Here is a 71,783-nt window from a genome sequence, read left to right on the forward strand (position 1 = left end):
TGTAGTGGAGACTGCCCCGCGCCCCCAATCTAAAAAATGCTAGTAATGTGGGATTTCTGCCAAGGAAAACTGCAAGAATCAAGCAAAAATAAGCCAAGAGAGACAATGTAGGCTGTAATCAGCAAGGGCACAGGAACAAAGCTACACAAGTCTTCTGGAGAGAACATCTTGATTCCATGTGTCTTAGATGCTGAACCAGGAGCTACACAACTAGTTTGCCTAGCTGGATTTCAGTTTTGCCCTTGTCCCAGCCTTCCTTTTCTATACCCTTATTTCTCCTTATTGGAATGAAAATGTTTACTCTGTGCCATTATATATTGGATATATGTAACTTGTTTTTGATCTTTATAGGAGAAAACATCCATGAATTTGCCTTGAGCCTCATATGAAATTTTGGACTTTGACTTTTGGGTAATACTGGAAATGTTAAGACTATGGGGACTTCAGTAAACCAACTAAATGCATTTTGCATTGTGAGATGGGCATGAGCTTTTGGAGGCAAGTTTGGGAATTATGGTCTACATATAAGTTATTCCCCAAAAGTTCATGTGTGAGACAATGCAAGAATATTCAGAGGTGAGGTGATTAGGTCATGAGAACTTTAACCTAACATAACCCCCCCTCTCCCCCCACCCTTCTTCCTTGTTGCCATGTACTGAACTGTTTTATCTACCACACCTTTCTGCCATGATGTTCTGCCTCACTTGGGCCCAGAGCTATGGAAGTTCAGCCGAACCTCTGAAAGTGTGAACCAAATAAGCTTTTTCTTCTTTAAATTATCTTTTCCAGGTCTTTTTGTCACAGTGATGAAAAAGCTAACTAAAATACAGACTGAGAGGTCAGTTCTTTGGGAAATAATTGGAATCTTATTATGAATTCTTTGTACCTACAGGTATCTTGCCTGGTCCCTCATCCAGATGTCATTAGGATCCTATTCAAGGAATGCAATTTTGTTGAGGAAAAATGAGGTGGAGTGAGCTAAGGAAATTGTATCCCTGACCTTCCATTGGCACAGTCATCCTGAAGCTGACTCAGGACACTGGAAGGAACTTCTGTCAGGGAAAGCCCCATGCTGTGCCAACTCTGCCAATGTCCTTCTGGGAGTGAAATAAGTCTTTAAGGTGCATAAAGGTAAAATGGCAAACTTTCCTCCAATTAGGCAGATGCTTCTCTCTTCCTCACTTCCAGTGTCTCCAGAATCAGTCTGTAGAGACCTGACTTTTTGGTTTTACAATGTGAAGTCAAGGGCTTCTGCACTTCAGAACCAGGAACACATACTCCAAAACAACTCAGGAGTGCTCAGGGGGATCCAGGACATGTTCACAGGATGTATGCAGTCATCTCTGGGAGAGATGGAAAAATACTCTCTGCTCTTCCTCCACTTTACTATGTAAACAAGAGAGTCTGTCCATGCTTTCCCCTCCTTACATGGCCCTCACTCCAGTACAACTTAGGTTTCCTTATTATTGGCGTGGAAGGGTCCCATGTCGGCAGGATTCTTTTATTTCCACAACACACAATTGTGTATCTCTCTGACAGTCATGATTTTACCCCTTTTAAGTTTTCCTTTTAATAAAGCACACAAAAGAACACCATGAAAGGAGAGCTGTATGCCCCCCTACAGCATAGACTCTGCAAGAATGGTTTGAAGGACTAAGATTTGTGCCTAAAGTCTCCTTTCCCTATGAAGTCAGGGGAACTAAGTGCTATTCTCCTATTAATTAAACTTATGTCTTATGTAAGTGTGTATGCATGTGACATGTACACACAGGTTTTCATATCTATGTATGTATACATAGGTGCACAAAGATGTATATGCATTTGTTTGTATGAGTGTGTAAACACATGTACCTGAGTGGGTGTATTGTGTATCTGTGTAAAGAACATGCCACTAGGCACAATTTGAACTCCATGCAGACCCTGAACAAAGCCTTCATTAGCCCTAAGCTACAGTGTCCTCATCTGGTATTTGGGGATAGTGAGAGTTGGGTAGAGGGTACAACAGGATCATTTATGAAAGTTCCATACAATTGCTTGATAAAAATTAGCTATTGTTATTTAAAAGCTCATATCTGCAGAGTTGAACTCACTGCATGAGAACTGGTCAGAATTCTCTCACATCTTTGGTAATTGAATTATTGACATGGTTTTTTTAGCACTGTTTCTTTATAAATACTGCCTTAAGTCCAGATTTTGATTAATTAGATAATACTTCATTAACACCAAGGAATTTCTAAATATGAGCAGAGTGCCAAGGACACAAAAAGCCCAAATGTGCAAAGCCTAACTATGAGACAGAATATTGTAGTCTCCTGCTCCTCCCAAATGCACTCCATCTCCCCACAGAGGAGACTCCTGCCCTGAAAATGGAGTTTCTCAATCCCTAGTGAGATTTTCTTTTCTCTAGTCTTACCACACAATGTGTTTATTCCTAAATAAGGTATTATTTTGGTTTTGCCTGTTTCCAAACTTTGCTTAAGTTAGAATCATGATGTATGCACTATTTTGCAATTTGCTTCTTCCACTTGAGATTGTATCTGTGAGATTATTTAGCTTCGATGATAAAGCTGTCTGCATTCAGTATCACCATATTGCAAATTGAGTGCAACAAACTAGATGCATCTGTTCTCTGGCACAGGGATATGTGGGGACTTCTGGCTTTTTCTACAGAGCACATTGCTGCTATAAATATTCTTGTCCTGTCTTCTGGGCCCCCTGAGCTTTCTCCAGCTGATGGAGCCAGCAGGACTAAGAGCAGGAGTGGAATTACTAGAGCATAGGCTTTAACACTTGGACTTAAAAATGAGTTTAAAACATGTTATTGCTGAGAATAATGATGAAGATGACCCATAGATAATCTTTTTAAATGTTTCATTTTCTCTATTGGCACTTATAAAAACAAAGTGAAATTCTCTTCATTGTTAGTTGGGGTGGCATTGTTGTCAGTGGGTCAGCCTGGACAGGAGGAATCAGGCAACAGGTAGGCAGTGGGCTAGGGGAGGTGGCTGGAAGAGGCATGAGCCATCTCTACAATTCTCAATTTAAATGAGAGTGTCCCTGACTTCAGGTAGTGATCTCTTTAACAACTCACTGGTGACATTCTTATCTTCCAATCTGCAAAGTGCTTGGCAATTATTGCAGTTTAGGTTTCCCCATTAGTGGAAGCCCTTCTGCATATATCATATAAGGATGAAAATATAGAATGAAGCTGCTGACCACGGTTTTCAAAATCATGGTAATTAGTTCCATTAGAACAAACCCAATTATAGTCCTAATTCTCTCTGACTTGCTAAAAGCACCGAAAGTGAAAGTTTTGGGGGTCATTTGACTTCATTGTCATGGCTGGAATGGAGTAAGGGTAGCAGGGACCAGAAGTCAGGTTGTGGGAAGAGAGCCCCAACAGACCAGGCCAATGGCCAGAGTAGTGGACATGCTCAAAGTGTAGTGAGGCCAGTGTAGAGATCTATCCATGAATTGACAGGTTAGTGGGTTATCAAGGAAGAGGCTTTGACCTCAGGATTCTGCAGGAGGCCCACTAGCAAGGAGGTCTTCAACAATTAGAACCCCTGGTTCTGAACTTCCTATTCTCCAGAACTGTGAGAACACATTTATTTACTTTATAAATTACTCAATCTCTGATATTTAGTGATAGCAACAGAAAGCAACCAAGATGGGTGGAGGAAATAAGAAGCACAGCAGATGATCAATACACAAAAGTAAATTGATATCAGCAACATAAGAATAATTGGAATTTGAATTTTTTTAAAATGCCATTTACAATAGCAATCAAAGCATTGAAGTACTGAAGTAGAAATAAAACAAACAGACAAATAGCATTCAGCATACTTTGAAAGATGATTGAAAGAAATGAAAAGAAACATAAGTAACTGCATAGATATTTCTTCTTCAGGAGCAATTCAATCATTATTGTTAAAGTGATAATTCTTTCTAACCTGATCTATACATTCAGCAAAAAAGATGATAACAAACTGTTTCCAAATCAAGAAAAGACAGCATAAGACTGAAGAAGAAGAATTTAAGAACCAACACATCTGATTCTAGGCACTGATCATAAATCTATAGTGATAAAGAAAGTGTGTTGTTAGGTAGAGAATTAATGAACATATCAATGGAACAGAATAGAGAACACCAAATACACCTATGTAAATATAGTCAACTGATTTTGTCAATGGGAGAAAGGGAATTCAGAGCAAAGAAAAGTTTCACAAATATTTACAGAAGAATTATAGAAAAAATAAGTCATGGGGAACCCAGATGGGGGGAAAAAAGGAACATAGACACAAACATATGGCTTACCCATAAAACTTACTCAAGACAGTCCATAAAGTTAAAATTTTCAAATGCAAAGTTGCAAAAGTTATAGAAGAAAATCTATATTTCCTTGTGTCCTTATAAAAGGGAGGATTCAGACACAGAAACGTACACAGGGAAAACACCATGTGGAGACGGGAGCTTTGCTGCCACAAGTCAAAAAACTACTGAGCTTGAAGCAAGGCCTGGAACAGACCCTTTCCCTATGCCTCCAGTGCAGTGCTGCCCTGCTGACACCTTGACTCCAGACCTCTGAACCTCAGAGCTCTTAGACAATAAATCTCTGCGGTTATATACCATCCAGTCGAGGGTACTTTGTCATGGCAACCCTGGGAAAATAATACCAGCACATCTATTCCATTCAATATTCTCTGGCCACAGCTGCCTCCCCCAGCCCAATCCATGAGATGGTGGGAGGTAAAGTAGGATCCTTCACAGGTCATTGCTGCTGCCAGGTGGTCACTTCCTGCCTGAAGGTTGGGGGAGGGGACGTTCCTAGACTCACTCTCCAATTTCCTGAGGACAGTGGCAAGATGAGAACAAGGAGGAATAAGAGGTCATCATCCCTGAAGCTGGTAACTAAGAGTCCACCCTGATAATCCTAGAGCCCAGAAAGCCTTGGGCTGGACAAACCCCATCCCTCATCTGCTCTGTACCCCCTCCCAGTCATTTAGAATTTTAAAGAGCAAAAAAGTCCATTTTAAACTCAATAGGAAAGCTCAGAAAGAAGATGATCCACCTGAATTTGGCATATCACATGTGTCCACTGAGTCCAGGCTGGCCCTTTAGGGATGAGAGTAGAACAGGTTGGGAGAAACACACCTCTCTTCTAATGGAAATCCAGAAGACAAGTCCAGAAAAGGGAGAGGAAAAGGAAGGGTTTGTTTGACAGGACGTCAAGGGCAGAGGCTCCATCCATACAGGAGCTATGTAGAGAGAGGCTGAGGAGGGGCCTCCTCTTCCATCTAGACAGGACTTCTGGCCACTCCAGAGGTGCCCCTTCTCAGAAGGTCCAGTCCCAGCCAAGGCTCAACTCCAGGGATTTTTTTTTTTCTTTCATTTTTCCCTAAAATAGGCATCATGCAGCAGGCCAAATCACAGTTCTAGAACTTTCAGGACTGAGCCTGCTTCCTGTCCAGGATAGGAGAGAGCAAAATGCCCTGGAGTTCCTCACACAGTCCTTGCTTCTGACTGTGACCAGCTCCCTTACAGGCACCTCCTTGTTGGGTGTCACAGACCCTGCTGGGCACAGGAAAGAACAGGAGGAGGCTGGGATAAGCCAGGGGTAGGGCCCTGGTAAGGGCCCTCTCAGCAAAGGCTGGGAGTGTTCTGGTCAAAACCATTCAGGGATAAACAGGAAACATCTATCTGAAATCTAAATGCACACTTTTGGCAGGGTTTCTGCTTAGGAAGATGACTCCAAAGAGATGCTCATGCCTCTGTTGTGACACGTACCCATGGGTGCCAGAAACTGGCTCCACTGAGAACCAGTTTCATAAATAAGTCTGTCACACAGTAGCATGCCCTGTAGCCCTTTAAGAGGAATGAGGCCCGTCTGTACGCAAGATGAGGAGCAGTCTCCTGGAAACACCTCGTGATAAGGCACAAAACCCTGTGTAAAAAATGAGGCTAGACATGTTGAACATTTTTTCATACATTTGTTGATCCATTGTATTTCTTCTGCTGTGAATTGTCTGTTTGGTTCCCTAGTGCATATGTATTGATTGGCTTATTTGGTTTTTTGGTGTTAAGTTTTTTGAGTTCTTTATATATCCTGGAGATTAGTGCTGTATCTGAGGTGCATGTGATAAAGATTTTTCTCCCATTCTATAAGCTCTTCACGTTATTGTTTCCTTTGCTGAGAAGGAAACTTTTTAGTTTGAACCTTTCTCATTTATTGATTCTAATTTTACTTCTTGTGCTTTAGGAGTCTTGTTAAGGAAGTCAGGTCCTAAGCTGACAAGGTGAAGATTTGGGCCTACTTTTTCTTTTATTTGACACAGGGTTTCTTTTCTAGTGCCTAAGACTTTGATCCACTTTCAGTTGAGTTTTGTGCAGGGTGAGAGAGTGAGGTTTAATTATATTTTGCTACATATAAATTTCTAGTTTTGCCAGCACCATTTTTGAAGAGGCCATCTTTTCTCCAATATATGTTTTGGGGTCCTTTGTCTAGTATGAGATAACTGTATTTATGTGGGTTTGTCTCTGTGTCTCCTATTCTTGTACCAAGTATTTTAAGTATTCTAGGGATGATTTGAAGTATACAAGAGGATATACATCGTGTTTTAGTCAGCTTTTTTTTTTGTTGCTGTGATTAAAAGATTTGACCAGAATAATTTTAGGGAGAAAAAGTGTATTTGGGGGCTCACAGTTTCAGAGGTCTTGGTTCATAGGCAGCTGAGTCCATTCCTCAGGGTTCAAGGTGAGGCACGACATCATGATGGAAGAGCATGACAGAAGAAAGCAGCTCACATGATGATCAGAAATCAGAGAGACTCCACTTGCCAGATACAAAACATAGACACCAAAGCCACGCCCCAATACCCCACCTCCTCCAGCCACACTCCACCTGCCTTCAGTTACCAACTCACTGAATCCCATCAGGTGATTAATTTTCTGGTTGGGTTAAGGCTGTCATTACCCAAAAATTTCTCCTCTGAACCTTTTTTTTTTTTTTTTTTAGGATGATAGTTTGGTTTTTATTGTTGTCCTGTGTTGGGCTCAGTACAGAAATGCTGTCACCACCATTGGCTATTGCTAGCTCGCTAGCTTTCCAGGAGGAACAGGCAACAAAGGTGGCTCCAGATGGCTCTTAGCTACTGATTTGGGCTTCAGGGTTTATAAAAGCAGCATAGTGGGTCCTACTTTCTGATATGAAGTACAAATTCTCATTCACAGTCAGATTTCACCAGGAAGGAGATGGTCAGAGCTGAAGTCACATTAATTAAGGAGCAAACTCAAGGTCACACTTGGTCTTCCTTCTGCTTCCTGATACACCCAGATGGCACTGTAGAAGCAGTGCTGCTGGCATCTGGGCTAGTGTGTTGATGGAGCAAGGTGGGAGGAACTGCTCACTAGTAGAACTTCTTGCTGGGGTTGTTGGCAAGGTCAGTGAGCAGCTGGCATGGGATGAACTGTATTCCACAGGCAGCTTCATGCTTCTGGAGCTGGTCCACTATCTTCTGGTCATCATATAGATCCGTGAAACAGAAGGACCCTCCAAGATAAGGGAGGAAGCCTAGGCCAAAGACTGCTCCAATGTCTCCCTCTGCAGGTTTGGCAACATCCCTTCCTGTAGGCACATGACTACCTCATTCACAAATCTTATCACCAATGGTACTGAATATCTTCATCAGAGGAGGCCTCAGGCTTTGCAGGAAGCCTCAGACTTGTAAAATTCTTATTCATGTCAGAATTCAAACTCTTATTCTTCGAGCCCTCCTCATGGATGTAAAAGCTCTTCCCAGACTTGCAACCCAGGAAGCCCTGGACACCATCTGTTTCAGCAGTTCTAGGCTTCTACCTCCAAACCGCTCCCCAAAGGCTTTGCCCTGATCTTCTGCCATATGTTTCACTATAACCACACCAACTTCATCTGCCAGGGTGGCAGCACCCATAGGAAAGCCAAAGCCTGTGGTCAGAGAATCCAGCTTCTTAAGATCAACTCCTTCCTGGAGGATTCATATGATTTCGATCATCATGGATATAAGACATGGATATAAGACATATAAGGTGTCTTGTATCCTTAAAATCTTAAGCCACATCCATCCTTAATCACAACGATGAACTTCCCCTGCTTAAGACCAGCTGCTACAGTACAAGTGGTTGTCTCCTTGGATGTTTTCTTGGTTGTGATGACCTCTAGTAGCTGCACCTTGACCACAGGAGAGAAGTAGTGCATGCCAATTACTTTCTCAGGTCTTTTGCTGACAGCAACAATTTCATTGATTGGGAGAGCAGAGGAGTTACTGGCAAAGACACAGTGAGCTACTTCCTTTAGCACTTTGTGCTTAACACCGAGGTCTTCAAAAACAGCTTCAATCACCACATCAGCCTTTTCAAAACCCTGGTAATCAAGCTGCCCAATCAAGTTGCTGAAGATGGAATCCTTTCAAATGATGTTATAGCTTTCTTCTTCACTTTGTCGTTGAATTCTTTGAACACTCATTGCTGTCTCTGGCCCACTCCAGCTATTGTAGTATCTTTAAGAAGGGTATTTAGCCCCTTGTCCATGGAGATTGGGTGATGGAAGCTCCCATTAACCCTGCACCAAGAATAGCTAAATGCTTAACATACTTCTATGGGGCTCCAAATTAATTTTTCTGGCATAGGACTCGGCCATGGTAAAGTACCAACAAGGCCTTTGATTCTTTAGTCAATGCCAACTCTCCAAATTTCTGGTGATTCAGTAAGATAACCAGCATCACTTCTTTGTTCAAGTCCAGTTTTTATGACATCAATTATTTTCAGAGGGGCAAGATAAAGGCCTTTGGTCTGCTTTCACACTTCTTTTTCCATGATTTTGTAAATGTGTGGTCTAACAAATGGAATAGTCATGGCATATGCTGTTGGTTTTTCCACCAATCCCTTGTATCTCTTAGGAGAGAGCTTCTTATCAACTAGTCCATTAGCAAAAGTAACTATAACCTCTTCGAGTTATTCAATTGTCCATTTTTCTGGAGCTTTTACTCCTGGTGCAGGGGTTCCACCAATTGGTCAAGTCCCATTTTCTTTGCTCTGTCTGCACGAATGTTTCTATGAGTTAGCATCATGTCAAATGCAGCAGGTACATCCACCATTTTGAGCAGCCTTTGGGTGCCTTCTGCTCTATTAGGATCCCCAGAAAGATTTCAGGGATACCTGAAATGTATACACATGGACCCTTCCACAACAGTGTAGCCCATCCTTTAAGCCATCAGAAAAGGTTTCTATGGATAAAAATACACACACTCTTCTCTCACCAGCTGGAAAAAAATTCTTTTCTTGGAAAAGGTTCATCTGGCCGATCACGGTGACACATGTCGGTATTCCTGACGGCTCAAGAGGCTGAGGCAGGAGGATCAGCCTCAGCAACTTAGTGAGACCCTGTCTCACAATAAAAAGATAAAAAATGCTGTGGATATGGCTCAGTGGTTAAGTGCCCCTGGGTTCAACTCCTAGTACCAAAACAAACAAATAAATAAATAAATAGGTTCATTTGATTAGAGAAGGCACATATAATCTCTCTACCTTGATGTCAACTGATTGGGAACTTTAATTATACCTGTAAAAATCCTTAACAGGAGTTCCTAGATGAGTGTTTGATTGAACAATTGGGAAAAGATGTGTGCACCTAGGTCGGGTGAATCTTGGGGCCATCTTACAATTTCACCTCACACACCTACTGTTTGGGAAAGAAAACATGGTCTTTGGAACTAGTTGAACCTGTGTTTAGCATAGGGCAAGTAACTTAAAAGCTCATTTATTAGTAAGCACTGTGCTGTAGTGTGGAATAGGATGCAGGGGTGGTTGAAGGTGGAGGTGATGCTATGGAGAAGAGTATCAGTGGCACAAGCTGTCCAGTGGGGGCCCAGAAGTTTGTTCAATGGAAAAAGGGTAGAGAGTCTAGGAGATCAATCCCAGCCTGAGAGGAGGCACCAGGCATCTGCCTGCATGCTGGGGGTACTCCCAGGTCTGGCTTCCTAAAGTACGAATAACCAAGACACCCAACTGAGCCCAGAGACTCCCCACGGGTAACTGGATTTTTTTACTTCCACCTCTGATATAGACCAAATCAATATGGCAAGTAGAATTCATATTCATGATGAGGGGATCACCTTGGGCTGTACAGAGGCATTTTTGCTCCTTCAACTCAAATCCCTTTCATCTGTAACTTCTCATTTCCCCGCCCACCATTACATCACCAGGGCTGGGTGGGTCCAGGATATAAAAGCAGAGCTGCTGGCCCAGGCAAGTCTCTGTTCAACCAAGTCGGGGCCTTCACCAGCTCTAAAGTGGCCTTCACCTGCACTCCTTCACTTGCTTTTGTCATCATGCGTGAAATTGTGCTTATCCAGGCAGGCCGATGCGGCAATCAGATCGGCGCCAAGGTGGGCACGTTACTGGGGCGTGGACCCTGTGTGACACAGGCCAGGGCCAGGGGCCCCAAGGATGAGAGTGGAGTCGGGAGAAAACTGGGGTCACCAGCTGCCAGGTGCCATGGTGAGGCCACAGGGCAACACAACCTGCCACCGCGAATATGGTGATGCAGCTATGTGTGCCTTAAATCAATGCCCTTTAAATTACCCAGGGAAACACTTTTCCTCATGGTGGCCAGTTTCTTCCCCTGCCACTCAGATGCCCTCCCAGGATCCTACCTATCAACATTCACCCATTGCCTGCCAGGGTTAGGATCCAGAGGCCAACATGTACATTGCTGGCATCAACCTTTGCTGGTAAAAGCTGCCTGGGGTTTGTGCCAGGAGTGGGGCCACTTGATCCTTGGTCCTGCTAGAACCCATCAGTAGGGATTCAGGGACATTCAAACCTGCATGGAAGAAAAGCCCCACTGTGTCCACTGCTTCCTACAAGAGGATCTGTATTGTTGCTTCCTTCTCTTCCAATGTCATTCCAGCCCTTCAGTCTGTGACCATATATGGCTCCTGTTCTGTGGATTTCCCAGCCACTAGGAAGAAATTGATATGAGAAATACAGGCCACAGCTCTGTGGTCTTAGTCTAGGATTCTTGACTGTCTGACCAAGGCATTCCAGTGACAGGATGCTGGGACATGGAGTGATTCTTTTTTTTCCTTTCAGTTTTGGGAGGTCATCAGTGATGAACATGGCATTGACCCCACTGGCAGTTATCATGGAGATAGTAACTTACAGCTGGAGAGAATCAATGTGTACTACAATGAAGCAGCTGGTGAGTATATTGGATATTAAACTTGCTTTCCGAATGATGACAGAGGAAATGTTCTAGGAGCATACAAATGACAAAGAAATGCATTTTTGCACATTAATATAAAATGCCAGCATAAAAAGATATACTTTATAGTTCCTGAATAGTTCTGTTTTTTTTTTTTTTTTGTATTTTTTTAAACATGACTAAGCAGGCTAAGCATTCTTTTTCTTTTTCTCTTTTGTCTCAAATATTGGAATCTTCTGTAATAAATCCTTCTGTGAGAACTATACAGAATTATGACCCTACCCACAATTCTTTGTCAAGCACAAATGTAAGTCAGCTTTTGTTCCTATAGGCAACAAATATGTTCCTCGGGCCATCCTAGTGGACCTAGAGCCAGGAACAATGGACTCGGTGAGATCGGGACTATTCGGCCAGATATTCAAGCCAGACAACTTTGTGTTTGGTATGTCCTCATGGTCCATGGGACCATGACTCACCTTCTTCCTAACACCCATACACTTCACAGTTCTCAGTGATCAGTGTGCAGGAGAGACTGTGTCCACAGATGGCCCCAGTCCTGGCCTAATCCCTTCCAGCCCGTGGGGGTGGGGGCATTTTTCTGGTCACTCTGGACAGCTCAGGGATTAATGCCAGAATCCATTCCAGCCTCTGAAGGGAAAGTCTCAAGAGCAATAAAAGCTTCTAATGAGGCTCAACAGGCTACAGGTAACTTCAAAGCATCTGTTGAACTCACTTAATTACTGTTAGGCAATGAAGGCCAAAAGTACAGCATGTGAGCAAGATTTAGACAACTGCCTAGAGCCCCTTGCCCCTCTGATCACACTGTGCCGTTCCTGTCTATTTGTACTTCATTAGAGTATTGAACCATTTTCCCTAGTTTGAGAAGCAGATGAATTTCGTTAAACATTTTCTCTTCCCTGCTTTTCTTACTTTAAGATGATTCCCGGCATTTTTGAGGGTCACTGATACAGAAGGTTTCATCTGTGTTTTCTACCAGTTGGTGGAGAAAGAGGGTGCAGACAGTCTTAGGAAACAAAAGCATCTCTAAAAGGTTATTTAGGATTAGTTGTTAGCACAAAGAGATCGGGCTGGATGCAAATTCATGGGTCATATCAGCCTTTTATTCAGGAACAGGACTATACCTATGGGAATGGACCCACTTTCCTGGTGGAAAATGAGCCACTGAACAAAGGAGGGGACTGGGTTTATATAGGTCATGGGTGATTTGGTGAGCTTGTCAGTCTGGGCACTCAGGAATTTGAGTTTCAGGGTTGGGGGTCAGTGGCCAGCACCTGGAGAGGAGTTATTTTGGAAGAGAATAGTGTTTCCTAGAGATTATCATTCTAGGTTTAATGAGACACTTTCTCCCTTCCAGCATCTAGGAAGGATTTATTTTGGGAGAGATGAAAGTTATCAATGTATGGCCACACTATCTTGGGGTGTTTTATTTTCCAGTCCTAGTCCTACCTTCTCCACAGTGCAAATGACACCATTCAGAATTCTTGTATATTTGTGTCTAATATTCTCTTTTCCTCTGGTAGGCCAGAGTGGTGCAGGGAATAACTGGGCCAAGGGCCACTACACAGAGGGAGCCGAGCTGATGGACTCCGTGCTGGACATGGTGAGGAAGGAGGCAGAGAGCTGTGACTGTCTCCAGGGCTTCCAGCTGACCCACTCACTGGGGGGTGGCACTGGATCCGGCATGGGCACCCTGCTCATCAGCAATATCCGAGAGGAGTTCCCAGACCGCATCATGAACACCTTCAGTGTCATGCCTTCGCCCAAGGTGTCGGACACAGTGGTGGAGCCCTACAATGCCACCCTCTCTGTCCACCAACTGGTAGAAAACACAGATGAAACCTTCTGCATCGACAACGAGGCCCTGTATGACATCCATTTCCGCACCCTGAAACTGCCCACCCCCACTTACGGGGACCTCAATCACCTGGTGTCGGCCACCATGAGCGGGGTCACCACGTGTCTGCGCTTCCCCGGCCAGCTGAACGCAGACCTGCGCAAGCTGGCCGTGAACATGGTGCCCTTTCCACGCCTGCACTTCTTCATGCCCGGTTTCTCGCCCCTGACCAGCCGGGGCAGCATGCAGTACCGCGCCCTGACAGTGCCCGAGCTCACCCAGCAGATGTTTGACTCCAAGAACATGATGGCCGCGTGCGACCCCCGCCAGGGTCGCTACCTGGCAGTGGCTGCCATCTTCCGAGGCCGCATGTCCATGAAGGAGGTGGACGAGCAGATGTTCAACGTACAGAACAAGAACAGCAGCTACTTTGTGGATTGGATCCCCCACAACGTGAAGACGGCCATGTGTGACATCCCGCCGCGGGGCCTCAAGATGTCAGCCACCTTCATCGGCAACAACACGGCCATCCAGGAGCTCTTCAAGCGCATCTCTCAGCAGTTCACGGCTATGTTCCGGCGCAAGGCCTTCCTGCACTGGTACACGGGTGAGGGCATGGACGAGGTGGAGTTCACCCAGGCCGAGAGTAACCTGAACGACCTGGTCTCCGAGTACCAGCAGTATCAGGAGGCTACCACCGAGGAACTGGGAGAGTTTGAGGAGGAAGAAGAAGAGCAGGCAGCAGTTTAGGAACTTTTCAATTTCCTTGGTAAAATTCTTATCCTCCTGCGCCTTTCTGCTTGGAAACTTAAGCTTCTCAGGTGGGTCTGTCACAAGTTCACTGTTGATGAGAATGTGGATCTCCCCTCAGTATGACTGTATTGTTTCTTCAACGATCTATACTAATAATTCATGTGGTCCACACTCTCCACATTTTTGTTCTCACTCTTCCTGAGATAGAAGTTTTAGGATTTCATCTTTCAGCAGTATAGGTTTTCTGCTTCAATGCTTTGAGAAGTATTCTTGTTCCTTTAGTAAAGAGACGCGAGTGCATGTTTTTTGTTTTTTTTTAATCTTCTCTTTCCCAAAGTATTAAAATAAAGATAATTCTCAAAAGTTATTGGGGAATGATGCCATTCCAGAATTGCTGTGAGTCTGTAGAATCAAGGCCTTAGGTAAGGACTTCTATTTATCTACTTCCCTTTGAACAATGTGATAAATACAAATAAAAACAAAGTGCCACTTTACCCGTCAGATAAACGATATACTATAAATTGTAGATGTTCTAAAAAAGCAGCCAGGGACATAACAGAGTTCCACCTAAAATTTGTTTGAAAATTATGGCAGGAATTTAGGACAGTGATAGAAACTAACAATTTAACATTAAAAAAAAAATAACATCTTTCTAGCTATTAAAACCAGAGGCTGCTTTCAATATGTCATTATTCCTGATTGACCAGGATCCCATTTTTGAGAGGGTAGGAAGCTGGGAAGGCAGATGAACTGAAGTATGCTGTAAGGGAGGGAGATTCTGAAGCTCTAGGGTGTGATGGTAATAGGCAGCAATATAATCAACACTGTGCTAAGGAAACACTAAGGCATGAAATATTTTATGGGCAGTTTCATTAGTTTCATTGTAGGTAGTTTTCTGCAAACTTGTTGAATCAAAAATGTAAGTGCAGGTTGTTTGCCTTCTGGCATCAGATGAAACCTTTCAAAGAAAAGCTTAATTAGGGGCTGGGTTTGTGGCTTGGTGGTAGAGCACTTGCCTCGCACATGTAAGGCCCTGTGTTCAATTCTCAGCACCACACCAGTCAATAAATAAAGGTATTGTGTCCATCTACAACTAAAAATATTTTTTTTAATTTTTTTTTAGAGAGAGAGAGAGATAAGAGAGAGAGAGAATTTTTTAATATTTATTTTTTAGTTTTCAGCGGACACAACATCTTTGTTTGTATGTGGTGCTGAGGATCGAACCCGGGCCGCACGCATGCCAGGCGAGCGCGCTACCGCTTGAGCCACATCCCCAGCCCCTAAAAATATTTTTTAAGTTATCTTAAACAAAAAAAACTTCATTAATGACACACCTTTGGAAAACTCCTTTCCCTCCCCAATATTTTATGAAAATCTAAGTGGAAAACTGCCACATTTTCCCCACAGCTGCTACTAGGGAGACATGTTTATGTTCATGGAAAGTTTATACTGCTATCTTACATAAGGGTGAACCTCCTAGAGGTTCTAACCACCCTGGAGGTTGATGGTAGGTATATCATTAACAGTGGTACATATTGCATTTGAAACTACATTAGGGAACAATTCGGAAAACAGAGTAGGGTAGGTAATTTGTTGGATACTTTTTCTGAAATATTTTTATTACATGTTGATGAACCTTTATTTATATAGGGTGCTGAGAATCGAACCCAGTGCCTCACACAGGCTAGGCAGGTGCTGTACCACTGAGCTACAACTTCAGTTCTGATTTGGTGGATACTTAAAAAAAAAAAAAAAAAAGCCAGCTCAGCTAGGAATGTGGGAGGAACACTTGCCTAGCGGGAGCTCTTGTAATTGCCAGTTTTTCCTTCCAAGGTCATGCAAAACTGCTCACTCTTAACACCCCCATTTTAATCAGGTGTTAATGGGGCGGGGAGTTTAGTTTTCATTCTCCTTTTAGAAAGCTGCAAGCTCCTTCCAGCTGGTAAAGCTGGCAGAGAACATGACCAAGCTTTATACATCCAGGCATTTGGGGGTGAGGGATGGACATCTCAATGAGAAGTTCCTTTTCTCAAATGCAATCATGTCTCAAGCTGTAGAAATAAAAGTGATGCAGCTTGGCATGGAATGCTTCTGCTGGGCTCACTGGACGGTTGTTCACCATGGTGTCTATAAAAAAAAGCCTTCTCCAATCTGTTGCAATCCTAGGAATCTGGCTGGAGCCTTCTGACTGAAGTGAAAGCTTTCTTTCCATAACAGCTGGATATAAACTGGTGCTGCCATCTATGTGTTAAATCTATGTGTTCTGTTGGGGTAGGACATGGCTGGTCTCACCAGGATGGACTATCCTGGCAGGTTCTATCATCTCTCTAAGCCACTGTTACTCATCTGCAAAATGGGGACAATCATAGTTTCTTCATGATTCTTTCCCATGGGATTATTCTGAGGACTAAATGAGATGTTGTATGTAAGGTGTACACCATACAGTCTGTCTGTAGGCACATAACATCTATTATATTGCACCTTATGAAAGCCCTTATGAATATCAGCTATTTTTATTACATATTATTACATATTATAATAATATGAAAGTCTTCATGAAGATTTTACTTGCTTCTAGCATAATGAAGAAGTGTTCTGACTCAGGAGCAGAATCTATTTACCCTTGTTGACTGACACAAAATCCAATTGGTAGATTATTAAGAGAGGTTTTGCAATATGTGATTTGTCTAGAAAGGGTCAGACTCCACTCTTTTTGGTTCTTTATCAAGCAATTGCTTTTATAAGTGCTGCATAATTCTGTTTGATGTTCATCATGAGCAAAGTCTTATGCTGACTACTTTCTTTTCAAAGAAAAAAAAAGTAAAAATTTAAAGCAGCTCCTAGGAGGAGTAGGATGGCCAGCAGTGGGAAAAGTCACCAGGGCATTATGAAAGGGGAGGGCAAACTCACCGCCCCCCAGGCAAGAAGATGGTCTAGAAGTGGAAGCTGGAAGAGTCATCCTTCCTTCACTGTCTACCTCCAAGTCACCTGGCTTCCCTTTTCTTCACATATGAAAAGACACCTTGACCTTTCTCGCGTGGGTCCATTCATGTCACTCCAACTAGTGGTATAGCTCTCACATTGGCCTGCCCTAATAGGCAAGGTCCATCTTAGCACTGGTGGTCAGCCTTCAAGAGCCAAGGAAGCTGCAGAAAGAGGCCATTACCTCCCTTTTGTGACCCAGAAAAAGGACAATGTCTAGTTCACTGCCCGTCTGGCAACATGTCCTCCAGTAAACCCACCAAAAGTCCAAGACCTCTGGGGAAAGGAGCATGCCCCCATCAGCCCTCCCCTGCTGTGAGGGTTAACTTTGTGTCCATTTGAATGGGCCTCATAGTGCCCAAATATTGGGTCAAATACTGTTCTGGCTGTATCTGAATGTGTTTGGGGATGATATTAGCATTTGAATCCATAGACTGAGTCAAGAAATTACTCTCCTTAATGTGAGTGGGCCTTACCCAATCTGTAGAAGGCCAGAATAGAATAAAAAGGTCCAGTAAGAATTCCTTCTGCCTGATGGCCATCCACCTGGGACATCAACTTTTTTCTGCCTTTGAACTTAGTCTAAAACATTGAGTCTTCCTAGGTCTTGAGTTTGCCAGCTCCAGGGTCAACTACACAATTGCCTCTTCTGGTCCTCTATCCTTTGAACTCAGACTAGACTCCACAATTGGCTCTCCTGGGTCTCCAGGTCTATGATTCACACTGTAAAAATTGGGATTTGTCAGCTTCCCTAACTGCATGAGCCAAGTGCTTATGATAAATCCCTTGCCACATACACACACAACCTACTGGTTCTGGTTCCCTAAATAACTCTAACATACTCAATTACCTCCACTATAATGGTTCTGAAGGTTGGGACAGAGGGACAGCCTGCCCCTGATCTAATAATGTTAAGCAATGCACTGATGTCTCCTGAGGCACCTGTCACCTGTACCCACATCAGCATTCCATCCCCCAAAAGTGGCATTTTTTTCTTTTTTTTTTTTTCTTTTATGTCTTCAATGTACCAATGCCTCTTCATGAAAGCTTCTAAAATGAGACTTTGGTGCGGGCTCCAGTGGCTCATGCCCCATTAGTCAACTTAGGGAGGCCACAGGACCAAGGAGTGAGGGTGGTAGGTGGGCACAGCAGGTGAGGCAAGGGCCCTCAGTGGGGCCTCAGCAGGGCCAGAGGTCCAGGGCGGGGGGTCACCTGGCTTTGGTGGGCTGAGGGGCGGGGTCACAGGCCATTGGGATGCAGGAGGCCTGGGCCTTCACGAGAAGCTGCTGCTTGCTACTAGGCCCCCCACCTGGCCACTCCATGAGGATGTGGCAGCAGCGACAGCAAGGCCATGGCAGGGAGGCCCCAGAGGATGGAGGAGTAGAAGGAGGAGGGCAAGGCAGAGACCCAGGAGCACTGGCCCAAGCATGGTTTTTCAAGTGGGCGCAGCAGTGCCTGGCCCTGGCCCAGCAAGGCTAGCAGCTGCAGGAGGAGGCAGTGGCCACCCTGCAGCCTGAGCACAGGCAGCACAAGCTGTGGCACCTCTTCCAGAACTCGGCCACTTCGGTGGCCCAGCTCTAATAATATTGAGTGTGTTAGCAGCCAGCACTTTGTTTCTGGGTCCCCTCCTGAAACGCAACTGCCACCCTCACCAGCCTCTACAAAGAAAAGTGTGGAGACCCACAGTGAAGTTTTGATACTGGAATTCAGATTGGCTATCAGCAAAGCAGTAGGATGTGCTGGCTTGGTTTAAAAATACCCAACTATTTCTAGAGAAGATTTGATCAGCTTCCTAATGTGGAAAGGTTCCTCCATCATGAAACTCAAGAGCTTCCCCAAGACTGTCTGGAGTGTGCCCTATCCAAGCTACTTCAATGGAAACTGGCTCATCTCTAGAGACTCATTTGCAACCCTTCTGGGAACCCATAGCTCTACATGGTAAAGCTGATTCAACATATTTCTTTGGAAAAAAATGTTAAAAGTGTGCCTGTGGACCCATTTTCACATTTAGGTTTAGGTCCAGATTTTTTTTTTTTTTTTTTTTTTTTTTGTCTATTAGAGTAAACACTTGCTCTAGAAGTGTTGAAATAGAAGGTAAGTTAAGAACTGAACAAGAAATATTTGATGTCAGCTAGCCTGTCCTAAAACTGTTTTTAGAAAGTGAGTTTGAACTTACTGGTGTAATAACAATCTTTTTTCAACATTGACTAGAATTTCTTGCTAGATACTTTTATGTTGTACCTGTTTTCTTACTCTCTTGAGTCAGGGGAAGTTCTTATGTCTTAGAATTGTGTTCTGTTTATCGTTGCTTGGAGATCCCGGTCCATGCAAGCAAGTACAGCAGGTAATTGTTGGGTTAGTTCCCCTGGGAACGGAGAATTGCCTTTGACACCCTTCATTATCTAGGGTGTTGTAAAGGATGAAAGTTGATGACCCAAGTGAGAGAGAACAGATGGAAGAGTCATCGATTTTCCTCCTGCCTGTTGTCCCTCAGATCCTCCTTGCTTTGAGAGTCAGGATTGCCAGAGGTGCACCTAGTAGACAGGTCTATCACTACCTCACCCAACCAGATCTGTCATCAAAATGCATTCTTGGTTAAGGTGCTTAGTGTCACTGGAGAAGCCTGGGCAATGCAGTCAGTGATAGATAAGTCTATTGCTTACTGCTGTCTAATGTAGACTTCCATAGACAACTGGAGACTTACCACCTGTACCATATCAGGTTAAAAACTACTACCCCCAAACAAGCAGCAAAGTAATAAGACTTGGTTGAAGTCAAGATGAAAACCTGGATCACAAACGGATGACTAAGCAGGTAAAGGTAACTAGTGAGTTAGATCAGGAGACCTGTTAAAAGTTAACATTCCTGGGCCATAGAAGAGGTCTTCTAAAACAACACTAACCTGCTCATAAAAAGAATGGGATATATACAGAGTCTTCTAGAGCATTGCAACTTTAATTCCTGCACAGAGTCTCTTTGACAAATCTTGATTCTTTCCTATACCCTTAGCCAGAACCTAGAGTTGGAAAAAGTATTTAGTTGTTGACTTTTTCCTGATTGCAAGTTTCTTTATGGTAAGTTAAAATCAAAACCACTTCTTGCAGGAAAGCCCATGTCATATGGATGCAGTCTTAAGACCAGACACTATTTCTTACATATTAGATCAGTTAGGCCGTTCAGAACATTTAGAGTTCAGGCAAAAATGAGATGGACCTGTTCCTACAGAATTAGTTTCACACTTCTCCTTAAGTTTGGGAAAAAAACAGCAATGAGTTGTACATAGTTTGTCAGATTAATTTTATTTCATGAGATACTATGTGATGGAGTTGTCTCTCCTGGCATTCTGATTTTCATCAAGTGGATTGATGACTCATTTCATTCTTAAAGGATGCTTTTCTGTATTATACTACTGTCCTGTAGAAGATAGTTTTAAGAAAAATAAGCCACTCTTGCTATAGAACCTTAATGCATCAATGTGCATGGCACAAAGGATGAGCTTAGCCATCCTTGAAAAGCTGCTATGCTCCTGCTCCCATTACACACATCCTATGGTTTACTACTTTTGGAACTTTAGGAATTTTTAGTGATGATAAGGTTGTAAAAAGGACTGTTTATAATTTTGACCTATGTGGAAGTTGTTAGGGTTTTACAAAGCTGAAATGTAAAACTGTGTGTAGGAAAGTAATTTTTCCCTACAATAAATTTGTAATGTAACACATGCACGAGCACGCGCGCACACACACACACACACACACGCATACACAATCCCTCCAAAATATTTTGTGATGCTAGGTCTCATCATCTCATTTTAAAAGGAAAGAGGAATAGAAATGTTATGTGCAGTGCCAAGCACACACAGTTAATGACCAGGCCAGCAAACAAACCCGGGTCCATCTGAGTACCCTGCTATTGCTCCTAGCTCCCATTGCCATGAATGTCACTCAGCAGTCCAAAATACCAACTCTAGCCACCAGCCAAGGCTCCATTTCCCACATCTCCTTTTCATTGACATGAATCCAAAGTGTCAGCTGCATACATAGATTCTACTCCTTGGTTCTCTCCTGTCTGGTCTGACTTTCTGACCTGGCCCCAGAACATTCACTTGAATCATCAGTAACTTTGCCATCTACAGAATCAGCCCCTCTGTGTACATTTTGCTTTTGCTTTCTCTTTCTTTAAACATGCATTCATCTTTTAGGAATTTAGCTCTCAGGATCCTATCCCACCACTGCAGCTTCCTATGCCCTATCTATCCTAATCCCAGAATCCAATGGGTGCCAATTCTGTTCAACATGAATTCTCTGAGAGCAAGCCAGGGCCCTACCTATAACCCTAACACTAACCCTAACCTAAACCTAACCCCTAACTATAAACATAAATGTAACTCAACCCCAATCAAACCCTGACCTTAACCCCTAAATCCAAAGAAACCCCAACCCAACCACTAACCCCTAATGTTAACAATGACCATGACTGCAGCTTCACCCAAAACTGAACCCATTCTCAGCATTATAACCATAACCTCTAATCACTAATCCTAACCAATAGTGTATGTTTTATAACAAAAAACAATGGTATACTAAACCCTCATCTTCACATGATTCCTAATCTTTAACACTAATCTAACCCCAACAGCAACCCACAACCTTAATCATAATCCCAAAACAAACCCAAACCTAACTCTAACCATTATGCATTAAAAAATAACAGTAACCCTAACTCTAACACTCCTTCCAGCCCTAAAGTTAACCTCTGACTGTCAGCACTATCCCTAACTGTAACCCTAGTCATATCCCTGACCTAACCCTAACTCAGGTCCTATCTTCTACATTCTTATCCCTCGTCTCTACTTTTCAATCCCTAAAGTGCTCATCCCTAAATTCCTAATATCTCAGTCCCCCTAATACTAATTCCACCCCCAAACCAACCCCAATCTAATACCAAGCCAGACATGATATCACAAGAACAGAAAACTGCAGAATATGACCCCTTTAAATATAAATGGACATCATTTGCAATGATATAGCAAAATGAAACTGGCAGCATACCGAAAGCATAATATGCAGTGACCACAAGATTTATGCCCCCAAATAAAGGAGGGCTTATCATTAAAAAAGCCAGCTATGTCATCAACACACCATATTAATACAATGAAAGAAAACACCACATGATCATTTCATTCATTATAGAAAGAGCTTTACACAAAACCCAATACCTTTCCGTGACAAAACACCCTATATACCAGGAATAGTAGGCAATTTCATCAACATGATAAAAAGCATTTCTGCAAATACCAGAGTAAACATCATACTCCATGGTCCTCACTGAAAGCTTTACACTTGAGATGAAAACAGGCCCAGGTGTGTACTTTCACACTGTGTCCAACAGTGTACTGACAGTTGTATCCAGAGCAGTTGGGCAAGACAAAGAAATGAAAGGCATCACACACACACACAAACAGGATGACTAGATCTGTCTGCTCATGTGTCACAGGTTACCTTATATTGTGTAGAAAAAAAATCCTGAGGCATCCTTAAGACATTATTAGTGATACTCAACAAAGTGAGCAATGTTACAAGCAAACTATCAATACAGAAAACACATTTTATGTCCGTATAGCAACAAAAAGTCTGAAAATGAAATCAAGGCCACTCAGATTTCAATAAAGTCAACAGTAATAGTACATTTTATTTTATTTTATTAATATTTTTTAGTTGTTGATGAACCTTTATTTATTTGTATGTGGTGCTGAGACTGGAACCCAGTGCCTCACGCATGCTAGGTAAGCGCTCTACCACTGAGCCACAACCCCAGCCCCAGTAATAGTACATTTTAGAAATAGTACATTTTAGAAATAATATCCCAGTCTTTTGCTTATCTTTTTCATTAAATTACCACTATATTTCACAAAACATAAAGTTCATTTTAATAAGTCCAGTTTATTCATGTTCTCATTCACTGATTTGCATCTGAAGCGTCATGGCCAAACACAAAGTTATCTTGAGTTTGTCACATGTTTTCTTATAAAAGTTCTAAATTTTGCATTTTTTTTTTTTGATCTCTGCCTCCCTCCATCTGAGACTTAGGGTTTTATTATTAACACCAACAGGTAAACATAATGAGAAACAAAACAATGTGTGCAGTCGCAGTGTGTCCTCAGAACATACAATAGCAAGACAGTAGTTACTCTGTGATCTGGCATGATATATGAGGGTCCCTTTCCTCTTCTATTCTGCCTTGTTAGTCAGCAAGCTTCTCTCTCCGAGATGATTTCTGGTCAGTGCTGTCATTTTTAACATTTTTCCTGGATTGGTGAATCCCCCTTTCTTCCCATTGTTTCTTCAGCCTTTCTTTTTAAATAATTTTTCTCTTTAGGACCCAAGACAGAAGACAGAGGAAGCAGAGATGTATGAATTGGTCTGAAATTTCTCAGCTCAAATGGATTTTAGGGTCTCAGGTGAACCCCTCTCCAGTAAATGTAGGAAACAGCAAATGGGGTTGGACTCTGACTGCAATCCAAACATCTTTATGCTTCCAATTGTCAGTCTATACTTTGAACACTGCCAGAGGTAATGGGGAGATTTTTAAGAATGATTTTTTTTTTAAGCATAGTCTTTCTTCTTTTTGAAGAAAGATTTGAGTGAAAACTGATAACCCTGACTATACTCCATGCTTGGGATCATTATTGTTTGCTTCTTCCTATTCTCCATGATCATTTAAAATACAAAAATGATAAAATAAATCAGAGGGTTGTCTTTGCTTTAGAAGAGCAGCATCGTGCCATCTTTCCAGAATGTTAATGGTCATAATGACATCTTTTTTTTTTTCTTTCTGGATCCAGTTTTTATTTCTTTTTTTTTTTTTAATTTTTTATTGTTGGCTGTTCAAAACATTACATAGTTCTTGATATATCATATTTCACACTTTGATTCAAGTGGGTTATGAGCTCCCATTTTTACCCCATATACAGATTGCAGAATCACATCAGTTACACATCCATTGATTTACATATTGCCATACTAGTGTCTGTTGTGTTCTGCTGCCTTTCCTATCCTCTACTATCCCCCCTCCCCTCCCCTCCCCTCCCCTCTTCTCTCTCTGCCCCCTCTACTGACATTCATTTGTCCCTTTGTATTATTTTTCCCTTTCCCCTCACTTCCTCTTGTATGTACTTTTGTATAACTCTGAGGGTCTCCTTCCATTTCCATGCAATTTCCCTTCTCTCTCCCTTTCCCTCCCACCTCTCATCCCTGTTTAATGTTAATCTTCTTCTCATGCTCTTCGACCCTACTCTGTTCTTAGTTACTCTCCTTATATCAAAGAAGACATTTGGCATTTGTTTTTTAGGGATTGGCTAGCTTCACTTAGCCTAATCTGCTCTAATGCCATCCATTTCCCTGTAAATTCTATGATTTTGTCATTTTTTAATGCAGAGTAATACTCCATTGTGTATAAATGCCACATTTTTTTATCCATTCATCTATTGAAGGGCATCTAGGTTGGTTCCACAGTCTTGCTATTGTGAATTGTGCTGCTATGAACATCGATGTAGCAGTGTCCCTGTAGCATGCTCTTTTTAGGTCTTTAGGGAATAGACCAAGAAGGGGAATAGCTGGGTCAAATGGTGGCTCCATTCCCAGCTTTCCAAGAAATCTCCATACTGCTTTCCAAATAGGCTGCACCAATTTGCAGTCCCACCAGCAATGTACAAGTGTACCCTTTTCCCCACATCCTCGCCAGCACTTGTTGTTTGACTTCATAATGGCTGCCAATCTTACTGGAGTGAGATGGTATCTTAGGGTGGTTTTGATTTGCATTTCTCTGACTGCTAGAGATGTTGAGCATTTTTTCATGTACTTGTTGATTGATTGTATGTCCTCCTCTGAGAAGTGTCTGTTCAGGTCCTTGGCCCATTTGTTGATTGGGTTGTTTGTTCTCTTATTGTCTAATTTTTTGAGTTCTTTGTATACTCTGGATATTAGGGCTCTATCTGAAGTGTGAGGAGTAAAGATTTGTTCCCAGGATGTAGGCTCTCTATTTACCTCTCTTATTGTTTCTTTTGCTGAGAAAAAACTTTTTAGTTTGAGTAAGTCCCATTTGTTGATTCTAGTTATTAACTTTTGTGCTATGGGTGTCCTATTGAGGAATTTGGAGCCCGACCCCACAGTATGTAGATCGTAGCCAACTTTTTCTTCTATCAGACGGCGTGTCTCTGATTTGATATCAAGCTCCTTGATCCATTTTGAATTAACCTTTGTGCATGTCGAGAGAAAGGGATTCAGTTTCATTTTGTTGCATATGGATTTCCAGTTTTCCCAGCACCATTTGTTGAAGATGCTATCCTTCCTCCATTGCATGCTTTTAGCCCCTTTATCAAATATAAGGTAGTTGTAGTTTTGTGGATTGGTTTCTGTGTCCTCTATTCTGTACCATTGGTCCACCCGCCTGTTTTGGTACCAGTACCATGCTGTTTTTGTTACTATTGCTCTGTAGTATAGTTTGAAGTCTGGTATCGCTATACCGCCTGATTCACACTTCCTGCTTAGCATTGTTTTTGCTATTCTGGGTCTTTTGTTTTTCCATATGAATTTCATGATTGCTTTCTCTATTTCTACAAGAAATGCCATTGGGATTTTGATTGGCATTGCATTAAACCTATAGAGAACTTTTGGTAATATCGCCATTTTGATGATGTTAGTTCTGCCTATCCATGAACAGGGTATATTTTTCCATCTTCTAAGATCTTCTTCTATTTCTCTCTTTAGGGTTCTGTAGTTTTCATTGTATAAGTCTTTCACCTCTTTTGTTAGGTTGATTCCCAAGTATTTTATTTTTTTTGAAGATATTGTGAATGGAGTGGTTGTCCTCATTTCCATTTCAGAGGATTTGTCGCTGATATACAGAAATGCCTTTGATTTATGTGTGTTGATTTTATATCCTGCCACTTTGCTGAATTCATTTATTAGCTCTAATAGTTTCTTTGTAGACCCTTTTGGGTCTGCTAGGTATAGAATCATGTCATCTGCAAATAGTGATAATTTAAGTTCTTCTTTTCCTATTTTGATGCCTTTAATTTCTTTCGTCTGTCTAATTGCTCTGGCCAGTGTTTCGAGAACTATGTTGAACAGAAGTGGTGAGAGAGGGCATCCCTGTCTTGTTCCAGATTTTAGAGGGAATGCCTTCAATTTTTCTCCATTCAGAATGATGCTAGCCTGAGGCTTAGCATAGATTGCTTTTACAATATTGAGGTATGTTCCTGTTATCCCTAGTTTTTCTAGAGTTTTGAACATAAAGGGATGCTGTACTTTGTCGAATGCTTTTTCCGCATCTATCGAGATGATCATATGGTTCTTATTTTTAAGTCTATTGATGTGGTGAATAACATTTATTGATTTCCGTATATTGAACCAGCCTTGCATCCCAGGGATGAATCCTACTTGATCATGGTGCACAATTTTTTTGATATGTTTTTGTATCCGATTCGCCAGAATTTTATTGAGGATTTTTGCATCTAGGTTCATTAGAGATATTGGTCTGTAGTTTCTTTCTTTGAAGTGTCTTTGTCTGGTTTAGGTATCAGGGTGATGTTGGCCTCGTAGAATGAATTTGGAAGTTCTCCCTCTTTTTCTATTTCCTGAAGTAGCTTGAAAAGTATTGGTATTAGTTCCTCTTTAAAGGTTTTGTAAAACTCTGCTGTATACCCATCCGGTCCTGGGCTTTTCTTAGTTGGTAGTCTTTTGATGGTTTCTTCTATTTCCTCAATTGATATTGGTCTGTTTAGGTTGTCTATATCCTCCTGACTCAATCTGGGCAGATCATATGACTTAAGAAATTTATCGATGCCTTCACTATCTTCTAATTTATTGGAGTATAAGGATTCAAAATAATTTTTTATTATCTTCTGTATATCTGAAGTGTCTGTTGTGATATTGCCTTTTTCATCCCGTATGCTAGTAATTTGAGTTCTCTCTCTTCTTCTCTTCGCTAGCATGGCTAAGGGTCTGTCGATTTTGTTTATTTTTTCAAAGAACCAACTTTTAGTTTTGTCAATTTTTTCAATTGTTTCTTTTGTTTCGATTTCATTAATTTCAGCTCTGATTTTCATTATTTCTTGCCTTCTACTTCTTTTGCTGTTGTTTTGCTCTTCTTTTTCTAGCATTTTGAGATGAAGTATGAGATCATTTATTTGTTGGTTTTTTCTTTTTTTAAGGAATGAACTCCAAGCAATGAATTTTCCTCTTAGAACTGCTTTCAATGTGTCCCATAGATTCCGATATGTTGTGTCTGTGTTTTCATTAATCTCTAAGAATTTTTTAATTTCCTCCTTGATGTCTTCTATAACCCATTGATCATTCAGTAACCTATTGTTCATTCTCCAAGTGATGTATGCTTTTTCCTTCCTTCTTTTATCGTTGATTTTCAGTTCCATTCCATTATGATCAGATAGGATGCATGGTATTATCTCTAGTCCTTTATATTGTCTAAGAGTTTCCCTGTGACATAATGTATGATCTATTTTTGAGAAGGATCCATGTGCTGCTGAGAAAAAAGTGTAACTGCTTGATGTTGGGTGGTATATTCTATATATGTCAATTAAGTCTAGGTTATTAATTGTGTTATTGAGTTCTATAGTTTCCTTATTCAACTTTTGTTTGGAAGATCTGTCCAGTGGCGAGAGAGGTGTGTTGAAGTCTCCCATGATTATTGTATGGTGGTCTATTAGACTCTTGAACTTGAGAAGAGTTTGTTTGATGAACATAGCTGCACCATTGTTTGGGGCATATATATTTATGATTGTTATGTCTTGTTGGTGTATGGTTCCCTTAAGCAGTATGTAGTGTCCCTCTTTATCCCTTTTGATTAACTTTGGCTTGAAATCTATTTTATTTGATATGAGTATGGACACTCCTGCTTGTTTCTGAAGTCCATATGAGTGATATGATTTTTCCCAACCTTTCACCTTCAGCCTATGTATGTCTTTTCCTATCAAATGCATCTCCTGTAGGCAGCATATTGTTGGGTCTTGTTTTGTGATCCATTCTACTAGCCTGTGTCTCTTGATTGGTGAGTTTAAGCCATTAACATTTAGGGTTATTATTGAGATATGGGTTGTTCTTCCAGCCATATTTGTTTATTTATGTTACTAAACATGGTTTGTTTTCCTCTTTGATTATTTTTCCCCCCTTACTGTCCTACCTCCCACTGTTGGTTTTCATTGTTATTTTCCATTTCCTCTTCCTGTAATGTTTTGCCAAGGATGTTTTGAAGAGATGGTTTTCTAGCTGCAAATTCTTTTAACTTTTGTTTATCGTGGAAGGTTTTAATTTCATCTTCCACCCTGAAGCTTAATTTCGCTGGAAACACAATTCTTGGTTGGAACCCATTTTCTTTCAGTGTTTGAAATATGTTATTCCAGGATCTTCTAGCTTTCAGAGTCTGTGTTGAAAGATCAGCTGTTATCCTGATTGGCTTACCCCTAAATGTGATCTGCTTCCTTTCTCTTGTAGCTTTTAAAATTCTCTCCTTATTCTGTATGTTGGGCATCTTCATTATAATGTGTCTAGGTGTGGGTCTCTTATGATTTTGCACATTCGGCATACTGTAGGCTTCTAGGATTTGGGATTCTGTCTCATTCTTCAAGTCTGGGAAGTTTTCTCGTATTATTTCATTGAATAGATTGCTCATTCCTTTGGTTTGAAACTCTGTCCCTTCCTGTATCCCAATGACTCTTAAATTTGGTCTCTTGATGTTATCCCATATTTCTTGGATGTTCTGCTCATGGTTTCTTAACAGTCTTGCTGAGCTGTCTATGTTCCTTTCAAGTTGAAATACTTTATCTTCATTGTCTGATGTTCTATCTTCTAAGTGTTCTACTCTGCTGGTAGTATTCTCAATTGAGTTTTTAAGTTGGTTTATTGCTTCCTGCATTTCTAGGATTTCTGTTTGTTTGTTTTTTATAACCTCTATCTCCCTGTATAGTTGATCTTTTGCTTCTTGGATTTGTTTATGTAATTCATTGTTGAAGTGATCTTTCATTGTCTGATTTTGCTGTCTGATGTCTTCCTTGAGACTCCAGATCATCTGAAGCATGTATATCCTGAATTCTTTATCTGACATTCCATCTGCTGCAGCTATTACCTCTTCTAACGTTGAGTTGACCTGCATTGCTTGTGGTCCTTTCTTTCCTTGTCTCTTCATACTGTTCGCGTTACTTTCTACTTGGTGAAACTGTTGTGCTATTGAATTTTCCCCCTATATATTTATATTGGTCTTGTATAGTTGCAAAGTCTCCCTCGCAGGCGCAGGCGGCGGCTCTGCCCCTCCTCCAATTGGGGCAATGTGCCTACCACGCCGGCAGGCCGCTGGGCCTGCTCTGCTGGTCGGTAGCAGGTCCGCCTACCTTGCAGGCGCGGGCGGCGGCTCTGTCCCTCTGCTGGCCGCTAGACTTGTTCTGTCGGTGGTCGCAGTTCTGCCTACTTTGCAGGCGCAGGCAGCGGCACTGCCCCTCTGCAGGCCTCTGGGGCTGTTCTGCCAGTGGGTCGCAGGTCCGCCTACCTTGCAGGCGCGGGGGGGGGTGGGCAGCTCTACCCTTCCTCAGGCCACTGGGCCTGTTCTGTCTGTCGGTTGCAGGCCTGGCCTGTTCTGATGGTGGTCACAGTTCCGTCTACCTTGCAGGCGTGGGGGGAGGGGGTGGCTCTGCCTCTCAGCAGGCCGCTGCTCCTCTTCTGCCGGTGGGCCGCAGGCCCGCCTACCTTGCAGGAGTGATTGGAAGCTCTGCCCCTCCGCGTGCCACTGGGCCTTTTCTGTTGGTGGTCACAGTTCCGCCTACCTGGCAGGCACGGGGGGGTGGGGGGCGGCTCTGCCCCTCAGCAGGCCGCTGGGCCTGCTCTGTGGGTGGTCACAGTTCCGTCTACCTTGCTGGCGCAGGGGGAGGGGGCGGCTCTGCCTCTCAGCAGGCCGCTGCTCCTCTTCTGCCGGTGGGTCGCAGGCCCGCCTACCTTGCAGGAGTGATTGGAAGCTCTGTCCCTCCTCGGGCCACTGGGCCTTCTCTCTGCATTTTCTATTCAGGTTGGTGATCCATTTTGAATTGATTTTGAGAAAGTTGTAAGTTCTTTATCTACTTCATTTCATTTCTTTACCTATGAATGTCCATCAGTTCCAACATTTGTTGAAAAGACTACACATTTTCCACTGAATTTCCTTTGTTCCTTTTCGAATAATCAGCAAACTATTTGTGTGAGTTTATCTCTAGCTTTTAAGTTCCATTCCATTGATCTAATTGTCTATAATTTGTCAAATTTGTGTTGATCGCTATGGCTTTATAGTAAAACATAAAGTCATATACTGTCATTCATGTGAATTTATTCTTCAGTATTGTGTTGACCATTTTGGGTCTTTTGCCTCACTATGTAAAAATTAGACTCAGTCTTTGGTATTGATAAAACAACTAGTAGGGTTTTTATCAGGATTGTATTGAATCTAGTTATTAAAATTGGGAAGAACTGACATCTTAATAACTTTGATGATTCTTATGCATAAATATGAATTATCTCATTTATTTACATATTCTTCTGTCTTTCACCAGAATGTTTTTTGGGGCAGGGCAGGGATTGAACCCAGGACCTCATGTGTAAGCAGTCTGCTTCAAAGCTATATCTCCATCCCTTTCATGAGAAATTCTTGTTTTGTCATGTAGATCTTTGACAGACTCATATTTTTACATACAGTTTTCTGTCTTTTTTCTTCTGGTGATATGTAAGTATGTATTTCTTATTATGGAATGACAATGCACAAAATGGAAAAAATATATACTTTATATATCTTGAAAAGGACTTGTTATCTGGAATATATAAACAGTTTTATAACTCAACAACGAAAGACAAAAGAACCCAATTAAAAATTGACAAAGGTCTTGAATACACCAACAAATACATGAAAAGATGATTAACATCTCAGTCATTATGAAAATGCAAATTAAAACCACAGTGAGATTCACCTTCGATTCTCTAAAAGAGCAATCATCAAAATAATTAAATATAACAAGTGTTGGTAAGCACGTGGAGAAATTGGAACTCATAAAAACTGCTGTGACATTATATAACGGTGCAGTCTGTGTTTAGAATGGTTTGGTGTTTCTTCAAAATTTTTAAAAAATACATTTAACTCTCCTCCCCAAAAAAGGTTTAACATACCATGCAACAATGCCATTCCTAGGTACGTGTCCCAAAGCACTGAAAACAGAAATGTTTGTGCCATCAGTCAGGGTCATGAAACTGAAGGACAGGCTCAGAAAGAGTTCCAGAAAAAGAAAACTGGATCAGATTGAAAAATAATTTTCCTCTATTGCAGAAGGTGGTAAAAGTGAAGCAGGCCTGCAGATCAGAATATAATGTAAAAATAATTGTATTTTCATGATTTGGGGGTCAGAGGTGACACCTTTGAGTGTTTTTCCACTGTGAGTAAAATACACTGCGGTATTTGATGCAAAGTTGCAAATCTAGAAAGGCAATAACCACTGGGGAATGGGAGAGAAAGGATCAAGAGTACTTCATACCACTAGTGCAGATTTCCTCTGAATTTGGAACTATCACCACATGAATTACTTTTTAAAACATCCTTGTCAATACCATGCCAGAAAACAAGGAGACAACATCAAACTTCATTACAAAGGCTAACAGTTCCAAACTCAGTTCAGCCAAAACTGTGAAACCATCACCCCTCTTAAGAAGAATCTGAAAGTTACTAGAGGCCATTCTGTGGAAGTTATATTAATATTAAGTCACTGTGTGATTATTATATGAATTTGACATTCCAGTATGTGGATATTCCATTGGTATGAAAGGCCGCTGTCTTGATGTTATAACAGCATGTCTGCCTGCTGACCAGACCAGCTGGGAAGGACCTGCAAATCTCTCACACCACTTGGACAACCTCATCAGACCCCACAAGCTGCCACTGCCCAGTCTCGTCCCACTAGGTCAAAGCTACTGCTGAGGACGTGGCGCCTTTTGGTGGTGGCAGTGGCAGAGGCCATTGGGCCTTGGAGTGCCCCATAAAGCAAGTGGATGCCCCAAAGCTCGGCCACATGTGAGACATGGGCTGGCAGGTCAGGGCCCTGGATGACCACTTTGTGTCAGTTCCAGAGACCTCACTTGGTCCCACAGTAAGAAGTAAAGTCCATAACCCTCCTGCAAAAAATAAAGTGCCTTCTGGAAATGACTTTAAAGTGTAGTTTAAATTAAATTAAATTAAGTCACCTCTTCACATTTGGTGAGTTAGAGGACATGGAAGCAGCCCTGAGGAAGAGAATAGGGTCTTATGCGAGATTTCTCATGTGGAAAAGGGGCTCCCAGTCCCAGAGGTCTCAGTCCATGAACAGTCAGCTCCATTCCTCGTGTCTCAAGGTGAGGCAGGACATCATGCCCAAAGAGTGTGGTGAAGGGAAGCCCCTCACATGGTGATCAGGCAGCAGAAAGACACAGAGAGACTTAACCCAGATACAAATATATACCTCCAAACCATGCTCCGATTCCCACCTCCATTCACACCTTACCACTTCAGTTACCACTCAATTAATCCCTATCAGGGGGATTAATTCACTTATTGGGTTAACACTCTTACAACCCCATCATTTCTCCTCTGAACCTTGTTACATTGTCTCACATGTGAGCTATTGAGGGACACCTCACATCCAAACCATAATAACATGACATTCAAGTTCAAAAGAAGAAATTCAAATTGTTAAAATAATAATTAAAAAATACTTTGGTACTTTTTAAAATGATATTTTGGAACAGAAGAAATTTTTTAATAGAGTTCACCAACAATTCCTAACAATTTATAAAGCATCCTGCTTACTAGAAGGCCCAGACTCTTACTTGCAGGAAAGGAGAGCAAATACCTTTCTATATCAAATTTTAATAAGACACATGAGTATGCTTTCTAAATTTGGAAAGACAAAAAAAGGAAGACTGTCTTTTTAACACAGAGAAAATTTATTCTTAGTAATATATGATTTACAAAAGACAGCTTCTGACTTGTCTCTTATGCGTTCTAATAATTTAAGTCCTGAGGAAATTTCATTTTAAATGGTTTTAGGCATCATGAAATATCAATACTTGACATTTTTTTAAAAATCACCATCTTGTTTCTATCTTCTAAAACTGATCCACATATTTTGCAAAGAACAATCTCATCCAAATTTGAAAAATTCTTGTGTGTGTGTGTGTGTGTGTATGTGCATATGATCTATTTTAAACAATATCACTGACAGTTGGCTCCTTCCTAAGACATCTCCTTAAATTTTTATCATTTATTTATTTAGCAATTCTGAAGATTGAGCCCAGGACCTCATGCATGCTAGGCAAGCACTCCATCACTGAGGTACAACCCCAGTCTCCAAAGATATCTTATTAAAATAAATTAAGTTAAAATCATTTAAAGGGCTGGGGATGTCTCTCAGTGGTAGAGCACTTGCCTGGCATGCAAGAGGCCCTGAGTTGAATCTTCAAAATAGAATCATTTAAAATTATGAGAAATCCTCAACATGACTTCTCTCAATCAAAAAGATCAGTTAAGAAGTATTTTTTAAAATTTCTTAATGAAAAATAGCAGAAGTACATGTGATAAAAATTCTGTAGAGGCCGGCCGAGGTGGTGTACACGCCTGGAATCCCAGTGGCTCTGAAGGCAGAGGCTGGAGGATCAAGAGTTCAAAGCCAGCCTCAGCAAAAGCAAGGCACTAAACAACTCAGTGAGACCCTGTCTCTAAATAAAATACAAAATAGCGAGTGCCCTCCAGTTCAATCCCTGGTACCAAAAAAAGAAAAAAGAAAAGAAAAGAAAAAAATCTGTAGAAAACTAGAAAGGGAAAAGAAATTAAAAGTGAAACAGTAGAAACTTGTTGAACTAAACAGGATACCTAAAAGAAATGAATAGTTCCCCATTAAAAATACACATTAACAAAATAAGAAAACCATAAATAGACCAATAAGCATAGAAAAGCTCCAAATGATGCTTAGAGATCTCCTATTGAAAAAGAGCCCAGAACTCTAGGAGTTCACAATTGGGTATAGATGGGCCTTTAACAAATTCTGATTTTATATAAATGGTCAAGATCTAGAAAAAAAAAAAAAGGAGACTTTTCAATTCATTTTATAGTATAACAAATGTCCAAACTTGATATAATTGAGATATTGCATCTAATGCAAGATGTCAGTGTTCACACATCAGGTGTTATTTTATGTACCTTCCCAAACATACTACCAATGAAACTGTAAGATTATCAACTAAAGAAAAGGTTTTGTTAATGAGTTTACCTCTATGAAAGCCACAGAGTAAGTTTGTAACAAGTTCCAGCTTTGGTATAAATAATATATTTATTTGTTTATTTTAATTAGTTATACATGACAATAGAATGCATTTATGTACTTTGATATACATAGATAGATATAATTTCTCATTTTTCTGAGTGTACATGTTACAGAATCATATTGGTCATTCAGTCACATATATATATATATATAGATAGTAATAATATCTGTTTCATTCTACTATCTTTCCTAACCCCAATTCCCCTCCCCTCCTCTCCCATCACTTTCCTCTACCTAATCTAAGGTAATGCTATTCTTCCCTAATGCCCCCGACCCGTTATTGTAAATTATCATCTGCATAGTAGAGGAAAACATTTGGCCTTTGGTTTTGTGGGATTGGCTTATTTCGTTTAGCATGATAAGCTGAAATAGTATTGTGTTAATGCACCTACTTCAATTTTTCAATACTGTTTCTACTATTAGAAATGAATCTTCAATGCAAAAAAAAAAAAAGAAGAAAAGAAAAGAAATGAATCTTCAAAACAAGAATAAAAGCAAGTGATAGGGTGTGCAGTGGCCTTTTCCCCTGTGCTGGGAGTTGGCTCCCTATCTCAGCATTCTGCCTTGGGCCATTAACACATGTTAGGAATGGGAGACATGCTGACCCAGGAAGGAAACCTCATTACAGAAGTCACTGTAAATCGGCCCCATTCCAGAGGAAAGTGCTCAGTCAACATGTTCTGCAATGACTCCCCGACCCTTCCCTTTCTAATAATATCTTCCTCTTTTGTCTTAAATCACCTCTATTAACAGGTTGTTTGCATTTTTTTTTGTTGTTTTTTTTAGATTTTTTTTTTTTTTCTGCTTTATCAAAGATATTCTCTCAGGAAGTGGTGGAAGATGGGCAAGGGGACCTCTGGCTACACCTGCATGGACTGAGGTGTGAAAAGACTAGCCTGCAGGTCCCCTAAGTGTTGGGGTGTTTCTACCCCATCTGCATCCTCAGCCCAGCCCAGGTGACTGGTGAAATATAAAGGAATAAGGGCCATCTACAGGACACTGGAATCTAGCCCAGACAGCAGGTGGCAGGAGCTACATAGTAGAATGGGTCAGTGTGATTTGAGACTGCAGGGAGCCACCACATGGACATTACCTGGTTTTCTGGCCACATTGTTTTGCACCCAAAGGGCATTGTGATATCGAGTTGAAATCTGGGGGCACTTAGGAATTGGAAGACAGGGAAGCACATGAGGGTGGCCTGAGAACAAAGGATGTAAATCTAGCTCCTGGGCTTGTGCTGGGGTGAGAAGTTGAGGGCATCAGCCTTCACTGGAGCAGACATAGCCCAGGCCAATGTAGAAGCTTCCAGAAATCTGCCTAAATGGAACTTGGAAACTGCATCTGTACTCATGTATATATGCATTTATTTCTCAATCCCTTGCATCTGCTCTTTGGTTTTCAGTAGTCTCTCCTTACAAGTGGTGAGCAGTCCCCACTTATCCCTGCTTCTGCACCCCAGGATTCAACCAACAAAGAACTGAAAATAATTCAGGAAAAAAAATTTGTAATGAAAATGCTTTTCTGGTATTACTTCCTAAGCAACACAATATAACTATTTACATAGCATTTATATTGTAGTAAATGTAAGTAACCTAGAGATGATTTAAATATATGGAAGGTTTGCATAGGTTATATGCGAATGCTACACCATTTTATATAAGGCACTTGAGCATCCATGGATTTTGGTATGAGGTATCAAGAGACAACTGAACTGAAGTTTAAAAATACATCAGAGGGGCTGTAGCTGTAGCTTAGTGGCAAAGCACTTGCCTAGCATGCGTGAGGCATGGGGTTCAATCTTCAGCACCACATAAAAAATAACAAATGATATAAAGGCATTCTGACCATCTACAATTATAAAAAACTTTAACAAGTCTAAAAATTTTCCCCAGAAAGAACTCAAACATTCATGAGTATGGGGGTGGGGGGAAACTCCAAAGCAGGAAAACACCTTTAAAAATGCTGTTACAAAATTTTAATAAAATCTGTGTGTAGTTAATCCATGATTCCTTACCTCCTAATTGCAGTCCAATTCCCTAATCCTTATGTAAAGCATACTCCAAGTTAGAAGAGGATTTTGGACAACGGTTTTATTGTCCAATAATTGCAGGAGCTTGTGCTTCGAAGGGAAGGGAAGGACCTTAGACCTTTCCCAGACTTTTCTTGATGAAGTGGCTCACCAGTCGCTGCGGCCTCTGCTCGTACTCAGCAAGCACCTCGTGGGGGCTGGTGATCTGGTCCCCTTTCAGGCGGTCCAGATAGGTGACACACACCACGGCCGCTGCAAAGAGCAAAGGTAACATTAAGGCAGAGCACCAACTCTCTGGGTTAGTTCACTGACATGAAGGAAGGACCAGGGAACTCAGAGGAGCTGATTGTGCTACCCGCCAGGAAGCTGGGGTCCATTCTAGCACCAGCCACAGTGATGTGTTGGCAGATGCAGCAGGAGAGAGAAAGATCCTCAAGTGCTCCTCCTGCCTCTTCCCATTGTTTCCAAAAGGCATTCCCAGTCCAATCCCAGGACCAGATCCTGGCTGCCCTATACTACCCCAAAGAGCACATGTTATCTCAGGTGATAGGGATATAGGGCATTCTGGAAGGCGGAGTTGGACTTGAAGATGACTAGGAATGTGGGGGTGGATTAGCCACAATCAGAAAGCTAAAGAGTTTCAAGAGCCAAGCTCTTGGTAAGCATGGAGGGATCATATTATATGGCAACACAGTCTGAGCTAAGGTAGGTCTCTTTCTTATCCCTCTCAGTAATGTGGGGAGTTGCTGCAGACACACTGAGGAACCTTGCATTCTGTGTGTGACAATCAAAGGACACTGTACACATGGGTCCAGGAATGCCACCTAGGTGAGAAATTACCTTGTGGCAAGGTTACAAGAAGTCAGAAAGCAGTACTGGGGAGTCTTGGGAGGAGGAGCCTTAGTGGGGCTTCTGGATGAGCCAGCAGAGCAGAGACAGAGGAAGAGACCAAGGCCATAACCTGCCCTCCTACCTCGGAGACCACATGTTCTGCACATGGAGGCAAAGACTGAAGATTCCATCTCGATGTTCCGGATGCCTGCAGCCTGGGCCGCTTGTAGATAGGCCTGCTTGTCCTTCTCCGTATAGAAACAGATGGCACCGTCCAGACGGCCTTGACCTGCAGCACACAGAGACATGAGAACCACATATAGGTGTCAGCTCCTACTGCATTCTTGCAGTGTGCCACCTCCAGTACATGGGGATGGGGGCCCACCCATCGCCCACCTATGTGCCCACTCAAATCAACCATGGTAGCCAACATGAAAAGGTTGCAGCTGGAACAGTAGCCCATGTATGGACATCCTCACCCAGAGAGCAGCCCACCATCCAGGGCAGGATCAGGGAACAGACTAGGGCTATCTGGACCAGAGGTACCTCACCCATCGTCTCACCCTCATAGAAGTCCAAGGAACATATGGTGTTCCCCACCACTGTGGTGAATTCCTTCAGGTCTGCAGAACACTGCATCAATTCCTGCACCAACTGCTCATCCATGTCCGTGTTTCGAACAACCCGCTTCCCCAGGACAATCTGCTCAAACTCTGGCTTGAAGCAGGCATCCACTGCCTGCCGGGTGATGACTACAGAGCCAGGCTCCAGACCTAAGGACAGAAACAGATGACATGGCTGCGCATGGCAGATGGGACAGTGCTCAGCAGAAATGTGGAGAAAAGAATATGACCCATTGGCACACGAAAGTACTAAAGGATCTGGAACTGTGCTCAAAAATACACTACAACCCGCTTCCCACTAAAAGCTTTTTCTGACTACATAAGTAATTAACACATAATCATATGGAGAAGCACAAAATAAAATATAGACATTGCCAGGAACCTCCATGCCCTTTGTCAAATATTTGTAGCTTCTAGACATTGCTATTTTTTACCATTGTCTGGGCTCTATAGTATAGGTGATTGTGATGTATTTAATTCCTAAATTAATGAATGAATATTTAACATTAACAACTTAATGTTCTGTAGTATTTTATTATATAAGCTTTCAAGAAATACAAAAGCAAATAATAGTATGAGACCCCCCCTCTCCATACATCCCTAGCTTCAGTAATAACCAGTCCCTGACCAACTTGATTTTCCTCAGCGATTGATGCATTATTAGGTCCTATTTTTGTGTCTGTTTCTGGGCATACCTTCCTGGAAAATTTTCTTGTTTGTAAGAATAATATTCTGCTCATTATTCTTTTGTCCTATAATAGCTTTCCATGTGATTATTTATTTATTTGGGTGCAGAAGTTGAACCCAGAGGCACTTGACCATTGATCCATATCCCCAGTACACCGCCACCTTTTCTTAAATTTTGAGACAGGGTCTCGCTAAGTTGCTTAGGGCCTTGTTAAGTTGCTAAGGCTGGCTTTGAACTTACATTCCTACTGCCTCAGCTTCCCAAGCCATCGGGATTACGAGTGTGCACCACCATATTTAGCTTTCCATGGGATCTGACCATTGTTGTGGAGTGAATGTTTGTCTCCCTCCATAATCTGTATAATGAAATCCTCACCCCCAAGGCAATGATGGTCTTAGGAGGCAGGGTTTTGGGGAAGTGATTAGGTCATGACTGTGAAGCCGTAATTAATGGATTAGCACTCTTAGAAAAGAGATCCCAGAGAGATGCCTCAGCCCTTCCACCATGTGAGGACACATCCAGGACACACCATCTATGAACAAGAAGGCAGGCCCTCACCAGACACTCAACCTGCCAGAACCTTGATCTTAGACTTCTAGCCTTCAGAATTGTGAGAAATAAATTTCTTTTGTCTAAACCATGCAACTCTGGTTATTTTTGTTATATTAATCCAATGGACTAAGACAATCATGATCCTTTCCTGATATTTATTTTGAAGTGACAGTGGAAGCATGAATGAACCAGGATAACTTTTCTCAAGCTCCCACACTGGTTGTTTTTTGTGAAACATTTAAAATGTGGCCAACTCTGGCTGTTCTGCTTCCCCATGGTAGGTATCAGAACTTCCCCTTGCCCCTCCTATGAATGGTGGTCAGTGCTGAGCTTCCATCAGCAGTTTTTTTCAGCTTTGAGATTGCACCTACAACAAAGCACCCTGAGCCCTGATTGTTCATGGGGCCTGAGATGTTGCACCCTCAGGTCTCAGCATCACCTTTCCCTCATGGCAGGTGGTAGGTTCCATATCAAACCCACATTTTTCCTAGATATTCCTGTTGGCTGTCTTGAAATTACTCTGTGCTCAGGTTTTTCAGTTGCCTGTAGCCCTGAGATTCTTCCTAAATAGGTAATGATATTTGTCCCCACCCATTCATATTTTGAGATTTGTGAAAATACCATCTCACATTTTATCATCAATGATGTCCAATACTTTTGGGTCTTGTTCTCTCGTTGCATTTTCCATTTTTATGGGGTAATCGAGGGAACATTCTATACTACTTCCCACAAAAAAACTTCTGGTCATAAACTTTAACAGTCCCTCTGTATTAGAAACTCAAAAATAACTTGCAAGATCTCTTAGTAGATGTTTGGTATGAGATGCATGGTCCCAAATATCTGGTTGGTGGTACCAGAAATTAAGTTTGTAAGACAGAGATGGTTCATGGCCATTGGTATGCTTTTCTTTAAACTTGGAATTATAACCATGCAAACACAGATTTTGCATATATCTTTATCTGAGGAAAAGAAAAAATAACACAATCATCCCTCCATATCCCTAGGTTCCACACCTTTGGATTCAATCAACTGCAGATCAAAAACATTTGAAAAAAATACTGCACCTGTACTGAGCACCTACAGACTTTTTTATTGTCATTATTCCCTAGATAGCATAGTGTAAACAACTATTTACATAGCATTTACACTGTATTCAGTAGTATAAGTAACCTGAGATGATAAAAAGTATGTGAGAGGATATATGTAGATTATATTACAAGCAAATATTGTACCATTTTATTTAAGAGAAGCATCTGGAGATTTTGGTATATGTCAGGGATCCTGGAATCAATCCTTTTCATATACCAAGAAACAATTGTATATTCAGAAAATCTAGGGTCTAAAATAAGTCTCTTATCTAAGTAAAAAAAAAAAATTAAATTCTCACACTACCCTAAACCCAAGAGAAACCAGAGCTAGACAGTCAGGAACAATTTGCAGGGGCCTAGTTGCTAACCTAAGGACTAAACTTGCCTTGCAGTGAATTCAGGTTCTTTCCACTAGCTCTATCTCCTTACTGGGAGTGGTAAGTGCCAGAAAGTAGGAAGACCGGCACAGTGTTGGGACCTGAGAGAGTGGGACAGCTTACTTAAAGCCTAATGGACTTCTGCTTTGAGTATGTCGTCTCCCCTCCCAAACTCCAAAACTCCTGTTGAAATGTACACCCCATTATGAGATATTAAGAGGTGGGATCAGGTGGGGCCTTTAAGAGGTGATTAGTGCTCTGCCCTCATGAAAGATTGATTCCTTCAAGGCAATTAATAAACTAATGAGTCATCTCATGGCCTAGTTTGGCTAGGTCTCTCTCCTATCCTGTGTCTCACCTCATGATGATGCCCTGCACCATGTTGGGACTCTGAAAGAAGAAGGCATCACCAACAACCTTGGACAATAACCATGAGCCCAAATTAATTAATCTCTTCTCTTTACAATCCGCCCAGTCCGTGGTGTTGTGTTATTAGCAACAGAAAGGGACTAAGAGACAATTTAACAATTTTATCATTTTGGTTTCTCATTAAATCCTGTTTTTGTTTTTTTAAAACAGGCTGAGAACTGAGAATTTCTGGGCTAGTTTAAGGACTTTTACCTGAGGTTTGCATTCTACCTTTCCTTCCCTCTTTGGGTTTTTGCTGGTTTGCTCATAAGGTATTTCAAATTCTTTCAGGAATAGGAGGAGGAAGAGTGAGCACAGGAGAGGAGAGAGGCAGAGAGGAAGGATTAGAAAGAATAAAGAGAATCAAGCAAATAAAAATACAGGAATTATGTAGCTTCAGAAGGACAAGCTTCTGCAGGTTCCTGGCATGATGACTCCCAGCTGTGATCTCTGGGGTTCAGGCTGGGAGAATGGGTGAGACCAAAAAAAAAAAAAAAAGTTTCTTTTGCCTCCTATTAATCTGTTCTTGAACAAATCTCAGATAGGTTGTACCAAACCTCATACATGCTGGAGCTGCTACAGGGGCTCTGGCCCCTTGCTATTCACAGAGCAGCCCTTACCTATGCCACCAGAAGTGCCGATACGGATGACGCTGACGTTGGAACACTTGGCATGGTACAGCAACTTGATGAGCTCATGCAACATGATTGCAATGGAAGGAACGCCCATCCCATGCTGGAATCAGAGAGAAGCCAAAGATGAATGCTAGACTGCACTTTTCTTATTGCAGTAGCACCCCTGCCCCATTGGAGGGTTTGCACTCCATAATTTCAGTTTCAGAGGACAACAAGAAAAGTACAGTATTATGAGATATTTGGAGAAACAGAGACCACATTGAAGAAACTTCTATTATAAAATATTATCGTAATTTTCCTATTTTATTAGTGATTGTTGTTAATCTCTTACTGCACCTAATTTATAAGCTAAATTTTATCATAGGTGTGTATGCATAGGAAAACACATTACATGCATGGTTTGTTGGTGCTCTCCTGGGTTTTAGATGTCCACTGGGGTTGGAGGTCTTAAAACTTATCTCCTGTGAGTTAGGGGGAACTACTTTATTCTGGTTGACCTTTTGTGTCTCGTACTTCAATCTAATAAACTCATCATAGTGACAATAAGATGAACACTATTAACACTTCAAGAAACTTAAAGTGTACAGAGAGTTCGTTATATGTGAGCCCAATGATCTGTAAAAACCTGTTAAGCAGGAGCAGTAGAAGAACCAGAAGCTCAGCAGAAAATAACAGCTGCTACTGCTGAGTAACAAATAGCTCCTTCTGGCATTTGAAGCCTGCACAGTTGCCTACCACCCACACACCAGTTAAAAGTTTTACCTTTTTGCTTTTCTCCTTAGCCTCTCTGTTTCAGATTAGGTAACTGGCTGATCCCTCAGTCCCCAACATCAGATCACTTGCTGAATCTGCACGGTGTTTCCTCCTCTAAGGGTCTCTCTGCATACCTCCCCCTGACTTTTCAAGACACTCCTGCAGCCATACCTTCTACCCCTCACTGGGATGCACTTAGCACAGGAGCAGATGCTGTTCCTGCAGCCCTATGGGAGAAGGGTCCCTTTGAGAATTTATCAATGTCTACACACAAGAAATGCTTTCCTAAACTCTCTATAATTAAATGATGTCTTGCCTCTATGTTATGTTCCAGACAGAGGATATTGCTAGAGGTCTCATCTGACCAGAACATTAGGAATGCATGTCTCAACAGGAGGGCTATCATTTGCTAACTATGTAGCTCTTCATTTACATTGCTGCTGACAAAGGAAATCAAAACTGAAAAATGAGAAGATTTCTTTGGTAGAATACTAGAGATTTCTGTGTTCATTCTTATTGATAAGCAAAAATTTGTTATAAAGTAACTCACTATAAGAAGGCCTGGTGTTTGTAGCTCTCCTTAATACCCTGGTTAGGGCTGGATACCCCTTCTACACTCTGCTCATATACTCCCTGCACCTGCCACCCACACACTGTATGGACAGCTGTGTGTATTTGCATTTATATTTACATTTATGTACATAATCTCTCCAAGGGACTGAGCCTCAAGAGCAGGAGCCTGAGTTCCTTCTGTTTATCTGTGTATCCCAGCTGCTAAGGATTGAATTTGCTCCCAGCTTTTACACTAAGCAGGTATTAGGGACCAGTTAGCTATGTGTGCACAGGGGCAAGGCCTTGCAGAGCCTAGACACAAAGTCCAAATTTCACTCAGGTGACTAAGTCTCCAGATACTCACACTCACAGACAGCACTGGTCCAACTTTGTACATGGCAAAGCGGTCAGTGCCTACACAGATATTGGGGTACTCTTCTCCTGGATGGTCAAGGCCCAGCTCTACGGCAATGTATCTGATAAATTTCTTCATCCGGGAGGGGCTCCCACCAACACACACAAACTGTAACCATAGAAGAAAGACCCCATGAGTGCACTGTGTACAACATAAGTCCTCAAAGTTGGTGTCATCTAGGAACTTAGAAATCCAAGAAATCCAAGAAACCCAGGATAACACCAACAAACCATTCATGAACTTAGAAATCCAAGCAATGGTATGGGACTAAGCACAGGCAGCCCTGTAGCACAACACAGTTACTCCACAAATGCAGGGCCCAGACTCTTGCTCTTTGATAGGGCAATTCTAGACATCATGCATGCTCAGGCTCCCTGCACTGTGGAAGGCAGCCCAGCTGTGGAATGAGCAGGATTAAGATGGTGTGAGTTCCTCACTGTCCCTCCACCTCTTTGTGTGACCAGAGTCCCACAACTCACCTGGAAAATAGGCTACAAATTACTCCCTCTCACCTGGTCCCCTGAAAGTCAAATGGCCAATGCATGAAGAGCCAGGGATCTTGTAGGAACTTAGGAAGCTTTAGCTATTGTCAGTTGGTATCTCTCAGAAAAGTAAAAACTTTATTTTGTCACATAAGAAAATATTTGTTTTGAAAAAAACAAAAAGCAAATAAGCCAGTTTAAGGATTAGGAAGATTAAAGAAATAAATTTTAAGTGTTTTTTTTTTTTAATTTTTAGTTGTTGATGGACCTTTATTTTATATGTGGTGCAAAGAATCGAATTCAGTGCCTCACACATGCTAGGGAAGCACTCTACCACTGAGCCATATCCCCCAGGTTGTTTTGTTGTTTTTTGTTTTTTTTTAATGTTTATTTTGAGACAGGGTCTCACCAAGTTGCTTAGGCCCTAAATTGCTGAAGCTGTCTTTGAACTTGTGTCCCTACCGTCTCAGCCTCCCCAACCACTGGGATTACAGGCATGCACCATCACACTCAGCTATTTACTTATTTTTTTGATGTGGGTTCTCACTATGGTGCTCAGGCTGGCTCTGAACTCCTGGGCTTGAGTGATCCTCCCATCTCAGCCACCCAAGTACCTGGAACTACAGGCATTAAGTTTATTTTATATACTGTTTCAATTATATTCTAAGAGATGAATTAAAAGCCAGTATGAAAGTATTTAGAATAGTTTTCTTTTTCACTTGCTATTCATATGGTGATTGAGAAATCACACTTTGTAAAAATTTGAGAAAAATATAACATCATGAGCCTGTCACCAGTCACTTCTCAGTCACCTGTGAGCAGGTCTGCATATCATATAGGAGGAGGCTGATCCTAAGACAAATTCCTAGAATTAAAAGCCTGGCTTTTTACCTTCACATCTCCAAACATAGCTGGGAAATCACATGTGCTAGTGCTGAGATTGAAATGATAGAGAATATCTTCCTTCATTGCTGCTACATGTGGATTTGCAAGTTGGATAAGGCGGTTGCTGTTAGAAAATAAGAAAATAGAGGGTTTATGTAACATCAATTCCAATGACCAGCATCATCACAGAAGTGCCACATGTGAGTGCGATGTGTGAGGCACATGTTGGGGAAGGAGCACAGGCAGACCCTGGGGATAAGACAACACTACACTGTCAAAGTCCCCACTTCCCCATCTCCTTCCTCATAATTCCTCTTTGTTCCCAGGGCCACTATTAGAAGACAATGAGGAAAATTCAGAAAAATACACAACAGCATAAAGATCAAAATGTTAAATCACCCCATACAAAAAGTATAGCCAGTTGCTATCCCAATACAGTTCATTGATACATAAATATAACTTTATTTTAAAAGTAATGTGTTTACCATAAGAAAGATTGTCAGAGATAGAAAAAAGAAGTTCTATTTTTACCACCCAAAGGTAATGCCTTGAATTTCATTTTCTTATGCACTAGCTACCACGTCACCCATGTAGTGCCTATTACGAGTAGTGAGATAAGACTTCCATCCATTTTATTTTTTTTTTTTCAGAATGGCTTACAAGCCATTCTAGAGAACATGTATGTTGATTCACATTACATTTCTTTGTGACAGCACACTGCTGCTGTAGAACAGGGGTCAGCAAGCTTTTTTGGCCAGACAGTAAATATAGTTTTACAGATCACTAAGTTTCTGTCATGACTCAAGTCTGCCATTGTCTCGTGAAAGCAAGACGGACAACACACAAATGAGTGTCTTTGTGTTCCAGTGAAGCTTTACGTACAGAAACAGGTGTCCCAGGTCTCGACAGCTCCACCTACTGTCTGCCAAAGTCCCTCAGAGCCAACCTTCAACATGACTCCTTCACAATGCCTGCCTCTGATTCCCAGAGATGGCATGGGAATACACTTCAAAAGCAACACCTTTGCAAAAACTTGATAAACACATAATATCATGAGCCTGTCACCATCACCTCTCTAGCATCTGTGAGCAGGTCTACGTATCATAAAAGAGAAGTCTGATCCTATGACAAAAATTCCTAGAATTTAAAGCCTGGCTTTTTACCATCACCTCCCCAAACATTGCTGGGAAATCGTGTGTGCTAGTGCTGAGACTGAAGGAAACCAAGGTGCTCTGAACTCAGAGCAATCAGGCCTTCTGGTTTTTTTTTTTTTTTTTTTTTTTCCCCTTCTGTATCTTGACTTCTTGCCCAGACCTTACTGATATGTTTCATTTTCAATCTAACTCAAGAGAAAAGAAAAAGGATGCAAGAGAGAGCAATGTTCTCAGCTGCCTATGATTTGGCAATATGAACGATGGGGTTCATATTGCTAAACCACAGGCAGATGGTTTGACTTTATGATGGTGTGAAAGTGGTACACATTCAGTAAAACCATACTTCGAATTATGAATTTGGGTCTTTTCCCAAAGTAACAATACACAGTACAATCCTCTCTTGTAATGGTCAGCGGCAGCTTCCTCTGCTCCTGGTCAGCCATGCTCTATGGTGTGCTGTGTTACTAAGCTGGAAGTGATGTGTATTAAATGTATTTCAATTTGCAGTATTTTCAACCTACAATGGTTGAGAGGTCATTACCCATCGTAAGTCAAGGAACACCTATACCATTAAACATGGGGGCGCTCCCCTGAGACCTCATCCATCCTCCCTCTCTCCAGAGGATGCATTGTACCTGACCTATATTTCATTATTAAAAATTATTTTTATGTTTAACATAAGAACTATAATTATCTCCAGTAACAAAAACTTCTGGAGGCCCTGACCATGTCCTACTTATCTGAATCCCCAATAGCTCAAGCAGACATGCAAAACAAGGTTGAAACACCTTCTCTGTTTTCTCTACCTGTTGATTCCATTTCTTTCTGGCAGTCAGCATCAATGACAACCCCAAGGGTTCCCACATCTACCTCTACCTACATCAGTTTGCTTCTTGTTTTCATGTTCTCAAATTTCCCCTCCTGTCCATTCCCCTAGAGTGCTGTCCAGCTTAATTCAACACATGAACATTTTTGAAAGGCTAACAGAGAAAAGATTAGTATAAAAGACTAAAGAGAGAGGAAGATCTTCATAAAGGGAGTGGGGGATGGTTGACTGTCTCATGGGCAAGTGTTAGGAAATACATCAGAGAAAGCCATGGCCAGCAGATCAACTCTCAGCTGTCAATCCCTCCTGATGTGCCAACCATATGCAGAGACTGTGCTGATGGCACTCTGGGCACAAGTGCTGGGAACCTTGCTCAGAAAGGGCATGCAAGATCCACCTGCCCTGAGTCCACCTCTTCCTGACAAGGCTTCCTGCTTCTTCAGACACAGGTTTCACTTTACTTGGGGAAACAGATATTTTTCAAGGAACCAAATCCAAGAATATTCCTAGATTTCCCCCAAAAGCCTTTCTTTTCTATAGGGCAATCTGAACTTCTGACCATCATAGGAGTCTCCACACTCTTTCAGTGATAATTGTGTTCAGTGGAACCATGGTTCCTTTCTCCCTCAGGATGTTAGGAACACAGTACATAAAACAGAAGGACAAAGCACAAACTTTGACACAACAGGATGTGATGATAACAACTTGGCCACCTATTTCAAAATAGAAAATGTTCTTTTATTCTTGGTTCCAGAAAGAGCAGGAAAAGGAAACAGGGTGTAACTTTGAAAGACTACCAATGATTTTAAAATATATAACTTTTGGCATGTACCTTAAAGTAACATGTCAGAGCCATAGTACTTAGAAAGATATTTCTCTACTCTATATGCAACTCCAAGGGAATTTATCTTGATTTATTCTATTATTTTATTCATTGAAAAAATTATTAATCGAGATCCTACTATTGAGCCCACAAAAGCAGGACAGGAGGCCACCCCAGGCAACCCAAGCAAAGGTAATAGACAATCAGGTGGTGAAGAAATTAGAAAAGTCAGTTGATTTAAAGTCCACGTAATAGGACCTGGGGTTACATTTCAGTGATTGCATGTGTGCTTGTTAGCAAGCTCAAGGTCCTGGTTCAATGCCAAACACACACACACACAAAGTCCATGTAGAAATCAGGCAAAGATAAGAAATTTTTGCTTTGTTAGCAATGCCCAAACTTAAAGGCTTAAAAGAGGTGTCATTAAAAGCACAGGGTAGCCAAGCACCCTGGTGCATGCCTATGATCCCAGCAGCTCAGGAGGCTGAGGCAGAAGGATCAAGAGTTCAAATCCAGCCTCAGCAAAAGCAAGGCACTAATTAACTCAGTGAGACCCTGTCTCTAAATAAAATACAAATTAGGACTGGGGATGTTGCTCAGTAGTCTAGTGCCCCTGAGTTCAGTCCCCAATATCCATAGAAGAAAAAGCATATGATAGAAAGATGAAAAATTAGAAGGAAATTAGGAAAATATTTAAGATCCCACAGCTAGGAGATGAGCAGGAAATTTTGTTTAAGAAAAGTGGCTGCGTATAGAACAAAATTCACAAATGTTAACATTGAACTGCCTGGACTACTGAGACCACATGTCCAGAGGGTTAATAGCAGAAACCCCAGCACCCACGCTGAAGGTCTTGATCACCTGAATTAAGAAACTTTCAAGCCCTTAACCTCTCAGCTCTCAGTCTATGTCATGAGAATCAAATGCATTCACATATGCCAAGCTCTTAGAAAGATGAGTGGCTCAGAGCATACAATAAAACCAGACCAACCCTTCCCAACCTTGCATGGGTCAGCCTTACTTATGAGAGTTTTCATGTTCCTTTGCTTCAGCTCTTGCAGCCGCCATGCTGTCACTGTGGCAGGACCCTAAGGACAAAACATTGCACAAAACAAGTGAATGTACCCAACAGGAATTAAGGTCATGAGCAGATTTCAGGAATGTGGAAAGTCAGTGCCAAGAAGTGGACGTCCTCATGCATTTACACCATGTAGATGGTGCAAATGTGTACAGTGCCTGTGTATGTGTTTAAAGGGTTACTCATTTCAGAAAGGAGATGGCAAAAAAGGTTCCAACAGGCCAAAGATGGATCTCACACTTTTTAGAGAGTCTGTCCCCACTTCCTGCTTTCCCAGCCCAGGTGTAATTAGAAAGTCATTGGCACTACAAACCACACCCCTCTGCCTTACCCTTCTATAACACTTATTATCCTCTTCCAAGTTTTACAGGCAGCAGGGGGAAGAGAAGGATCAAGTGATCGGCAAGTCAAGGACATGAACAGACACTTTGCAGAAGAGGATATTCAATCGATCAAGAAATGTGAAAAAAATGTTCATCATCTCTAGCAATTAGAGAAATGCAAATCAAAACTACTCTAAGATACCATCTCACTCCAGTCAGAATGGCAGCTATTATGAAGACAAACAACAATAAGTATTGGTGAGGATGTGGGCGAAAAAGGCACACTCATACATTGCTGGTAGGACTGCAAATTGGTGCAGCCAATATGGAAAGCAGTATGGATATTCCTTGGAAAACCTGGAATGGAATCACCATTTGACCCAGCTATCCCTCTCCTTGGTCTATATCCAAAGGACTTAAAAACAGCATACTACAGGGACACAGCCACATCAATGTTTATAGCAGCACAATTCACAATAGCTAAACTGTGGAACCAACCTAGATGCCCTTCAGTAGATGAATGGATTAAAAATGTGGCATATATACACAATGGAATATTTCTCAGCAATAAAAGAGAATAAAATCATGGCAATTGCAGGTAAATGGATGCAGTTGGAGAAGATAATGCTAAGTGAAGTTAGCCAATCCCAAAAAAACAAATGGTGAATGTTTTCTCTGATATAAGGTGACTGACTCATAGTGGGGTAGGGAGAGGGAGCATGGGAGAAATAGACAAACTCTAGATAGGGCAGAGGGGTGGGCAGGGAAAGGAGGGGACATGGGATTAGCAATGATGGTGGAATGTGATGGACATTATTGTCCAAAGTACACGTATGAAGACATGAATTGGTGTGAACATACTTTATATACAGAGATTGAAAAATTGTGTTCTATATGTGTAATAAGAATTGTGATGCATTACACTGTCATGTATTTAAAAAATAAAAGCAATTTTTAAAAAAGTGATTAGCAAGCAAAGGCCCCCTGAGAGCAAAGGGCCTGAGCTGATGTGCCTCAGTGCACTGGCCTGCCTCCCCTGCAAAGCCTAAAGGAGCATAGCACAAAAGTTAATAACTAGAATCAACAAATGGGACTTACTCAAACTAAAAAGTTTTTTCTCAGAAAAAGAAATAATAAGAGAGGTAAATAGGGAGCCTACACCCTGGGAACAAATCTTTATTCCTTACACTTCAGATAGAGCCCTAATATCCAGAGTATACAAAGAACTCAAAAAATTAGACAATAAGAGAACAAACAACCCAATCAACAAATGGGCCAAGGACCTGAACAGACACTTCTCAGAGGAGGACATACAGTCAATCAACAAGTACATGAAAAAATGCTCACCATCTCTAGCAGTCAGAGAAATGCAAATCAAAACCACCCTAAGATACCATCTCACTCCAGTAAGATTGGCAGCCATTAGGAAGTCAAACAACAACAAGTGCTGGCGAGGATGTGGGAAAAAGGGTACACTGGTACATTGCTGGTGGGACTGCAAATTGGTGCAGCCTATTTGGAAAGCAGTATGGAGATTTCTTGGAAAGCTGGGAATGGAGCCACCATTTGACCCAGCTATTCCCCTTCTTGGTCTATTCCCTAAAGACCTAAAAAGAGCATGCTACAGGGACACTGCTACATCGATGTTCATAGCAGCACAATTCACAATAGCAAGACTGTGGAACCAACCTAGATGCCCTTCAAACGAATGGATAAAAAAAATGTGGCATTTATACACAATGGAGTATTACTCTGCATTAAAAAATGACAAAATCATAGAATTTGCAGGGAAATGGATGGCATTAGAGCAGATTAGGCTAAGTGAAGCTAGCCAATCCCTAAAAAACAAATGCCAAATGTCTTCTTTGATATAAGGAGAGTAACTAAGAACAGAGTAGGGACGAAGAGCATGAGAAGAAGATTAACATTTAACAGGGATGAGAGGTGGGAGGGAAAGGGAGAGAGAAGGGAAATTGCATGGAAATGGAAGGAGACCCTCAGGGTTATACAGTGGAGGGGGTAGAGAGAGAGGAGGGGAGGGGAGGGGAGAGGTGGGGAGGGGGGATGGTGGAGGATGGGAAAGGCAGCGGAGCACAACAGACACTAGTATGGCAATATGTAAATCAATGGATGTGTAACTGATGTGATTCTGCAATCTGTGTATGGGGTGAAGGTGGGAGTTCATAACCCACTTGAATCAAAGTGTGGAATATGATATGTCAAGAAATTTGTAATGTTTTGAACAACCAACAATAAAAAAATAAATAAATAAATAAATATCAGAGAACATTTTCCAAATAGAGACCTTATGAATGTAATGAACTTTTTCAACATCAGAGAATTCATATGAGATTTTTTAAATACTTATGAATTTGATAAATATAAGGTCTTTTAGCCAGGCTTTGTTCTATACCTTGGTTCATACCTAAAGTTGCCACCTTTAGGTGGTTTTATATATCCTGGAGAATATAGTAAAATAAATTTTCTATATAATATGAAAAAAAAAAAGCCTAAAGGAGAGGGTTGCACATGCAGAATTGCAGTTGTTTTACTGGAGCACACTAGGTATAAAACACTCCCAAAACATTTCACTGTGTGGACAAGGGCAGTTTTGCCAGAGCACTTTGGAGAACGGTGAGGCTCACATGTTGAACTCAGCTCACAAAGCAATAAATCTGAGTGCCTTGCACCTGCCACACCTTTCAACTCCTGCAACAACCTTGCAGGAAAGGCAGGATTGCTTCAGAGAGAAGGAAACCGAAGCCCTCAATGAGCCATGGTTCATAAAGATGGCCAGTAGAAGTCTGCAGGGCGAAACCATTTTCCTATGCCCAGGGCTGATGTTCCCACAACATGGTTCTCACCCTTGATTCTCACCAGTTTCTTATCCCCAACTAAAACCCAAAAGGACCCAATTGATACTGACCATTTTCAGTAAATTTTGAAAATGAGAAAATTATAGTAGCTGAATCTGGAGCAAAAAAAAAAAAGTCCCTGCAATTGCCACCTGTCTTTTTTCTCCATCTAGCTTTGTTCTACCTTGGCATTTGCCAAACTCTTCTTTGGAAATCTCAACCTTACTGCAGTCCAGGTAAGGGAAGCTTAAAAAAAAAAAAAAAAAGGAATATGTTGTTTTGGGTTTTCTTTCCTTCTCTTTTATGTTTTTGGTTTTGATTGTTTTTGTGTTGCTGGGGATAAAACCCCTGCTCTGCTCTTGAACATGCTAGGCAAACACTACCACTAATTATATCCCCAGCCCAGGAATGAGTATTTAAAAAGGTACCACCTCTCACCCTGTATCACCAGGAACCAAAGGTCCAGCAGAGCGCAGGGAAGGACCATTATGAATGAGCAGAAGTGAGGAATAGGTGGCTTTCTATATCATGTATAGTGATGGCAATGGTCCACCAGGCTGCCCCTCAGAATAAGATCCTGGGTCACAGAAGTCTAGTCATGATTTCAGAGTTTCTGCAGCATCCATTAAACAGATTTTCCAACAACCAGACTTCCATAGTTGTCTGGCTCTGGAAAAGAGCACCATTGGAATGGGATCATCAACAGCAGCCAGATGGCCTAGACTTCTCCCTGGAATCTACCACTCCATTTATGGTCACATGAAGTGGGCTGCATATTCTGATCAGCCCATATTATTCACTGAGAGAAGCTGGGTTTGGAGGTCCTGCAGAGATTTAGAATCCCCAGGGCCAGTTTCTCTCAGACAAAACAAATCAGCCCAAAAGTCAGTTCCCTTACACAGTTCTTGCCTCTGCTCTTTCCTGCACCTGCTGTTTGCCCTCTCGAATCCCTTGGAGACCCTGGCATTCGCAGCTTCCTCCTTCTGACTCCTCCAAAGACTAATTTCCTCGTCCCTTAGCCCAGTGGCTCAGGGAGGCTTTGTTTAGGAGCTGCACAGGTGGAGAGCTGCAGGCCTCTACAATGCTCCCCTGGAAAGTTCCCTGCTAAGTAACTGAGGTTGGGTGACCACGATGCAGGTCTGCTGGGGGTGTTAGGGTTTACCCAGCTTAGTTATCAGAAGTCCATTTTACCACCAAAGGTCCTAGGTGTGAAAGGGAGACTCTATGGTCACCCCACCATCCATGGAAAGGTTAAAGACCAGAGGAGGTGAGGGAAGAAGTCCTAGTCTCCCCTTAGACCAGCAGGAGCCACACAGGACAAGAACCAAGAGTTGACATGCCCTTAGGAACACACACTACACCTCTGGTCCCAGAGGCCACCCAGTGAGTGGTGGAGAGGGTATACTCTGGCACAAGGAGACCTTTGTGCTGAGTGAAAATGAGGCAATGACAAATTAGGGAAACAGGAAGAAACCCTTTGGGAACTTGCTTCAATCACGCCCCCATCCAGGCTGGAAGTGGCTTGACTTCTGCAAGCTGGGGATATGCTGACAGGCATTTTCATGTACTACCTTCTATACGAATTAACTTTGCATCTTGTTTTAATTTATTCACACAATTTGGGGGAATATTTCTAACAATTGTTTTTAAATCGTTTCACTGTATTACAATTATTGTGTATCCTGGATGTTCATCCCCCAACAGATAACAACAGATAATATGAATGATTTATTCCCCAAAGAGCTATGTCAGCATTTACAGTACAGACTTCCAGTTTCTTCCTTGTCCCAGAGCTAATCCCTGGGCCATCTTCTACTTCCTGTTTATTGCTTGGCTAGCAGAAGCCATCTTGCCAAATCTCCTCATTGAATTAGCCTGCTGCAGCTACTTTCCTGCAACACAGGAAAAGTGTGATTTGGCTCTGCTGCCTTCTGCCTGACTCTGCTAAAAGCTATAGCTATTATTTCAACAGCAGTGTAAATTCCAGCAAGAGTGAATTCCGGTAAGATTCTGAATCTCTGACCCCTAAATCTAGCTTCTCTCAGTGAATAATATGTGCTGATCAGAATATGCAGCCCACTTCATGTGACCATGTACTTTTGGTAGCATAACTAGAAATGGCATTATTAAGTGTAAGACACCAGAAAGCACTAAGCATTGCCTGCTTTAGTCGCTGAAGGAATATGAAAACTCCTATGAAATAAATGAGAGATTGACAGGTTGACAGGTCATGCCCTGGGCCCCTGTTGTGTATCTGCAGTGTTTAGGGTCTGTCTGGTATAAAAGCACCTCCTTTGGGATGGGGTTGTGACTCAGTGGTAGAGTGCTCGCCTAGCATGCATGAGGCCCTGGGTTCCATCCTCAGCACCACATAAAAATAAAGATATTGAGTCTACCTAAAACTAAAAAATAAATATAAAAATTTTTTTTTTAAAAATGCATCTCCTTTGATACTGTTAGGTTTCTCAGAACAATGGTGTTTTTTAGCATGGGCAGTTTTGCTCTAGACAAAATTAAACGGTCTTGCTCCTCTGACCCCAAGTGCAGGCAAAGGCTCTATGGAGTTTCCTTAGTACATAAAGACTGGAATGCAAAGGAAACAGAGCTACCTTCCAAACCCACAGTGAGATTGCATCATCTAGCTAAGGAAATTGAGGAATGTAACCACACCTGGAGCCTCCCTCTACAAGATAATGTCTGTTTCTTGAGCTCATTCCAATTCCAAAGAGACTTCCCAGGACCATCCATTCCCCTAATAATCATTTATAAGCCCTCAAAACTGTCTACATTCTCCTTCTTCCTGCCCCTCCCATAGAAAAAGGAGTATATGTTTGTGAATAATGTTAAGCAGGTATAAATACACCCCTGGGATCACTCCCCCGTTCTGTACTTTCTTTGAGGCATTTGAAATGCACTTCTCCTGTTTAATTTTCAGCAGTGAAAATTAAATTTATTACAGTGAATGCTGAGAGGTGTTAAGGGAGATTTCCCTTCACTCTTACAATATGTGTGACCTACAGAGGGATGAGAAAGACCTAGGACACAAAATCTGGTGCTCTGTGTGTCTGACAATCCCAGCAAGCCAGGAGTTAACTCCAACACAGGGCCACTTAAGGGAGAGCCAAGTGAAGTTGCCAACACCATGAGAGGTTCATACTTTATCCATGAAGGAAAGAGCAGAAAAGAACAAACACAAACCCAGTGTGCTCCCAGAAGGCAGCCAAGAGTTTTTAATGATTCTTGACTGGGAGTCAGTATGCTCCCAGACAGGGAAAAAGAGTGTCAACAATGGCACAAGGACAGGGAACGCAAGAGATGGGAGGAAAGAAATCCTCTAGCAACAGCTCAGCTTGGAGAGAAGCAACAAGAGACGGTCAAAGGCCAAGTCCCCAGGAAGTAGTGTAGCCCCATAAAAATCCTGAACATTGCACTTCAGGTGATGGTGGGTCCCTGAAAATTTTTAAACAGAAAATGACAGTCAAAGATTTGCATGTCAGATCCATATGAAGGGGTCCAGAGTAAACCACTGTGGCTGCTATAACTGGGAAATGTCCCTCAAAGACCTACGTGTTGAGGACTTGATCCTTGAGCCTGTGGCACTCACTACAGGGAGGCAATGGAATTTTTAAGAGGCAGGGCCAAGTGGAAGGCAAATGGACCCTCGGGGCACGCTCTGGAAGGGAATATTGGTATCCTGGACCCCTCCTTTCTGTCTCTTTTTCTCCCCAGATACAATGAGATGAACATGCCCCGTCCATCTGGCTCTCCAGCCATGGTGTACTATGCCCCAAAGAAACATATGGACTGGATCTTCTGACACACCAGACAGAAATAAACCTTTTCTCTCTCAATGACTTATCTAAGGTATTTGTCACAATGACAGAAAGCTTATTAACACAGGGTATAGAAATTATTTTGAGCAGAAACCTGAGTTTCTGAAATCTCTTTATTTGCCTAAAAACAACCCCCCCCCAAAAAAAAAAAAACAACTTAATTGTCATGGGGGAAATTCTAAGAGAAAATTCACACAATGTCCAAACATACATTAAAAAAACAAAACAAAACAAAAAAACCTATCAGAAAAATATCTCCCATCTATTTTCCTGAGTTCCCTTTTATTTTTCAAAAAATCATTTTGTTTTTCCAAAAGCACTCTTCTCTTCAACTCAGAAGTCATTTATTCTCCCAGAAGTGCTCCTCTGACCTTCTTCACTACTAAGATAGTACATGAGCCCCAAATTCTAACCACTTCCACGAGTCACTTCTTTTCTATGAACTCTGCATACCAATGTGAAATAAAAATCTGTTGTTTTTTTTCCTGCTAATCTGTTTTTTGTCAGTTTAATTTGCAGGCCTCTAGGAACAGAACATTAGAGGGTACAGAAAGTTCTTTTCTTCCCCACATATAATTAAAGCACAATTGGATTTGAGGGGCACAGAGCATAAGCAGAGATATCAAAATGACCAACAGCTGAAAGGAGAAGTGAAAATCCAAATAGGACAGGGGTTAGGGGATGAAATCCTGAGGGATGAATGGAGGAGGCATTAGGAGGAGGTCACTTTCACTCCTAGTTGGGATGTTGGAAAGGACAGTGCTGTTTTTGAGGTAAGATCCTCACAGAACTTCATTTGAAGTGCCACGATTCTAGAAAAAGTACCTATGGGCATCACCCCATGGAGGAACTGAAGCCTGGGAAATTAACAAAAGTAGGTTTGAAACAGAAGAGAATTTGGCCATGGGAAAACATGAAATCAGCTAAGGTCTGGACATATAGATTCCTTAAATTAAGTTCCCCCAGCCCCACCTCCAGAAGAGCCTCCAGTCTTTTACTAATAATGTTTACAAACTGGACCCCAATTTTCTAGAATGGACATGAAGGTCTTCCGTGGACGTCAGATCTTCCAGTCAATGATGACACAAGCTCAAAATTCCCTGCATAGAACACAAGAGCACCTAAAATAAATATGCACTCCTCTTTTTGCCTAACCAAAAGCAGCTTTCCTCCCTCCATTTAGATAAATTCCCCCATTATCAACCCATGGAGGAGGTAGATTATGGGCCTCCTTGCCAGTCACCATGTGAAAAAGATTTTTCTTTTCACAAAAATCCAGGTCATAGTAGAGGCTTCAATGCATATCAGGCAGCAAGCATTTGTTAGATTACAATTAACAGTGCAGGTAGAAATTATGGATCCAGGGAATCTACAATTAAGGAAAGCCCAGGGCTAAGTTGAACAAATTGAAAGGCAGGACAAAGGATCACCAAGGGAAGAGAATGGTCAGAGCAGGGTCCTGACACCACAGAGCAACAATTTTAAAAATATGGCCTAACTCAACAACAGTCCAGGGTCATCTGATCGGAGGTCCTGACAGCACCTCCACCCTTCATCCAAAGCACCTGGAGAACTGGTCACTTCTCCAAAGACCCCCAAAACTGCTCAGTAGGTAAATTTAACCTTAGTGCTTCAAGAAGATGTCACATTGGGTGGACTTCAGAAACATTTCTTCTAACATTATGTCATGATACTCTCAACTTCCACTTCACAGAGGGAGGGAAACCTCCCATTTCTTCTAGACAAGTCTGTAACCATCCAGGCCCCAGATGTGTTCTCCACACAAGCAGAGCCTGTGCTAATTTCACTGGACCTGTAGAATCTGCCCCCAGAGGACTTGTAACAGTTGATCCACTTTATGTTTTGCTGCTCTGCCACTGCAACTTATTTTAAAAACAGACATGTTTCTTTCTCTTCTTTTCTGCCTGCTCCTCCCTATTCTCAGGGGAAACAGGATTACCTTTCTTTCCCATCCTATGCACAGTTATCTGTCCTTGAGCACACACTCACCATAGGAAGAAAATTTGGAGATGGCACCAAAAGATCTCATAAACAACTATCTCCCAAATTAACAACTTCAGACAGAACACGTGGAATGTACCCTCTGAATCACCTCTTTAAAAGCCCCCCCTTCCCCCTCATGGCAGAATCACAGCCTCTGGGTCAGAAGTACCCCTGTGATCCTTTGCTAGCAAAGCAATAAAACTTCCTTTTTCTTTTTCTCAAAACCATGTCCTCGTTATTGGATTGGCATGTGGAACAAGGATGGAGCTTTAGGTAAAAGACTCAATCACATGGCTCTTGGTCTCCCCAGGGAGGCCCCTTCCCCTTGACCACCTGGACTCCCCTACCTGTGGCCAGGCCCAACTCTTTTTTTTTTTTTTTTAGGTTCTTTTAAATTTTAATCCGTTAAACAAAGATCAGATTGGTAGACTATTTGTGTAAATAGCTTAGTATATAAACACTTATAATACTTCTTTGAAATGGATTTACTTTAAAAGTGTGTGTGAGAAAGAGAAAGGAGCAAGAAAAGGAGGAGGAAATGAAGGAGGGAGGGAGGAAAGAAAAGCACAAGTGTTCAATGTTTATTTCTAGGGAGTAGGAAAATCCCAAGTTTTACTTTCAGTTTCATATTTAGGTTTTGTTTTTATTCTTTTTACAATAAAGTTGTACTAATTCATGTTCAGTAAGTCCAACCAAAATGTGCACTTTGACAAAAAGCCAATGTATACAAAAATGAATTTATGTTTACCTAAAACATTACTTTAATGCCCACCAAAGCTGAAAGTACCAGAACCATGTACTCAATAAATGTGCAATGAACTAAAGATATCTGAAATAATGAGACTTATGTGGAAGAAAACAAGGGAAAGAAATAATGGAAAATTGGCTGAGAAGTGGGGGAGGCTTGAGCCAAAACACAGTTGGAGCACAAATTGAACAAATTGAAAGGCAGGACCGACAATGGCAAGCCCTGGGAATGGCCCAGCAGGGCTTGCAAATACCCAGCTTAAGGCATTCCTTCTATTCAAGAAGTCACCAAGTTTTTTAAAAGCCAAGGTCACAGCCTAAGAATGGAACCAATGGTCTTTATAACACAGAAGGCATCAGCAAGAGGAAACTGAGGAAAGGATGAAAGGGGGAAGGTGGAAAAAAGGAAACAAAAGAAGAGAGAGATGAATGTCATCCAGACTCCTGAAGATAGCCTCCACTGCCTTCAAGGGAAATGCCCCCCTCCACACACTTACAGGGTGTTTCTCTGTAACTCACCGTCAGAAGGGAGCAAGCAGCTCGATGCAGACAGAGCTCTGTAATGGAAGGCAGGAAACAGGTGGTCAGGTCGAGGCGGAAGGCTTCGGATGCATTACCCACGAGTCAAGAGATCAAACCCTGAAGTGGAAAGAGGAGCTCTGCTAATGGCCAGCCGGTTTGTGGAACCCTTTCCCCCATTCTGGGCCCTGCCAGGTCTTAGAAAAGGTTGCCATGTAAAAGAATTATAAAGGGACGCACTCCTCTATGCAAATTAATTTGTGTCATTTAACAAGTATGACTAAAATTTCTCTGTGGAGCTGCCAGACAACTCGATGCCAACATTTATGCGTTGACATTCTAGTAAATGTTGAAAAAAAAAATGTATACTTGAATCCATTTGAACGATGAAGGTTCAATCTACAAAATGAAAAGTTATCTTTTGTTCCCCACGAAAAGGCAGTTGGGAAACAAAACATCACTTCGTAACTGATATTACCAACTTTTTTCTTCTGCCCGGAAGAAAGCCCGTTTGGGGGTTTCTCGCTCTCCCTTCCCGCCTAAGTTCCAGTTTGTGGAGAATCACCTCTTGGCACCCTCCGGGACCCAAACCTGCGAGCGCTGCGTCCACCCTCTCAGCGGCCACACCAGGTGGAATCCTCGCCAGGAGACCCACACGCTCTGATCGAGCGGCTGGTGGCCCAGACGCGAGAGAGACAGAGGGTGGACTGGGCGCGCCCTCTTCTGCGCGCGCTCACCGATCTGCACATTGGGACGATGCACCCTCCCCAGCAGCCCGGCTCCCTTAACATTCTTTGCAACTGATCGCCAGAATCCTAGCGAGCCTCAGTCACCTCGCCTACAGGTAAATGGAACGTTACCAAGACTGGGGACCAGAAAGTATCTGGTAAAGCCGCAACAGAATGCAGAACCCAGTGGCGGACTACTCACGGGTCTGTCCTGGGTCCGCTACGCAAGCTGCGCTATCCTTGCACAGCAACTTGAGCGACAAGGACCTCGCTCCAATGGCACAAGGCTCTCAGACGGTGGTCTAGAGGCTATGCGCCGGACTCCTTAAAGGAGGGAATGGTGAGCGAGATGAATCTCAGCTCACAGCCCACGAGAGCCCCTCTTCGCGGCAGTCACCCACAAGTGACGCCTGGAGGTCACAGTAGGGTTCTGACCCAGTCCGCCCCTGCAGACAGCGGGCTAGGCTGACCGCGCCCCTGAGCCCGCCTTACAAAACATGCCCCGCCCGGACCTTAAGTGACTTCCCCATCTCCCGTGCCAGGGCGGGAAAGTTTGTTCTGGCACATACGCCCGCTATTGTTTTCTCTTCTTTGGGGGCGTTTGGGCAGTTTTAGGTAACCAGGAGCCATTCTTATTACTCATTAAGTCACTTATGTACTACAGATACAATCTTACCAACTGCTGTTCTACCTGTTTTGCAGCCTGTAGGAAACTTGGCTGGAATTGGCTCTGTGCTTACCTATTGTCACAGGCTAGTGCCAGGGACCTTATCTATCCAGAGGTGACCCCCCTCCAGCAGGTACTAGCTGAGAGAAGATGCCAGAGAGAAATGTCTGTGTGAAACTGCCTTGGGTTGGCAGTCAGGAATGTGTGGCTGGGTCATTTTTAGCTATGTGTACACACTCATACCCTTTTTTTCTTTTTCTGGAGTTTTTCTGATCCTGAGAGTTCCCCAGTAGTTGGGGGAAAGCCAGGAAAGAGTTTGTCCAAAAAGAGAAGTGATTCATTGATTCAGAGTAACAAACTAATCTGGCAAAGTTGTACTTCAAACTCTATCCTGCCCTGGAAGCCAGCCTGCCCCTCTACACACACACCCTCCACCAACACACATACACAGAGAGAAAGAGAGGCTGGGAGACTTCCCTATCTGCTTCCTTAACAGGCAAGAGGATGAAAAGCCTGGGGAAGAAGAGGGGCTGAGAGCAGCCCAGCACATCCATTATTTTCTTGGAATCTGAAAGTTTCCTCCTGGCGAGATGAAGGGCTCTTTTAAATTTCATTTCCAAGAGGCTGCAGGGAACTCAGAAATCAAATTGTTTGCCAAGTTAAAACTTTGTAGACGGGATCTGAGCATTTCCAAGCCTCACCGAAAAACCCCATGTCAGCCACATACAGCAGAGAGCAAACCTAGTTTACCAGAAGGCCTCTGCATCCCAGAGAGGGCAGAAACCCCCAAGGTTTCTAGAACATTCCTCCTTGAGTACAGACTAAAGAATAGTTATTTTTAAACAGCCAGCTGGCCTCAGTAGTAGATCATGAGACCACTGAGTGGGTCGCACCCAGCAGTTTTATTGTCCATGATATCGAATGGAGTGGCAAAGGTCCATCTGCTTTGCATGCAGAAGGGCACGTGCCTTTTTGACATACACAGCAATTTTCAGACTGTATGCATCAGGAACTGAAACCCCAGCTCAGAGGCTCACTCCTGGGAGACCATGGTAAGTTTACTGTATTATACTCAACTCCTCAGCCTGGACCCACACCCCAGTTCAGAGAGGCTCACAGTGACAGGTATGTTCCCTGAGACGCCTGGCCAATCCGATTGTCACCAGGAAAGGCTTGGTGTATATTAGGGAAAATAATTTATTTCAGCACTCTGCCCTTCAGAGACACAGAGGTTTATTTAGGAAAGCAGATACATATTCAAAGGAGAGTGGGGACAATCTCAAGAGAGAAATGTCATGGAATAAAGCATGGAATGCACATTCAAAGGAGAATGATGTCCATCTGGAGAGTGAGAGACACTGTGGGTCCTCAGGCTCTTTTTTCAAAGGAAACTTGGCGAGGGATGGGTATAGGAAGGAATGTGAGGATGACATCAGTCTGGTCATTCTCAGAATCCTTGGGCTCACATGGTCTCTATGGTCTGATCTGGTAGATAACATTGGAAAGTCCCCTAAATTACAAGCTTCTTAAAATGTTGTGCATATCTTCGTTTAACCTATTTATTACAAGAACTATTTAACAGTGCACAAGGTAATTTTTATAAGTAAGTAAATTTAATTCAGTAAAGTCGGAGTGACTGTTCTGGAAGGGAGACTGTCTGGAAGAGAGAAGGAGCAGTGATACTTTCTTTTTGTAGAAACAAATTATATTTACTTGCTCTAGCTTTTGTCTCCTTTCTACCTAATTTTTTTAAAAAAAATTTTTCTTCTAGCCTACTTCATAATGAAGCATCAAATTCCCTGGTTGCATGGGAGGATTTCCCATGTTTACGTCTGCATATTTGAACCTGAAGTGAATGTGTGCAGAGACTGCTCTAGCAGATCATCTTCATGTTTACAGAAAAGGAAGAGGTGATAGAATTTTCAACAAAAAACACCCACCCAGGAATGGGTGGGCACTGAGGGCTGACATCTTCTTGCCTTCTGGGTATTCATTCACCTTTGGAAGAGGAGCTGTCTTGATGCAGCATTTCTCACTCAGGGCCTCTGGGAACTGTCCGGTCTGGGAAGCCAGTTGTACCCTCACCTCCTTTCATCCTTGCTGCTACACGCTCTGTCTGCATCTGGATTTCCACACACTTTTCTACCTGAGTAGTGTTTCCATTCTAAACACTATTATCTCAGCCTGACATTCTCCGCAAATTCCACCCACAAGTAATGAGAGTTCATTTCAGATTGGAGGCCTTTCCCTCACGTGAGATGACATTGGTGTCCTTGGTCAGGTTGCATTTTGATGACTTAAATTAATGAAGCTGAGCCACCCAGTCTATGAAAAGGGAATAGTGCTGCTCTTCCAGGATAGCAGAGGGTCAGATGCAATACAAAAGTGTGTTATAATAGGACAGATCTTGTCACACATCAGCTTCCTGTTAACTCACTCATTATATACAACTATTTAGTACCTTGAGATGCCTCCTTTATGGCTAGGGTTTTGTTTTGTTATATTGTTTGGTTTGGGAAGCACCATGGGTGCTTTACCACTGAGCTATGTTCTCAGCCCTTTTTATTTTATTTCAAGACAGAATCTCTCTAAGTTACTTAAGTCCTCACTAAATTGCTGAGGCTGGCCTCAAACTTGTGATCCTCCTGTCTTAGCTTCCCAAGTTGCTGGTATTATAGGCATGGACCATGGTGCCTGGCTTTATGGTTATTTTTTAAAAAGATAATTCAGATTATTTAACTCTTAATACTGTGTTGTCACAGATAATCCTCAAGGGTGTGTTGACATAAACTAAAGAATTTGCTGATCATGTTCTGGAAGTGCTGGAAACCAGCTTAGGAAAAGTACTTGGTGGAGAAATAGCCAGGCAACCTGTGAGAGAATTTCACACATAGATTCTTTCAGGCATCCTCCAACCACCCTCTTGCTTCTGTTTCCTTCTTCTGAATGACCAAGCTCCTGCTCAAGGACTCTCCATGTGGGCTTCCTCTACAGAGGCCATCTCCTCCTTCTCCATTTGGATCCAAAGGGAGTCTTCCTTGTTCCCAGTACACTGGTTACCCTACCCTCACTACCCCAGTTTGATTTTTTTGCCAGGAAGTGTACCTGGGATTGAACTCAGGGGCACTCAACCACTGAGTCACATCCCCAGCCCTATTTTGTATTTTATTTAGAGACAGGGTCTCACTGAGTTGCCTAGCACCTCATCATTGCTGAGGCTGGCTTTGAACTCGCCATCCTCTTGCCTCAGCCTCCCGAGCCACTGGGATTACAGGAGTGCATCACCGCACCTGGCTCCAGTTTGATTTTTAATGCAATTTTGATCAAAGTCACTGTAGATTATGAAGTAAGGAATAATGCAGAGAGATTCCTTGTAGGCCTTGCCTGTTTCACCCTACTGGTGGCATCTTGCAAAACTAGGAGAGCATCATAACTAGGATATGATTTTAACACAATCCAAATTTCCTGAGTTTTTCCTGTATTCATTTTTATATTAGATTTCATTCTAGACAATTTTGCCCCATGTATGATATCATCAGTCAAGACAGTGAACAGTTCCATCACCAAGGTATCCCTCGTGTTGCCCTTTTACATCTCATACCTATTTTAGGGACAGACGAGGCAAGGTACGAAAGACAGCAGAAAACAGTTTTATTTGCCTGCATCCAGGCTCAGAGGGCACAGCTTTGGCTGAAATCAATCAATCCCCTGAACCCCAAGTTCAGGTAGTTTCAGAATTTTATACCCAGAATGTAAGGGGAGGGGCTCAGAAGTTCACAGTTTATAGAAGTTCACATTTTTCTTTTTCTTTCACTGTTTTGGGCAAGTTAACCCTTCAAGGACAACACCTGAGAAGGGGAAAACTTCTCCCCTTTCTTTCCTCCCCCTGCCAGCTGTTACTATGGAGCCCAGTTGGTAACTTCTCTTATCTTAAAAATGTAGACACCTCTGTGAAGCCCAGCTCAAGGAGAGGCCTTGCTTAAAGGATCTTTCTTCTTTTTATCATATTTTGCATTTGCAAACATATTTCTCTCTTTTTTAAAATATTTTGTTTTTAGTTGTAGTTGAACACAATACCTTTATTTTATTTTTATGTGGTGCTGAGGATCCAGCCCAGCGCCCTGCACGTGCTAGGTGAGTGCTCTACCATTGAGCCACAACCCCAGCCCCTGCAAACACACTTCTACAAATTACTATACTGAATACATGTTTGTGAAAAACAAGTAAAGGGGCCTTCAGCACCTGGAGTGCTGATTTCTTTCCAGCCAGTGGCCAAATAAAATAGAGCAACAGGAAAATAGGAATTTTAACTACATTGAACTTTTTTGTAGAGACTCTCTTGGTTATAGTCTTAAAATCAATTATGGTGAAGATTTCTGGAGAAGCTTAAGTTTTTTTTTTGTTTGTTTGTTTGTTTGTTGTTTTTTTTTGTGGAGGAGGGAGTGCCGCTACATACCCATCTCCCTCCAATTCGCCTACACCCACCCCTAAGCCTTGCATTCATCAATCTGCTCTTTAGTCATTACAGCTCATCACTTTGAAATGTTACATAATGGAAATACACAGCATCTAAAGTGCTGGAATTTTTTTTTTAATTCAGTGTAATTGCCTGGAGATTCTCCCGTGTGGTGTGTATCAGTAATTCATTACTTTTAACTGCTGAGCAAGTAAGTATTCTATCACCCTGATGAAAGACATCTAAGATACTTTTGGTTTGTTATTTATTAAGAATAAAGCTGGCCAGGCACAGTGGAACATGCCTATGATCCCAGAGGCTTGGACGTCTGAGGCAGGAGGATCATGAGTTCAAAGCCAGTCTCAGCAACTTAGCAAGGCCCTAAGCAACTCAGCAAGACCATGTCTCTAAATAAAATATATATTAAAAAGGCGGGGGGGTGCTGGGGATGTTCCTCAATGGTTAAGTGCCTCTGGGTTCAATCCCTACAACCAAACCAAAAAAGGGAAAAAGAAAAGAATAAAGCTGCATGAAATTCCATGTACCTATTTTTGAGTGAATATAACTTTTTATTTCTCTTGAGTAAATGCCTAGAGTGCCACTACTGGGTTTATGGTAATTGCTTGTTTAGTTTTATGAGAAGGTGCCAAACTGTTTTCCAGAGTGTATGTAATATTTTCCATTCCTGAAGGCAATTTTTTATTTTAACCATTCCTGTTGGTGTGCAGTGATGTCTCACTGTGGTTTTTACTTTGTTCTTCTTCAATGGCTAATGATGTTAACATCTTTTGATGTGGGTGTTGACATCTTTGTGTCCTCTTTCGAAAAAATGCTTGTTCTTCTTTTCCCATTTTCTAGTTGAATTGATTGGGGGTTTGTTAAATAAGATGGCCTTAGGCCTGAGCCTAAGCAACTCCATTTTTAAAAACCTGCAGTTTCACCAGGCACATCCACAAATCCCTCTGGTATGGCCTCAAACAAGTTACTTTCTCTCTCCCTGGCAAAGAGAGTGAAGCCCCTGGCAGGCTGTCCTCACCTGATAAGAGGGAAAGGTGAAAAGATCAGGGTGGGGACCATCAGATCAGATGTTTCTGACCCAAGGGTAAATGATGTCACTGAGAAATCCAGGGGTAGCCGATAAGGATTGAAAGGGGGGGTCAAAAAAAAAAAAAACACCAAAATTTAGTATAAATGATAGAGTAAATGAACAGGGAGGGATTCAGCCAGCCGAAAACAAGGATGCACTCAAGCTGGAGAGCCTGATGAGAACCTGACATCCGATCACTTGTCATCCTTCCTGAGCCTCTGCATGATCCTCACCGCTCTCAAACTCTACCGCCTCGTCTGAACCTTGGTGAGAGCTGCAATTTTTCCCTACAACCCCCTTCTCAACCGGTCATCCTCTCCACTCCAGGAAAAGCCTGCCTTGGTTCCAGACCTGATCACCGCGGTCTAAGTGAGTGTGCATCTGCTGGACTTAAAGCCTAAGGCTTAAGACTTTTGAACTTAGCATGCAGAGGGAATGTCTGTTATTAGCCTATCATGATTAAGTGTGTTTTGCAGTGCTTAGGATTAGCCTAGAATTGTTTGCTGTGAATTAATTAATCTGGAATTGTGTTATAGTTAAAGCTTCATCCTGGGGTTTCATAAACTGACTTCCAGACCACTCACATATAATCAAATCAAGTCTTTATTAAAGCACAGCAGTGGCGACTGACCAGAACATAAAGCTGTTCCCCTGAGGAACAATTGCAGGGGTGCTCCTTATAAGCCTAAAAACCACAAAAGGGATGTTCGGGGGTCTAGCCAATGAAAGCAAGCCAAATTACAGAAGCGGGACAGTGCAGTCAAGCGGTGGGAAGCCTAACCAATCACAGTTATTCCAATCACCCCAGTTACAGAAACAGAGCCCCGTTACCCCAGTTACAGAAACAATGCCCCATTAGGTAGTTCCGTGTTCTTAAAGATTTCTATAGCAAAAGGAAAAGAACATCTTGCCCCAGTCATGATCCTTCTACTTGGCATGGTTGTTTTACAAAATGGAGTCACATTTGCTTTTATTCCCCACTGGTTTTAGTAGGTTTGATGTCAATCTTGCATATCATTAGGTATCAGTTTCTTTTCCATCCTTCTGTGTCTAAGGGACCATACTGGGCTCTCAAGACCATAAGTCGGACCTCACTTACATTCTTGTGTGTATGGTTTAGGAGGGTTTTTAAGAGGCAGGTTCCTATAGTAATCCCAATCAGGAAAAGGACTAGGGACCCAACTATGGCTGGGATGATGGTAGTTAACTAAGGGGACCATGAGAATAGCTTTTGGAACTAATTGCCTGAAGCTTCTTATATTTTGATTTTTCTCTTTTCTTTAACCTGTTTCTCACTAGTGCCAACTGTCCTTTATTATCCCAGAATGTTTTGTAGAGAAACAAGAAGTTTCTCCTAGGGCCATACAAAATACTCCTTGTTTTAGAAAGAGACAATCTAGATCCCATCTGTTTTGTAACACTATTTCTGTCAGAGAGCCTAGAGAAACCTCTAGTTTGGAGATAGACCTTTTTAGCTTTCCTAAATCTATATCTATTTGATGGCTGAGGGACTTAAAAATTTTAGAGGCTGTGATAAGAGCTGCAGTTCCTAAAGCAGTAGATCTAGCTATTCCCAAACCAGCAAGAAGGGGAACTAAAATGGGGGCAGCCAGTCTATGTTGATGAATCAGTGGGCCCTGGCCTTTTAATAAGTCCCTTTACTCCATCAAAATAGTAGGTTACATAGTTTAGAGTTATTGACAGTTTGGAGATTTAGGCAAGGAGTTCGAAGTAGGACCCAGGAAGCACAATTTTTGGCGAACAGGGAGTTGTCCCACTTATAAGTTGGGTTGTGGAAGCAAGTGTCTCTTTCTGGGAGATCACCCAGGGTGATCTTGGGAGTAGTTCCCCAGGTACATCTTCCTGAGCTAGACATATTGGGGAACATCTATACTGACCATAATTTTTCCTCTAACGTCAGGGACCTCCTACTGCTGTAAGGAAAAAGGACAATGACGTTCTTGCTACTTCGATCTGAAAGGGGACAATGTGCAGTGGGCAAGCAGTTTGGAGTCCCTTTTTAGAAACTGGGTCAAAGAGTTCATGGTAAAAATCTGGTTCAGGAAGAACAGGTTATAAATTCACCTAGGGGCGGGCACTTCTATGAGAGAAACAAAAAGACATGAGTATTGAAACAAGACTAATACAAAATAGCAGTTGTAGCATCTGAAAAACCTGCCCATGAATATCATGAAAATGACAGAAATTAATAATTGATTACCAGGAGGCAGAATACCTGAGAAATTATCCCCATAACAAGACCTAACAAAGCCTAATAAGGCCCTTTTTTAGGGAATATAAATCTTTAACATTGTCAGAATTATCAGGAATGTAGACACAACATTTAGTGAAGTTAGTTAATGTCATCTGATTTTTGTAAAATATCTTTTTTGGCATGACCTCTACATTCAGTAGAGATTTCTTTGTTACTTAGGGCTAGATAATTATACTAGCAAACACTGATTAAGTCTACTTGTGTAGGCGGTTAGGAAGATCTGTAGGCCTTAAACTGACTAAAAACTTCTGGCAGTTTTTATTGATAGTTGTCAATAAAAACTGCTTTGATAGTTTTTATTGATAGTTATCAGGCATTTTTGCCTAAGAATCTCTCTTTTTTTGTCTCCAGTCTTACTTATTTTGGGGGGAGGGAGGGTGCTAATACAAGTTTACATCTTAAGTTACATTAAAATAACTGTTGTTTCTTTTTAAATGTCCAGGAATGGCTGTGCTTTGGTTTTAACTGTTTTGCTAGGTGTTTAAGACCAAGCTGGTCAAACTGACCTTGTTCCTATCTCTTGGTAAGAGTCAGCTGAGTTTCCTTGGAGGACACTCTTGGGGAACTTGTGAGCAGTCTTTCAGCTCTGTTAGTGTCATCTGCATTAGCATGGGTCAAGGTCTTGCTGACCATGTGGCTTCCCATGTGGCCTTCCCCTTTTTAATGACCGTCCTTTTTTGCAGCATGCACACTCATTGGCTTTCTGTTCTCCAGTGGTCTCATTAATCTCCCTTATCGGGAGGTTTTGTGGCCCAGAGTTGTAAAGCTCTTCCCCTTTTCCTGGGTTCAGGCTGACTCAGAGGGCAAAAGCCAAATACTGGTTTTCTTGGCCCCTTTATTTTAATCTTAATGTTTAAGTTTGGCCTTAAATCTAGCAAGTCAGTTTATCGGTCTTACTGGGCTTTAACTTTAATGCTTATAACTTTACAGTTAATAATTGATTTTTAAGTTGTACATAACACAATATCTTTATTTCATTTATTAATTTATGTAATACTGAGGATTGAACTCAGTACCTCACACATGCAAGGCAAGCACTGTACTGCTGAGCCATAACTTTAGCTCCTTTACACTTAATTCAATCTCTTTTAATTATTATCTATCTACAGATGATGGCTTAATATCTCAAATTAATTTAGGTTGTGTGTTCATGAAGTATTAGTTCTGTAAAACATTAACAGGCATCAGTTATTGTTAGTTGCCGAGCAGGCTGAACAAATGTCAGCTTCGCTTGTTTGCCTGAAGTATGCACATTCAACCCCACTCAAGGTTGAACACTGGACTTCCACCCCTCAGGTGCAAGGGAAACCCACATCTGACCCCTGCCAGGTTTGCCTGAAGGCAGAAGATGATACCCTTAGCAACTACTGTATGATACAATCACTGTATGCTAACAAGGCAGTTTGCAGACCTAGAGAGCCCATTAGATTTTGGCTATAAAAACTCTCTTCTGCCGGGCTCCTCCCTTGCTCTCTCTTTCTTCTCTTGCTTTTGCTCTCTCACTCTCTTCTCTCCTTCCTGCTCTCTTGCGCTTTGCTTTCCCCCTCTCTCTCTCTCTCTCTCTCTCTCTCTCTCTCTCTCTCTCTTTCTCTTTCTCCCCTTCCCTGTTAATCAGACACTCACAATAAAGATCTCTTGGTCACTCCTAGTGTCATGGTCACTTTCCTTTCAGTTATAATGAAAATACAAAGTGAAACTAACAACAGTAAAAACATATTTAGCTTGTATATAATTTTGAATTTTGGCTGAGTTATACATTATATTTCCTATTTGAGATCACAGTAATCTTTCCAATAAAATCAATATTTGAATATAACTTTAAATTAATTGAAATCTGGACTACTTTGAAGTCATCTGACATGCTTTAAGGTGGGAGGCAGAGCCTTATCTCAGGTAAGGCAGGGCTCTTTACAAATCTTAGGTAAAGTGTTTTAGTTCTGAAGCTGATCTTTATTTCTCTTTTTAGATATAATTTTATAAAGTTTGCATATATTGTTTCCTGAGTCTGTATGAATGTTAGCTAACAAACATGACATACATCTGAAACGTGAGTCAAGGAAGAGCTGAGAGCTCTTAACTTTTCTTTTGTGTGGAAAAGTGACAAAAATGTTTTATGATATTAACCTTTAAATAGATTATTACTTTTTAAAATATCTTTAAATTTTTATATCCCAATGTAAAAGGTAACATAAGGTTTGGTTACAAAACATCAAGTAATATAAATAAATCCCCAATAAAATCCATTTTCCTTATAAGTTTAAAATTATCATTACAGACAACTTTAGTTTGGAGAACACCAGCTTGATAAAATGTTCCTTTAAACCTTTTACCTTAAAGACTTGTATACCTTAAATATATGAACACATTTAATCTGTAAAGAAGAGTAATCTACTACACTTTTGTTAGTGTTTTATATTAACTAAGGTTAGCTTTTAAAGAAAAATCTAGACTCTGTAATGTAGGACAATACTTTAAAATAACAGTTGCTCTTTAACCACAGATGTACAAACCTTAATTTTTCCAAGATTAGTTGCTCTAGGGAATAAAACCTAACAGACACAATGTAATTAATATTTTTAGAAGTTTTTGTCATTTTAACATATAAATATATCAGTACATTAATGTTTGTCTGTAGGGAACAACCTTGGATAGTTTTAACTATTTGTGTTACATATATAACCAACTTAATTACATATAAACCTTTTAATATTTATCTTTTATTTATAGACCTTTATATTACTTAATTAGACCCTTTTTTTCTTACTTAGATGTATTATATTTTACCACATAAAGGCTTTTTTTAACCTGGAAACAGTTTTTTACTAAATATACTTTTATTTTTAGAAACTTTTAATAATTTTTAATCTGTTGATCCTTTTTTATGTTTATACCTTGAAATAACCCTTATAAATTTTTGAATTTAGATAAATTAATCCATTTTAATAAGATGAAATCCTTTGTTATTCACAGTACTTTAATTGAAATGCAGTTGAAACCTCTTGACTCCTTGTATGTAGAATTATACCTGTTGGGACTTTTAATTTATAGTAACCTTGTTTTTATAATAACACAAAATAAAATTAAATTTCTCTTTAATTTACCAAATTATGAAAACACCAACATTGTTTAAGTATTTTACCTTATGGAATTTAAGGAGTTAAAAGTACTTGATATTATATATAACAGTTAGCATTTTAACTTTGTAAACCAATTAGATGTCTCTAACAAACACATCTATGATTAATTTCATACATTTAGATCTAATTTACATATTTTCTTGAAAAACAAGTTATCGGAAAAGTGTATTGAATAGCATTAGTAATTTTTTTCCTGTTGAAGAAAAATCCTAGAGACAATGGATATTAGACACTTTATAGACATTATAACTGTTTAATCAAACTGTGCATTAGTAACTTTAAAGACATTTATACTTGTATTTATTTTCCAAATTTAAATTGAACCTTTTAAATCATATTAACAAAAGTTATTTGGATCCATTTTTAAAAATTTTGATTTATGAGCTCATATGTCAATTTTTTTGTACCAAATGTATGTAGACATGGCAATACATGTAGACGGATAGTACAACGGTGCACCCACACAAAGCAAACAGACAAATGAAAGCCTTGTAGCTTATTTTTTAAAACCTGTTAGATTGAGAGTTAACCCTTGTAAATTGGCCTTAGAATGAAGCAGAGTGTAATCAGGAAAACATATTAATCTAGGCATATTGGATCAAAATTATGAATTTAACTAATATAGAATTTTAAAAGTTTTTCAGTGCTTTTTCCTGAGGTGGTCCTGTTCATGAAAGCTGAAAAGAGTTAAGGGAACATAGACAAATGAAGTGGTTTTATTGTTTTTCCTGAAGAAACTTCCCAAAGGCACAG

General features: G+C 41.5%; 2 protein-coding genes and 2 pseudogenes across 15 annotated transcripts; 2 read left to right on the plus strand and 2 right to left on the minus strand.

The window, feature by feature from the left end:
- Window positions 1–7,033: 7,033 nt before the first annotated feature.
- LOC124097268 (trifunctional enzyme subunit alpha, mitochondrial-like) lies at window positions 7,034–10,168 on the minus strand (annotated as a pseudogene).
- Window positions 10,169–10,364: 196 nt separating this feature from the next.
- On the plus strand, window positions 10,365–13,844 carry LOC124097162 (tubulin beta-1 chain-like). Its single transcript, XM_046451402.1, has 4 exons — window positions 10,365–10,421; window positions 11,128–11,236; window positions 11,571–11,681; window positions 12,781–13,844. The coding sequence occupies exons 1-4, from the start codon at window positions 10,365–10,367 to the stop codon at window positions 13,842–13,844; spliced, it is 1,341 nt and encodes a 446-aa protein (XP_046307358.1).
- Window positions 13,845–18,201: 4,357 nt separating this feature from the next.
- LOC124097170 (HUWE1-associated protein modifying stress responses 1-like) lies at window positions 18,202–18,808 on the plus strand (annotated as a pseudogene).
- A 15,379-nt stretch (window positions 18,809–34,187) lies between these two features.
- Upp1 (uridine phosphorylase 1) lies at window positions 34,188–59,854 on the minus strand. 14 transcript variants are annotated; one of them, XM_046451455.2, is made up of 9 exons: window positions 59,611–59,854; window positions 58,681–58,718; window positions 48,343–48,409; window positions 44,525–44,642; window positions 43,101–43,259; window positions 41,417–41,531; window positions 37,624–37,833; window positions 37,203–37,349; window positions 34,188–36,481 (listed from the first exon to the last, which is right to left on the minus strand). In XM_046451455.2, exons 3-9 carry the CDS (start codon window positions 48,387–48,389, stop codon window positions 36,342–36,344), a joined length of 936 nt encoding a protein of 311 aa, XP_046307411.1. In that variant the 5' UTR covers window positions 48,390–48,409; window positions 58,681–58,718; window positions 59,611–59,854; the 3' UTR covers window positions 34,188–36,341. The 14 variants fall into 14 exon arrangements, with proteins under 14 accessions (XP_046307411.1, XP_046307440.1, XP_046307381.1 ...); XM_046451484.2 differs by having other exon boundaries at window positions 58,659–58,718; XM_046451425.2 differs by having other exon boundaries at window positions 58,681–58,800.
- Between the last annotated feature and the right edge of the window lie 11,929 nt (window positions 59,855–71,783).

Source organism: Marmota monax, unplaced genomic scaffold (assembly GCF_021218885.2).
Source record: "Marmota monax isolate L192 unplaced genomic scaffold, Marmota_monax_Labrador192_F-V1.1 WCK01_AAM20220418_F8-fsc00342, whole genome shotgun sequence".
Classification (NCBI taxonomy): Eukaryota; Metazoa; Chordata; class Mammalia; order Rodentia; family Sciuridae; genus Marmota; species Marmota monax.

Excerpts from the sequence above, each read along its gene's own strand:
- LOC124097162 (XM_046451402.1), top strand. The coding sequence starts at position 10,365 with ATGCGTGAAATTGTGCTTATCCAGGCAGGCCGATGCGGCAATCAGATC. Across the intron at positions 11,237-11,570 it reads GTACTACAATGAAGCAGCTG|GCAACAAATATGTTCCTCGG; the intron begins GTGAGTATATTG and ends TTGTTCCTATAG. Across the intron at positions 11,682-12,780 it reads GCCAGACAACTTTGTGTTTG|GCCAGAGTGGTGCAGGGAAT; the intron begins GTATGTCCTCAT and ends TTCCTCTGGTAG.
- Upp1 (XM_046451455.2), bottom strand. The coding sequence starts at position 48,389 with ATGGCGGCTGCAAGAGCTGAAGCAAAGGAACATGAAAACTCTCATAA. Across the intron at positions 41,532-43,100 it reads GACCAGTGCTGTCTGTGAGT|CATGGGATGGGCGTTCCTTC; the intron begins GTGAGTATCTGG and ends CTCTGATTCCAG. Across the intron at positions 36,482-37,202 it reads CAGAACATGTGGTCTCCGAG|CGGCCGTGGTGTGTGTCACC; the intron begins GTAGGAGGGCAG and ends TGCTCTTTGCAG.